The sequence below is a fragment of the Felis catus genome, chromosome E2 (assembly GCF_018350175.1).
Source record: "Felis catus isolate Fca126 chromosome E2, F.catus_Fca126_mat1.0, whole genome shotgun sequence".
NCBI lineage: Eukaryota > Metazoa > Chordata > Mammalia > Carnivora > Felidae > Felis > Felis catus.
This window is the reverse complement of record NC_058382.1, coordinates 31,796,041-31,865,877: the sequence shown is the minus strand read 5'-3', so window position 1 is coordinate 31,865,877 and position 69,837 is coordinate 31,796,041. Positions and strand designations below refer to the sequence as shown.

The following is a 69,837-nucleotide window of genomic DNA, read 5'->3' as shown; positions in this document are numbered from 1 at the left end:
TAAAGAAAGAAAGTAAACAAGCCCTGATGGGCTAAGTGTTGTTATACATTTTTATAATTTTTAATTATAAGTTTTGTAAGTACCCCCATGATACAGGCATGACTGTTGCCTTGTTTACAGATGAGGAAACTGAAGCGTGAAAAATTGGTGTGACATGTCCAAGGTCACGGAGCCCCTCGAGCTCCATTGGCAGCCATGTGAATTGCCACCGTCATAGCTGGCGTTTGTTAGGCACGCTACGTCACCATGTGCGAGGCGTTCTTCTAAGCGCATCTCATGTATTATCTCACGTTATCTGCACTATGATCCTATGTGCCAAGCGTCATTGTTAAGCCCCATTTTACAGACAAGGACATTATGGCACAGTAAGTCACTTCCCCCTGGGGACACAGAACCTGTAAGTGGAGGCACCATAATCTTCTCGTTTCTCTAGGGCCCCAGTCCCAGCTGGGAGTTTCCCAGCTCCAAGGCAGAGTGGAATTCGCCTCACGCTGGATCACACTGGGGATGCCCTCCCTGCAGGGATGCTGAGAGCCGTTTGTTCAGTTTCAGAATCTTCTAGTGGAAGCTTGTGTTTATCTGTTGACTTGTTTTTCACACCCACTCATCTGTTTAGAAAGTCAGAAAACAGACCCATTAAGCATGGAGAGCCCAAACATTCCAAGATAAATTAGCAAGCAGGTCTCCCCAAGGCAGAGGGGATCAGGCCAGGCAAGGGTGGGGGGGGAGACGGAAAAATCCCCATTGTTTCCTTCTGCACTGAGCCAAGCTTCACCACCCCAGACCCCAGGGACCCCAGCACAGATAATAAACCAGCAGCAAAAGGCTTGTGGCTACATGTTTTTTGCAGAATTGGCTCTCACCTCGAGACCACAATTTAATGGGAAAGACAGCTTGAAGGAGGTAAACTTTGAGGGGTTATGAAGAAACGGCCATCTAAATCAACAAGACCCGTTGGCCACCCTGAGCAAAGGGCGCATGGGAAGAAAGGGTCAAGAGGGACGGGAAAGGGGGGAGGACACCCGGGCTACCCCCAGTTTACTGCCCAGCAGCCTCCCAAACAGTGCCGGCAAGTGATCCCATCTCACAGCCAGCTTTCCTTGGCGTCGCTGTTCCCGGCCACAGGGCTTCCGTTTCTGACCACAGCGTCTCGTTGACAGCCGATCAATCATTTCTGCAGGGGGAGGAAGAAACCCCCAGTGATGTCCATCTCCAGCCCTCGGACCCACCTTTCTCCCCATCTCAGTCGGGAAGGTAGCTTCCCACGGGGTCCTTGGACAGAACCCATCAGGCTGGGAGAAGCAGAAAGTAGGGCCCAGGACAGCCTCAGGGACCCCGGACTCACTAGCAATCGCGATAATGGGGCGCCTGGGTGGCTCAGTCGGTTAAGCCTCTCTGATTCCTGATTTCGGCTCAGGTCATGGATCTCTCAGGTCATGAGTTCGAGCCCTACGTTCAGCTTGGTGCTGCTGGTGCGGTTCCTGCGTGGGATTCTCTCTCTCCCTCTCTCTGCCCCTCCCCAGCTCACGCACGCACACGTGCATTCTCGCTCTCTCAAAATAAATAAATAAACTTAAAAATTAAAAACAAAAACAAAAACAAAAACAAAAAGCACGGCCACCACCTCCCGAGAGTCTGCTGTGTAATATGTCACCTATAATCCCTCAGGTGTCTCTTCAGGGGATATCTATATTAGCCCCGTTTTATGAAGGGGAAACTGAGGCTTAAAGGAGAGGAAGCAGTCATTTGCCCAAACTTGTGGCCTGGCTCCCAATGCCCTCACTACCTCTGCAGAGGAAGAAGGAAATACAGAAAGAGCATATAAAGGAAGCAGGTGCATTGGCATAATGCTTTGTATACAGGAAGCGCTCACCGAACACTGGCGATTTTCACCGTGAGAGTGAACACGATGATACACGCCAGTCACAATTCAGACTGCTCCCGATCCCTTCCCACGAGGCGGGGCTGCTTTGAGCCCACGCTTGTCTGGGTCTCTCCTGGCTGCACCGGTGACACGTCCAGGGGACACACGCTCCCTCAGCCTTCCCTGAGAAGGGCCCAGTGAAGGAGAAGTCAGAGCCCCAAGAAGCCATTGCTGAAGTACTTTCCAGCTGGGGAGCTTGGGTTTGGGGCCAGGTTGAAATCAAGAATGCCGGAACATGGCAGGAACGAGGTCGGCGGGCGGGTCAGCTCTGTTTGAGGAGGGGAGAAGTTTCCCATGACTCGGTGTCGAGAATGGGCCCCGAGGACTCAGGGGCTGCTGGTTATTAAAAATCCAGGCTCACTGGTGGCCTCCACTTAAGCCCATCCATTCAAAGCCCCCTCGGCGGTGTGTATGGAGGGGGCGGCTTTTCAGTGGTTGTTCTGGAAGAGTCGGACACCGCTTCAGCCCGGCTGTCCCTTTCCCTACCACGGGTGAGCCTCGATGGTGGCGGCCAGGAATCCTGGAAGAAAACTTTGCTCCGGTCCCCGGAGGCCAGCACCTGGAGAAATAATACCAGATTGTTCCCTAGAGGTGAGAACAGGCTGATCAATTCCTACAGTGTAAAGAAGGAAGGCCCTTGGGGGACATTATCAACCTGGAAAGTACTTTTAGAATGCAAAAGGCAAGCCAGGCTTCCTCTGAACAGAGCTGTTAGGAAACCTGGATTCTGAATGCAGGATTGTTAATATTCGCCATTCCAAGTGAGTACGACCAGCAAAGTCATTTCCAGCCACACGATCACACCTGTCCGGTCACCGGGGTAATTTTCAGTTCTGGGCAGCTGCGGTCCGGACCCTGAGTATACTAGCTGTGCAACCTTGGGCAAGACATCTGGTCTCACTGAGCCTCGACTTCCTCATCTTCTCCTATAACCTACCCTTTCTGCTTCACCCTCTCAGCGACTTGGCTGCCCGAGCCAACATTCCGGGAGTTATGAAAATTCCACTCCCCGTGGTTGATGGATGGCCAAAACTGCACAGATTTCTCACTTTCCCTGTAACTGTGCCCTTGGTCCATCAAGAATCGGAGTAAGCCCCGTCAATGATCTCAGAGTGGCAAAGCAGCCCAGCCAACTCAGAAACCCACGAGCACAAATCAGTGTTTTCTAGTATATGGCACTGGGGTTCTGATGGTCGTTACGCAGCATCGTCGTGGCCATAGCTAGCCGATACACTACTCCATACCCGGTCGCTCACCAAAACGAAAGCACAGTTGCTAAAGAGAAGGACTTTGGAACCAGTCCTCCTGGTTTTGAATCCCAAATCCAACCCCTATCGAGCTGTGTGACCTTGGGCAAGTTATTTCACGTCCTGGTGCCCAGTGTTGTCTTGAAACACCAGAGCCGACTGTAGAAGAACCGGTCTCGTAGAGCTGCAGCGATTAAATGAGTAAATAGTGTAAGATGCTTAGAACAGCACCGGGTGCAAAGGTAATGCTGTGTAAAGATTTGCTTCTAATATCATGCTGTCCATGATGTCCAACTAAGTATATTATTAATCCACTTTTCTCTCCCCTCCACTGATGTCACCCTAATCTCGGACATTTTCTGGATGGTTTTCCACCCCCACCTCACACTATTAATCCACTCTCCATAATGAAGCCAAAGGAATCTTTCCAAAGCGCAGGACTCACAGCATCGCACTTTGATTAAAACCTTTCGGGGGTGCCCCTTTGTCCTTGGGATGGTTTCAACGGCCCAAATGATTACATGAACCCGCCTCTGTTTAATTCTCGGGCCTCCTCTTCCCCGGGCTGCCCACACTTGTCATCAGAAACAGTAAGGGTGATCCGAGCCGCACGGAGTGCTTAGGCCGTGCCGGGCCCAATGCCACCCACGTTGCTGACGTAACCAACCTTGCGTGATAGATACCTATTTGACAGACAAGGAGCCTGAGTTTGACTTGCCCGGCCTTACCAGCAGCGGAGAAAGGATGCTAAGCCCACCCCTGCTTTCCTGCCTCTGTAAGCCAGGCTGCTCTGGGGTGGGGGTGGGGTGGGCACCTCTCCAGAAATGTTAGAAACTCTTGAAGCCAACCTTTTAGCACTGCCTTTGGCGCCAGGCCCAGGCCCTACTTGGGGCTCTCCCTCCAGAAGGCGAATGAGAGGGAAGAAACATCCTTGCGACGGTCGTGGACTCTTCGTTCCGTGAAGTGCAAGGTCACTGGCAGACGGTGAGAAATCCAAAGACCGGAAGCAGCCAGGCCGTAATGGCAATGCCCTGCTGACCCTGACACCCTCCGCCAAGTGCCAAGCTGGCCTGTGACTTACTTCCCTCTGCACCTCACAGCCTGATTCATAATAGGCGTCCGTGCCACAGGGGACACAGCCTGCTGACACAATGCTTACAGAGGACTCACAGTGCGCCAAGCCAACTTTCTTAAGCATATGACGTATACGGAAAATTTAATACTAACAATGAACCTGGGACATGGGTACTGTCGTTGTCCCTATCCTACAGGCGAGAAACTGACAGTCAGACGTGTTGGAACATTGGCTCTGGCCAGCTGCAAACCCAGTTAGCCTGGTTCTAGAATCTGCACTCTTAACCAACCACTGTGCCACACTGCATCTGGATAGAGTTCAAGACAAGTGCTCCAAAGAGGATTCCCCTGAAAACTCACGGGGTGGGGGGGGGGGGGGGGGGGGGGATTCCAAGCAGGATAAAAGTATGCGGGCTTGGAGAAGAGCCCTATGGAAAGGACCAAAAGGCCAAGGGCCTGTGGTGGGGCAGCAAACATTCCTGCCGCCACCAGGATTCGCCTCCCTTCTACTTCTGGACCCTGGGAGGATTGCAACGCCTGGTCTCTGGGCCCGTGAGCAGGCTCAGCTCTTGGCCGTGTCTGCCCCTTTGTGTGGAGATGCCGGGGGCACAAAAGGACCCCCTCCCTCAGCCCGAGGCCCCGAGTGATAAAGCCCGTGGAGTAGGGCTTACGTCCCTCCCCGTGCCCAGCTTCCAGACCACACCACGTTGGACGGGAAGTATGAGTGAGTAATAAGCCTTTGCTTGCGACGACACCGGGGCTATTTGTTTCGGCGCGATAACCTCGCCTCCCCTGACCGGTGTAAGTGGGCCAGTCATGCGAGGCAGGAGGTAATCTCAGGTCTCCCATACTCTGGCAACCTTTGGAAGTTATGTGCGGTAGGGGAGGGTGGAGGAGGGGGAGGCTTCTCAGAAACGGCGGCGTCTCGTTACTTAGATTTCAGCGGGAATAGCATGTCCTTTCCGCAGATGAGCAGACAGATCTTTCCAGTCTGACCGGAACAGAGTCCAAATGTTAAAATTAGAGACAAAACTTAGCTGCAGAGGAAAACAGCAAAACATGATCCTTCACTAGACCAGGTTGAAGTGGAAATGCCCTCATCGCTGCTGTGGTAACTCACGGGGGGCGAGGCGGTTGGAGGCGGGGGTGGGGTGGGGGTGCTCTGTTCCAACTTAGAGCTGATTTGTCACGACCAGGATAAACCCCTGCCTCATGCCCCAGCCTAGGGCAGGCACAACTTCCGTTTCACCCCAGGCTGGTCTCCTTTGCCCACCAAATCTGCTCCACAGATATTGCAAGTTAATGTCTTTCAGCACTTGACAAAGGCCCAGAGGTTCGGAGATAACCGTTTTGACACTTACTTCAACCTTTTAGTAGGGAAGGAGGTCATAAGTCTTCCCTCTAGTCCGTCTCTTGGCTTCGGCTCAGGTCATGATCTCGCGGTTCTTGAGTTTGAGCCCCGCGTGGGGCTCTGGGCTGCCAGGCAGAGCCTCCTTGGGATTCTGTCTCTCCCTCTCTCTGTGCTCCCTCCCTCTCTCAAAACAAACAAATCAACTCAAAAAAAAAAAGAAGAAGAAAGAAAAAGAAAGAAAAAAGAAAGAAGAAAGAAAGAAAGAAAGAAAGAAAGAAAGAAAGAAAGAAAGAGAAAAAGAAAAAAGAAAGGAAGGAGGAAGGAGGAAGGAAGGAAGGAAGGAAGGAAGGAAGGAAGGAAGGAAGGAAGGAACACCTGAGACTTTAAAGTAAGGGAGAGAAGGCCACTGTGGCCAGACAATTTGGTGAGTTGGAGAACAGTGGCTCTAGGTGAGACCAGGGACGTCTGAGGGACCCTGGTAGGCAGAAGTTCTAAGAAGGATAAGTCTGGACTGTAGCCACCATGGCCCAAAGCAGGGCAGGCCCTAGGAACCCTCATTGACCTCAAAGGAAACCTGTTTATCTGCCCACGTGAATATGTTTTTTAGGGCTTAAGTGTCCCCTGGGATTCCTGCTGTGTGCTTCAAAACATCCATTTACTCCTTATCAAACGTATATGGAACACTTACTATATTCAGGCCGTGAGACTCAACAGTGAACAGGGCACAGTTCCTGCCTTCAAAGAGCTCCCTCCCCAGTGGTAGAAATTGCCCCCAAATCCAGTGATTACAGAACAGTGTGGTAAGTGTTACTATCGAGACAACTCAGCCTGGAAGATCACGGAGGCCTTCTAGGAGGTGTCAATGCATCGGCTGAGTCTTAAAACACGTCTTGGAATTTGTTGGGAGGAAGAAAAAGCCATTCCAGACAGGGTACAAAGCATTTATAAGCAACGGCAATTTTGCTCTAATCTGTGGTTCCAAACCTGTCACACATCACGATTGCCTGGGCCGCTTTGAAAAACTCAGAGATCCCTGGGGCTCCTGGGTGGCTCAGTGGGGTGAGCTTCCAACTCTTGATTTGGGCTCAGGTCATGACCTTGTGCTTTATGGGTTTGAGCCCCACATTGGGCTCTGTGCTGGCAGCATGGAGCCTGCTTGGTATCCTCTGTTTCCCTCTCTCTCTGCTCACCCCCTGCTCGCTGTCTCTCTCTCTCTCTCTCTCAAAAATAAACATTTAAAAGGAAAGGAAAAGGAAGGGAAGGGAAGGGAAGGGAAGGGAAGGGAAGGGAAGGGAAGGAAAGGAAACCCCAGATATCCCAGCTTCCCCCTCTAGAGATCCTGATCCTGGGCTGGAGACCAGCCCCGGAAGATTCTAGAGTGCAGTCAGGTTTGAGAACTCCTGCTCTAGTCCATCCTTAGTTACCATCAGAACTTTGGAGAATATGACCCATTTGTCACCCAAGAAGCCTGTCATTCTGCACCCAGGATGCTTGGGATCTAGCCCCTCGCTGTGCCGCAGGCCTGGACCCCCCCCCCCCTTGCTGACCTCCAGGCTTCAGGTGCGACGCCCGAAACTTGGACACAGGCGCTGAGTTCCGGCTTCACCGTCTTGTCCTATCCGTGTTTTTGGTTTACCTACCATTTCTCCTCGCTTCGTTAAATAAAAATATGCATTTCAAAAGAAAGCTTTGTATCCAGAGGCTATTTGGAGCTGGAAAACTGCTACTCCTGGTCCCGGATAAAAGGCAACCTTGAGAGTGACACTGACTTTTTAAAGTCACGTTACTAGTGTCTGTTTAGATGCTCTGTGCCTGAAGCCTCTTCTGCTTCCGATTTAGATTTTGCCTTTCTGCCTTTACCATGGGAAAATGTATAAAACATAACATAAAAACATGTGCCATTCTGACCATTTTTAGGGGCACAGCTCGGTGGCGTTAAGTCCATTGGTGCTGTGCAACTATTAGCCGCCATGCATCTCTGGATCCTCCTTCCGTTTTCCCGAACGGATACTCCATACCCATCAAACACTAGCTTCGCATCCTCCACCCCTTCTCCCCGCCCAGGGCACCTATTCTGTGTCTCTACGATCCGTCTTCGTTTTAAAGGGAGATTAAAAAGAGCTGAAAGGGGTGTCGAGGACGTTTTAGCACCAGCCGAGATTCTCCTTTTGACTTAATTGCGATTGAAAGAGGGTTGAACGGGCAACAGGGTTCACTCTGCGGAACTCCACAGCCCGGTGTTGGCCAGCGCCTCCCCACGCATGGTCTACACCTGTGGTGTTCATCCCACAGCCCCTGCAAACCTTGCGTGAGTGATCCCTGCCTCTCTCTTGTGGATCTGTGGTCTTCCTGCAAGTGTGCCTTAAAATCTGAATCTAACACCCAAAAAGAGAGCGAAGGGAAGGGAACCGCCACCCTGATTCTCCTTAATAATCCAACGAGGCTGAGAAAAGCGATCCCCGGTTTCCCAAAGAGGAAACAATAGCTCATCAAGACAATAACTTTCCCAGGGGCACAATTAACCCACCTCAGGGTCTTTTGATCCAACTACGTGTCTCTGCTCTTCTCAGGCACCGCCCCCCCCCCCCAACACTGATCTCCAGGGGCAAGCTTCCAGAGTAGCCAAGCCAGAGAATGTGGAGAACGACAGAGACCATCAGCAAAGACGCCGCCCTGAGGCCCCGCAAGCATGGTCCACACTCCGCAAGCGGACTCCTAACAAGTTAATCAGAATCAATCAGAATGGCGCACGCCTGGGCGACACTCTTCCTGGTGCATAAGGAGCCCCGTCACTCTGTGACCATGGGGCCACCAAGCTGGCCCTTTAATGAATGCACACAGGAGAGGCTCTGCACATCCCCGGGGGGAGCCCACCCTTCTCCTTCCAGGGCCTTTGCCGGGCAAATGGCTGTGCATACTCACTCTACATTTGGGCATTCCTGCCCCTGCAGGATTCTGATGCAAACGGATTTGACACCTACACAGAACGGCCCCCCCTCCCAGCCGAGCTCCCCTGTTTGCTGATGGTTTCCAGCATCCTCCCTGGGCTCCTTACCTCCATCTTTTTGTGTTTGTTTAAATAACAGCCAGGTAGAGACCTCGGGTGAATATCTTCCCAGATGCCAAGGTCGGAAGCATTTCCCTGCACGCCACCCCACCCTCGACATCAGTCTGTGTGTTTGGCCGGTCTCCATTTATTTGTGAGGCTGGGGATGGGTCCATATGAATAAAGCTTGCACATTAGTAGCAGTCTCATGCATTTCCAGCCTCAGGGATGCAGCCAGGCACCTGCCTGACCCTTTAGCTGCCTGCATTCGCTTTGTTACCAATGCCCTACCCGCCCCCCATCCCCCCCCCCCCGCCCCCGCAGCGTGAGACGGATTGTAGACATCACAAACATAAACGCTGCAAAGAGCTTGATAACTTTCCTTAAAAGAAAAAAAAAAAACCTACCATTATTTTGTATCCATCCTTTATTTGGGGAGGGGGGAGCTTTTCCTACCATAATAAAGCTGAGTTTTTATTTTTTTTTTAATGGTTTTGTATTTATTTTTGAGACAGAGAGAGACAGAGTGCAAGTGGGAGAGGGGCAGAGAGAGAGGGAGACACAGAATCCGAAACAGGCTCCGGGCTCCGAGCTGTCCGCACAGAGCCCGACGCGGGGCTCGAACCCACGGACCGTGAGATCGTGACCTGAGCTGAAGTCAGACGCTTAACCGACTGAGCCACCCAGGCGCCCCAAAGCTGAGTTTTTAAAAATGAGTCCAAGATCTATGATTCGCCCCAAAGGAGCTCACCACCGGCTGGTGAGAGAATGTTCTCTGCCACGTGGTCAGGAGATGATGGAGTGGGTGAAGGTGGCCCTCGGGAGAGAGACCCCAAAGTCAGCCTCGAGTCTGAAGGCTCGGGGTGTCTGGCACAAAGGGGACAGGGGGCTCTCTGCCCCTCAAACCGCCTGGGGATTGGGCGGGCCTCCCTCACCCCCTAAGGGCTGCAGTGGCTATACACCTATGGCCTAGAGTTTGAGAGCGGGGAGCCTGGGGTCAGACGGATCCAAGTCTGAGCCAGAGCCTCTGTTTTGAGGCTGAGAGAACGGTGAGGATTCAAAGCCAATCGTTAGCCGAATTCCTGACACACAATGACCGCCGGGTCCCTTGATGCTATCTTCCCTCCACCATCCACCCTTCCCTTTCCTGCTTGCTGGGAGATCTCCCATGTCGCTCAGGGCGGCTGTGCGCCCAACACGCCACCGACCACAGCAGGCCAGCCGTTGGGCAGCCGCTTTCCAACACATCCTTCGACTAGAGGACCATGGGACTTAGACTTGGCCAATGACACAGAGGAGTGTGCTGCCGGCCTTCCGAAAATCTCTCCCCCTCCACACCTTCCCTTCCTACCTTTCATCTGGCAGCCATTCTGTGACCAGTGTGCAAGAGTCTAAGAGTGAAAGGCCCGCACGCCGAGGAGAATGGAGGGAAAAGGTCCTCTGCGATATGGTTGGACTCCTCACCAAAATTGGAGCTGCCCTCCGCCAGACCTCTTGTCGAAGCGTGTGAGTAACTGGTTGCTTGGGTTGGTTGGCTGGGTCTTCTAGGTTATTCTGCTGTTTGTAAGGGGAAAGCATTCCTACCCGTTGTTCCCAGACCTGTCCATAGTTATCTTCCTGCCTGGGGATCCAGGAAGAACCATCGCAACCTGGAATTCTAAAGGGACGCAGTCCACAATTTTAAGAGAATCATCTTTGTGACTCGGGAGTTCTGGTGGTACCAAGATACCAGCAACAAACCCCAAAGTAATCCCCGTCCTGGACGGTGACAAGAATCACACGGGGGAGGGAGTGAGCAGAGGTGAGCAGGCTCTGGGCATCCGTGTGCAGATGGCCTCCTGCCCCCCGTCAGCTGCCCCAGCTGCCTCCGGCCCGGTGACCTCAGGGGGAGCCACTTACCCGTCCCCGGGTATGCCTCTGTGTCTTTAGCTGTAAAAACGGGAATCGTGATACCTACGTTAGGATGTTGTTGACAAGGCCCAGCCTCAGTGAGGCCCCTTGGAAAACACACTCAGCTCTCGGGTTACCCCGCAGGGTTCCCGAGGCTCTCCTCCATCTAGCACCGCCGACTCCCTGGGTCTCATCCCCTCCCATTTACACGTGCCCCTCCAAAGCCCAGCCACATGGAACTTCCGTCCTTCCACCAGGGGCTGGGACATGGCATGAGCACTGTCCTCCATGCCTTCAACTGTCTCCCTGCCCGGAACCCTTGTTCCCCTGCCCCTTCGCCTGGCTGGCCCCTGCTTCTCTTTCTCCTCAGCTCAGCTTAAAAGTCACGTCCTCGGGGCGCCTGGGTGGCGCAGTCGGTTAAGCGTCCGACTTCAGCCAGGTCACGATCTCGCGGTCCGGGAGTTCGAGCCCCGCGTCGGGCTCTGGGCTGATGGCTCGGAGCCTGGAGCCTGTTTCCGATTCTGTGTCTCCCTCTCTCTCTGCCCCTCCCCCGTTCATGCTCTGTCTCTCTCTGTCCCAAAAATAAAAAAATAAAAAAATAAAAAATAAAAAAAAAAAAAGTCACGTCCTCTTGGAAGCTGTCCTTGATCCCACTCGTACACACACACACACACACACACACACACACACACACACACAGTCTTTTTAAGGTACTCTGCTTGGGGCACCTGAGTGGCTCAGTTGTTGAAGCATTCGACTTCAGCTCTGGTCGTGAGCTCTCTGCTCTTGAGTTCGAGCCCCGCGTCGGGCCTGCTTTGGGTTCTGTGTCTCTCTCTCTCTCTCTGCCCCTTCCCCGCTCACATTATGTCTCTCTCTCTCTCTCTCTCTCTCTCTGCCCCTCCCCCGCTCACATTATGTCTCTCTCTCTCTCTCTCTGCCCCTCCCCCGCTCACATTATGTCTCTCTCTCTCTCTCTCTCCCTCTCAAAAATAAGCAAACACTGAAAAGAAAAAAACTGTAAGGTACTCTGCTCTGCGATCCCATTACCTGCTCAACAGCTGTCTTCCCCACTGGCCTGCGAACTGAGGGCACAGATCACATTCTTCGGGCTCCCCTTTGCACCTCTAGCGTCTAGCCCGGCCCGGACACATAGTAGGCACTTCATAAATATGCGTTTATTAAAGACACCCCCTCCAACCACGTGAAGCAATAAACGTAGACTTCAGCACAGCTGCAGGTATGTGACAGGCACGCAATAAATTCACATCTCCGAGGAGACGGCCCGGGATGGGGGTTAAGCGCCCCTCCCGCGGAATGATCAATCGCGCCCGGGCTCGAATCCCAGATGTGCCGCTACGCACTGTGTGACCCTGGGCAAGCCACTTAACCTCTCTGAGCCTCTGTTTCCTCGTGCATCAGTGAGAATCCTAACAATAACCACCTCACCGCCGTTGTCGTTGGAGTTAAATAAGGTGATAAAAATAAAGTGTCGGCCCACAGTTAAGTGCTGGCTATGATTACCGTCATCAGAGCCGTTGTTAGGCGAGGGCTGTCCCAGTGGGGGCTGGAGCAGGCCAGCCCCCCCCCCCCCAGGGAGTCCCGTCAACCAGGTTTTCTCCATCACCCCCATTCCGCCACCTCCCTTGCTGCCCACCCACCCAAGGCTTGCCCTCCGCCCACCCTCCAGCCCTTCCTGCCTGCCCACCAGCGGTCACAGACGCACACGCCTGATTGATAAAGTCCCTATCTGGTCATTTACGATCTGGCTGCTGAAGAGGCAGCTCCTGCCAGCCCGAAAAGCAATTAATCTGCAAACAAGCTGGGCAACAGCAGGCCTGGGCATTTGCAGTCTCGGCCGTGGCCGCTCCGGAGAGCAGATAAGGCTGCAGTCGGCTATTTATTGTACATTTTAATTAAGTGCTTGTTAACGACAGTTATTTTAACAGTCATAAAATTACTGTTGTAATGCATTTTGTTGGAGGGAGAATGGAGGGGCCGCAGGACTTTATGAAAGCGACCACAGATTGCCTTCACTTTAAATCAAAGAATAAATTCTGAAGAGGAGGGACGGTCCTGTGGTCCAGGCCGAGACGCTAATGGTTATTTAATGCGCTCATCAGTGTTTGTAAGTCCTGAGCATACGGCACGGACACAACAGCCTCCAAACCCTCTTTAACACTTATTTGAGATGACAGGAAAAATGAAACCGTTTGTGCTTTCAATGGAAAAGCAATCATTGGTACATTATATTCGCCTTGCCCTATCATGCTAATGCATGGTAAAAATGTCACCAAATGTATTTAAGGGCCTGATGGACTGTTAGCGTTGGATCCCCGGTACTGGACTGATTAATAAAAATCTTCAATTTGTATGTAAATGCAGCGAGGCCTCATATCATCCGCATACCTGCACCCAGAGAAAATAATAAAGTGAAGTTTAATGCGGGAATTATCAGCATTTATGGAGCTCTTAAAGCATTGGCGGCCCTTGGAAGCAGGCGTGGCGGGGGGCGCCGGTGATGGGCAAAGGGCCTCCTTGGGAGATGTACGGTTTCTCCCAAGGGCCGGCCTCGGCCACCCCACGGCACCTGGCTTCCATCAGAGGGACCAGCCGGGCAAAGTAGCTCCGGAGGGTGAGTTGGGAGGACTGCCGAAGAGATGTCCCCAGAGGTGGCTTCTCTAAGGATGACACCCCCCCCCCCATCTTGGGACGTGCCTGTGTGTCTTTCTCCTCTCTAACTTAGAGGAACCCCCATGGAGGGGTCAGACCGCCTGCTAAGCTAGGCCAGGCCACATGTCGTGATGAAGGGATGCACCACGTGCTTGGCGGGGACTTGACACCTCGGTACAAAGGGCCATAGCGACAACAGGAGCCATTACTGCATCGCTGCGCGCCGGGCACAGGCTCACGGTTCACCAGACCCGCTTCCTTTTCCTCCTGGACGCGCAGCTGAACTACATTTCCCAGACTCCCTTGCAGTTGTGGGCGGTCACGTGCTTTAGTTCAGGTTGGTTGAGAAGTGAAGGCGAAAGATGGGACTAGACAAGTAAGGGTTTTATTGGGGGGGGGGGGGGGAGGCACAGAAAAAAGGTGAGAGCTTTCAGGGCACGGGAGGGTCTGACATCTGCGGGAATAAAGTGGGGAGAAAGGACTGAGTAGAACAAGTCTCAGACTGTGTTATGCTTCCAAGAAAGTTTGGGCCAGGCCGACGGGCTGTCTTTGAGTCCTAGTTGCCCACTGGGGGAGGCCCTGGTCTTGCCAGAGGAAGCCTGGGTAAAGACTTCTGCCGTGCTTAGTCATCAGCTGGGAGCAGCCCAGGAGAAGCATGGCCTCTATTCGCGTGAACGTGATGGTAAATCCAGGACAGCAGCTGGGGCTTTGAGGCACTTTTTCTCCCCGTAGTGGGAGCCCTGAGAGGCGCATTTTCATGGCTGCCCCACCATCTGGCTGATGGAATGTGGGCAGGACTGATGTGCACCTCCTCTAGGCCCGGCCTAGCAACCCTCCCACGGCCATTCTTCACGCACTCATTTCTCCTCACTTACTTGACATGTGCAAGTATGGGGACCTAGGAGCGGTGTGTCAAAGAACCAGAGATGGAAGGAACTTGGCCCACCGCTTGAGGAAGAGCCCCCCAGCCCCCCACCGGTTAGAAACACCCATTTAGGATATAATTGAGTGAGAAAGAAATGTATCTATTGGGTTAAGGCATTGAGATTGAGGGACTTTCTATTACAACATTTAGGTTAAGCATGAACCTAACAAATATCACAAGTGCAGAAAGCAAGTATCCTGACCTCCATTTTTCAGGTGAAAAAAAAAAAAAAAAAAAAAAAGCAAAAGCAAAAAGAAACAAACAGTCCAGGGAGGTAGGTGACTCTGCCGAAGTTGCACACTCTGGGTGCGGGCGACCTGGGATTCGCATCTGACCATCTCTCTCCTGACTGGCCAGAAACACACAGACCAGGAACAGAAAAGTATTTCTAGAACCTCTGTGTCTTCCAGGCATGACAAAACTCCACTGCCCACTCTCCAGGGCCCCCCTGAAAGAGAAAAGAGGGTGACCTTCTAATGGAGCTTTGGGAGGGCTACAGGCTGTGAACTGCATAGTAAGGACAGGGTGGCAAGTACACATTTGGGGTGACCAACCCTGTCCCCCCAATTTGCTCTTCTCTCTGGCTCATAACCACCCTAAGAGCACCCCAACCTTCTTGCCGCTGACAGCAAACCTCATGAGGGTAAGTCAGTGCAATGATCTTGGAGCATAATTGGACAAGATCTATTAGCATTTAAATGTAGGTTCTCTTGGGGCACCTGGGTGGCTCGGTTGGCTCAGGTCATGATCTCATGGTTGTGAGACTGAGCCCCACACTGGGCTCTGCACTGGGTGTGGAGCCTGGTCCAGATTCTCTCTCTCCCGCCCTCTGCCCCGCCCCTGCTCGCTCATGCTTGCTCTCTCTCTCTCCCTCAAAATAAACAAATAAATAAATAAATGTAGGTTCTCTTTAGCCAGCAATTCCGTGTCTAAGAAATTATCCCCTAAGAATGCCAACACCAGGGTGCAAAGCACACGTGCAAACAAACTTACTATACCTTGTATACAATAGCAAAATACTGGTTATCACCCAGTAGTTCACCAGCAAGGTCTTAGATTTACAAAATATCATGTGTTCTCCTACCAATTCATGGAGCAACAACTAAAGGGAATGGGGCAGAGCTGGAGGGACTACGTTGGGAATACGTACCTCAAATGGGAAGAAGTCAGAGAACATTATTATACCGTGATTCCATTTTTTAATATAATAAAAACGGTTGTCTTTGTTAGCAAAAGGAAAAGGATACGGAGAAATGTTCACCAAACATTAGGAGTCGTGAGAGTTCAAGAGGCAGAAGTCTGAGATCTCAAAGAACTATCATTTCCTGTGCTATGCGTTTTTGTGGTGTCAAAATTGTTTACCGTGAGCGAGAAGTACTCCCCTAATCAGAACGAAATTTAAGAGTTAAGTTGTAAGGGGTGCCCGGGTGGCTCAGTCGGTTAAGCGCTCGACTTGTGCTCAGGCCATGATCTCGCGGCTCATGAGTTCGAGCCCCGCGTCGGGCTCTGTGCTGCCAGCTTGGAGCCCGGAGCCTGCTTCGGATTCTCTCTCTCTCTGCCCCTCCTCTGCTCTCACTCTGTCTTTCTCTCTCTGTCTCTCTCAAAAATAAATAAAATGTTTGGGGCGCCTGGGTGGCGCAGTCGATTAAGCGTCCGACTTCAGCCAGGTCACAATCTCGCGGTCCGGGAGTTCGAGCCCCGCGTCAGGCTCTGGGCTGATGGCTCAGAGCCTGGAGCCTGTTTCCGATTCTGTGTCTCCGTCTCTCTTTGCCCCTCCCCCGTTCATGCTCTGTCTCTCTCTGTCCCAAAAATGAATAAACGTTGAAAAAAAATTAAAAAAAAAATAAATAAAATGTTTAAAAAGTGTTTTTAAAAAAAGAAAAGAATTGAGCTTTAACTATCCTGGGTGGGCGTTATGACCCCAGGAAGCATAGGGGAGTGAAAAGTAAGACAAGAAGGAAAGCCCAGGAAAGACACACGATGGCTGCGTTGTTGACGTGAACCACTGCGCCACGTAGGAAGCCGTGGTCCACAGAACGGTCCACGGAGGCGACAGGGGACCTCTCGGGGAGACAGCGGGGACACGGTGGGGGGGGGGGCTGCCAACGGCATGCTTCCCCTCCGGGTCCCCGCTGTGTCCCCCACAGTGCCGAGCACCTACGAGGGACCCAGGAAATGTGCCGTGAATCCAACTGAACATATATATTAAATATATAATCATCATCGTCATAATGTTATTCATATGTAGACATTTCCACCAGCCTAGGAACGCCCCACCTCCTAAATAAGAGAGGGTTTTGGTTTTTTGGTTGTTTTTTTTTTTTTTTTCACTCTTTCCCTCGATTCTCAATAATATCCAAGACTCCAGTATAGGGGCAATAATAACGTACGTGAAAAAGCCAGTGACCGTGCTTGTGCGGCAGTGAGTCTGTGTCCGACCTGCCACCCATGGTCTGATCTAACCCTCAGAGCCCACGCGTGAGGAGCATGCCCTCAGTAGCAGCTGCGGGCTTAGCTGTGGTCTGGCCTGTTGGCCATCCCCGACGAGGAGACTGAGCTCGAGCTAAGGGCAGGGGCAGAGTGGGAGCCCCTCAAACTAGAGAACACAGCTAAGGCAGTCGATAGCCGCTGTTCCAGAAATCACAGAAGCAGGTATTTGAACTGGGGCCCCTGTTGAATTCTTTTACGCTTTAATTAAAAGCTAGCTGCCTGTTGAATTACCTTTCCCGGGAGCTTTTCTGTGCTTCGGGGGTCTAAAGGTCTCTAACGGGGCATTTCTGGGCCCCCCTCTGACTCCAGCCACCTCTGCGGACATCGGTGCCATAGGGGCTTCGGCCAGCTTCTTGAAGGTACAAGCGCAGAACCCCCTGCAAGGTCAAGGCTCCACCAGATTCGTCTGGCTTCTTGTCCTGAGACTCCTCTGATACCCTGGGGCTTCTCAGGACTCAGCACTCACTGGGCATGTGCACCCCAGAGACACCAGGGGCCATCCTTGACCCACAGGGGTGGAACGTGATGGGAAAAAACTTCTGTTGCCCAGGTAGATAGTACCTATAACTGGCTTCATGATGCACCCCTGCAGGGTGTACCCCCCCCTCCTTGTTTCACCCACCGACCCCCGCAGCACCCCTGCTCCCTCCTGGGCTCCTGCTCCCCGGGATCTTCCCAAATAAACCACCTGCGCATCAGCCTTTACCTTAGGATCTGTTCCTGGGGGAGTCTGGGCGAAGACAAGGTTTTAATCAGAAATAATCAGAGTTCCCACAGGGCCAGCGGTTTAAACGGGGTTTTTAAGTAGAAAATAGAAACAGCTTGGCAGAGAGGAATGAGACCAGGAACACCGGAAAGACAGGGAGAAAAATTAAGCCAAAAGAGAAAGAGAGGGAGGGGAGAAAATAAAAGCTCAATTTGCTGCTTAGCCCACAGCTTAGCTCCCTTTCTGTGTTCCAAATTGCCTTCATTTTTTCAGAATTCCAATCAAGGCTATTCCAGAGGAAGCAATTTCTTCCAGTGCGTGGTCCCCTCACCTCCTGACCCAGGAGAAGATCTCAAAACTTTGGTTTCACAGAATCCCAGCAGACATTAGCAAATCAACTGGAAAAAGAAAAAAAAACAAAAATCTCTCCACAAGTCACTGCACAGGGTGCCCCATCTGACTCGAAGGGCTCGCTCACCAGCGGGACCCTAATGAGAACGCAGTTGGGACGTGGCTGGGAGCTTTGTGACAAAGGAGGAGACAGTCGGGCCTCTGTAGCAACACACACAAGATTTCTCCTTTTCTCCCACACACTGAAAATAAAATGAGACTTTTCCCTCAGAGTTTGAAATGCATCCATTTGTTAAAGTGTATTTATTTATTTATTTTGAGAGAGACAGAGATGGCGTGAGCGGGGGAGGAGCAGAGGGAGACGGAGAGAGAGAGAGAGAATCCCAAGCAAGGCTCGAACCCACGAAACCGTGAGATCACGACCTGAGCTGAAACCAAAAGTCAGACCCTCAACCGACTGAGCCACCCAGGCGCGCTGAAATGAGTCCATTTTATTTTTTCCTTTTTTAAATTTTTTTTAAACGTTTTATTTATTTTTGAGACAGAGAGAGACAGAGCATGAACGGGGGAGGGGCAGAGAGAGAGGGAGACACAGAATCGGAAGCAGGCTCCAGGCTCCGAGCCGTCAGCCCAGAGCCCGACACGGGGCTCGAACTCGCGGACCGCGAGATCGTGACCTGAGCTGAAGTCGGACGCTCAACCGACTGAGCCACCCAGGCGCCCCGAAATGAGTCCATTTTAAAGACCTCCTGGTTGACTGGGCCTCTGGCTGGCCCCCTCACACTGCTGGCCCTTCTCGAGGAAGAGCGAGGACAGCTGTTGGCCATGAACCCCTCCCGGTAGGACGTCCACGGCTCAGGGCATCAGCGAGAGATAGAGTCACTAGTGAGGTTAACTACAGCCGCCAGGTAAGCAACAAAGGGACTCAAGGGAAACTGAGTCCCATCACCTCTTTCCTGGAGCAGAAGGGGGGGGGGGTGCAACTTTTTTTTTCTTTTTTTTTTATTGAGGTAAAATACACACGATGTAAAAATTCCCATCATCACTCTTTAACTGTACAGTTCAGCCCCGTTAAGTAGGTTCGCATTGCTGGGCAGCCATCACCACCGTCCGTCCCCAGAACTCTTTTCATCTTGAAAAGAATAAAAGTCTGTCCCCATTAAACACTGACGCCCTCCCCCCTCTCCCCCCCTCCGGCAACTTCCATTCTACTTTCTGTCCCCATGAATTTGACTATTCTAAGTACCTCCGAGAAGTAGAGTCGTGCAACAGTTGTCTCTTGTGACTGGGTCATTTCCTTAGCCTAACGCCCTCACGGTTCATCCGGGTCATAGCAGGTGTCAGAATTTCCTTCCTTCTTAACGCTGAATAATATTCCATTGTACGCATAGGCCACATTTTGTTTATCCACTCATGGGCATGGGAGTTCCTGCCCCCCTTAGCTATTGTGAAGAACGCTGTTTTGAATGTGAGTCTACAAATACCTCTTCAAGACTCGGCTTTCAATACCTTTGGGCATACAGGGAGGGAACGTTCTTGTCACTACCAATGGCCCCAGAGCAAAACCTAAGGAAGGAGGCAGAAGAGTTGTCACAAAGGTAGATTTCGCTGTCAGAACTGGCTCCAAACCCGGATTCTGCCTTTACCCTCCACATACGACAAAATAACACTTGTTGGGTACCTACCGTAGGAAAATATTCTTCTCAGCTCTTTGTATATGGTATTAGCTGTAATTCTGATAGCAATTCTATAAGGTAGGTATCATTATTAGCCCTTTTACAAGAGCGAGAAGTTGTGTAGAAGTTAAGTCATTTCCCTGGATCCCCATAAATGGTAGAGGCAAGATCTGAACTCAGACAACCTGGTTCCAGAGCCCCATAATGGTGACAATAGTGATAATGATGGGAAGGTGGAGAAGAGGAAGGAGAAGAGAAATAAGAAGGAGGAAAGAGGGAATGCCTGGGTGGCTCAGTTGGTTAAGCATCTGACTTTTGCTTTTGGCTCAGGTCGTGATCTCACTGTTCATGAGTTCGAGCCCCACGTCGGGCTCTGCGCTAACAGTGTGGAGCCTGCTTGGGATCCTCTCTCTTTCTCTCTCAAAATAAGTGAATAAAATTGTTTAAAAAGGAGGAAAGAAAGAGGGGAAGGAGGGAGGAGGTGTCAAGGGAAACCGAGCCCTCTCCCCTGGAGCAGAAGAGGGTCAGCATTTTTCGTCCTGTCGATGGGGAAAAAAAATCTCAGGATGGTGATGGTGATGATTTAGCCCACGCTCATCCGTGCTAACTCCAGGTTGGGCACTGTATAGCGTCTAAATGAATTAAGTCGTTGAATTCTAAACATTCTCTGGGGTAAGTGTATCTTACCCTGTTTTGCTCACAAAGACACTGACTTTCTGAACGGTTTCATAACTTGTACAAAGTCACATGGTGACCAAGAAGAAGATCCAGGGGGCGCCTGGGTGGCTCAGTCGGTTGAGCGTCTGACTTCAGCTCAGGTCATGATCTCACACTCCGTGAGTTCGAGCCCCGCATCGGGCTCTGTGCTGCCAGCTCAGAGCCTGGAGCCCGCTTCGGGTTCTGTGTCTTCCTCTCTCTCTGCCCCTCCCCTGCTCAGGCTCTGTCTCTCTCAATAATAAATAAACATTAAAAAATAAAAATAAAAAAAAATAAAGAAGAAGAAGATCCAGGATCCAAACCCAGATCCTTTTGTCAACCAAGTCTTTCTGTTCATTCGATCGCTGATGTCTGCGTGAATCCCCTTGGAGAGAATAAGGAAGAGCTTGACGCAAGGAGCTCATGTGTTCTCCAACCCTTCCAGCACGTTCTTTGGCCAGAGCAGAAATTCCAGGGACATCTGGCAAGAGGCAGTGACGTGTGACATGTGGAAAGGAGGAAGAGGAAATGCCATGTAGGCTGGAGATGAGGAACAGATTTGGGGACAGCATTTGGAGAACGACCATCTCCATGGCAGCTGCGGGGGGGGGGGGGGTGAGGAAGGGAGGAGAGAAAAGGGGATTTTAGGAAGTGGCACTCGGGATCCCGAATTGAATCCACGTGGAAGTATTTTAAGAGCCACAAGTAAAGATTAGGATCCTTTTAAAACCCTGTGTGGTTTCTGGGCGCCTGGGTGGCGCAGTCGGTTAAGCGTCCGGCTTCAGCCAGGTCACGATCTCGCGGTCCGTGAGTTCGAGCCCCGCGTCGGGCTCTGGGCTGATGGCTCAGAGCCTGGAGCCTGTTTCCGATTCTGTGTCTCCCTCTCTCTCTGCCCCTCCCCCGTTCATGCTCTGTCTCTCTCTGTCCCAAAAATAAATAAACGTTGAAAAAAAAATTAAAAAAAAAAAAAACAAACCCTGTGTGGTTTCTGTTGTTGTTTTAATTTCGGACTCTGTTCCTCTAAATACAACAGCAAAGTAAGACTGAGCCACGTAGGGCCCCAGCTTATATTCGGGTTAAACTGGGTGAATGGCAATATTTTTTAGACCTCGGTAGGTGCCAGGCGCTGGGTTTACTGCCAACCTGAGACAGCGATGACCCTCCCCGCAGGGCTCTCTCGTCAAATCAGGAAACGGCGCTGGATTGAGATACTTGGGGGGGGGGGGTGTCTGAGATTAATACATTTCTTTCTTTCCTCGGTGGCTCATTCAGTGAAGGATCCAACTCTTGGTTTCAGCTCAGGTCATGGTCTCACAGTTCCGTGAGTTCGAGCCCCACGTCGCGCTCGGCGATGGCAGCGTGGGGTCTGCTTGGGGTCCTCTCTCTCTGTCCCTCTCTCTCTGCCCCTCCCCCTCTCGTGCTGTCTCTGTCTCTCTCAAAATAAATAAATAATAAAAATAAATTTTAAAAAATACAGTTTCTTTCTATTTCTCCTTTTACAGAGGAGGGACTATGCAGGTGAGCCGGGGTCCTCCTCTGGTGTGGGTGCCTGTCCTGGCCGCTCCTCTGCCTCCCCCCATGGCTTGTGGCCAGACCCTCTCCTGCTTCTCGAGATCCTTCTCCCCTCCTGCTGTGCTGCTCCAGTCCTGACGGCAAATATGGCACCAGCCCCGTCTCCCTCATGCAGGGTGGCCCCGAACGGAACTTCCCGCCCCAGCCCCGGCTTCTGTGGCCTGCCTGAGACCTTTGGGCTCCCAAGTTGCTCCCAAAGAAGACTGGTATTTCTCTCACTGATCCTTGGACCCCGTGTCCCCAAAATGACTGCTGGTTGCCTCTAAATTCCACTCTGTCTGCTCCCCTCTTCCCTTTACCAGTCTTTCAGTCTTTTCATGTTCTTTTTTTTTTTTTTTTATGTTTAGTTTTGCAGGGGAGGGGCAGAGAGAAAGAGCGAGACGCAGAATCCGAAGCAGGCTCCAGGTTCTGAGCTGTCAGCACAGAGCCCGACGCGGGGCTCGAACCCACGAACTGTGAGATCATGACCTGAGCTGAAGTCGGACGCTTAACCGACTGAGCCACCCAGGCCCCCCCAACCCTTTCGTGTTCTAAACCACTCACTGGCTCACCCTTCATTCAAAAGATCTACATAGTTGTGGTACAAAAAAAAAAAAAAAAAAAAAAGAGAGAGAGAGAGAGAAGATGAGAAAAAGTCAACGAAAAGCAACATCATCCAATCCCTCTGCTATGGGATTAATCCCACCATCAGCTACCATGTTGGTGGGAAAACCCTGCAAGAGGTTGCCCATTTTACAGGCGAGGAAACCGAGGCCCAGAGAGGCTGAGTGGCTTCTCCAATGTCACCCAGGTAGTAAGGGACAGAGTGAGGATCCGGGTCTGTCTGACCCCAAAACCCCTGCTCCGAATCTCCCTACCCGCCCCCCCCCATCTTTTTCCAATGCATCCTGGGCTCCAGCCACTGGGGGCCATGTTGCTTCTCCAGCACCGATGGAGCTAATCTGGGAGGGCAGTTTATTAGGACAGCAATTAGACACGTGGCCTGTGCCCATGGGGACAGACACCCACTCTGGGAGGCCAGTTATTAGTGAGGCATGAGATGCCCTCCCTCATGCTCACCCCACAGAGCACATTCCTCTCCCAGGCCTCGTGCCAACGCGAAAGAAAACCCACGCCTGATCGTCCAGCACGTTCACCTCCTATCAGCCTCAGCCCCCTCCACTCCCTACAGAGAGCAACCGTAGGGGGAAACGTGTAGGCAAGGCCACGGTCAGAGTGGGTGGACCCACTCTGGTGGCGTTCTCCCCATTTCCCATCACAAGCAAATGACTCTGAAGGCACCAGGCGCACGTCCTTCCATGGAAGCAATCTGATGGCCGGAACGCCATGGTCTTGTTGCTCTGAACGCTGCCAGGTAGCCCCCAACCAGCTTTCCAGACTTCTCCCTGGGTGACCCTAACCTTCCCGCGACAATTTACCTCGACGAACTCATTCACAAGAGCCTCGAGGGGAGAGGAGGGCACACACACGCGCACACGCCCCACGTCCGTATCTATCGTGTTACTACCGTGATGCCTTTTGCTTCATACCCGTTTCCTCCACTCAACTACGAGCTCCACGAAGTATCCGAACTACCCGTAACCTAGCCTCAAGCCTCTAGCGCAGATTCCGCAGAGTAATGTGGGACTGAACACGCAATCAACCTGCCCTGTCTCCATGCGCTCCCTTCCCTTCCTCCAGTTCTCCAGGCCTTTGGTCCCTGGCTCCCCGTATTCGACATTCTGCTCGCCCGCCAGGCAACACAGATCTCTCAGCCTACTGACCGCAGAACATCTAGCCTGCTTCCTGCCTTTGGGGGCCGTACAGTCTGGCTGGAAAAGCAGGACCGAAAGAGACCTCAAATATTGTTCACCATCTCACGTTTAGTACATATATCTTGGGGGCTTCTCGGTCACAGGAAGCAAAAACCCAATTCGAACCGACTTAAGCAAAGAAGGCCACGGTGTGGATTTCAGGCGTGGCTGGATCCAGGACTTCCAGCCGTGTGTAAGAAACGTCATCAGGCTCATTTTCCCTCTCTCCTTCCCCGGTCCCTCCTGTGTGTCTCCGTTCTGCCTTTCTCTGTGTTCCTTCCATTACCTAATTGAATCTTCCCTTTGTGGTGGCAAGATGACCATCCACATCCCCACGTCTATAAGCCATACGTTCGGCTTTCCCTGACAGAAACAGAATCTCTTCTTCTCAATAGTTGCAGGGTGAAAAAGCAACAACAGCCACAGAATTTAGCATCACGGACGTAACTTGAGTCTTGTATCATTCTTTTTTTTTTTTTTTTTAATTTTTTTTTTTCAACGTTTATTTATTTTTGGGACAGAGAGAGACAGAGCATGAACGGGGGAGGGGCAGAGAGAGAGGGAGACACAGAATCGGAAACAGGCTCCAGGCTCTGCGCCATCAGCCCAGAGCCCGACGCGGGGCTCGAACTCCCGGACCGCGAGATCGTGACCTGGCTGAAGTCGGACGCTTAACCGACTGTGCCACCCAGGCGCCCCAGAGTCTTGTATCATTCTTGAACCCATCACTGTGTCTCTTGGCAATAAATACACTTACTAGCAAGGCCAGGGTCACACTCTTACCCCTGAAGCCAGGGCGGGATCTGAGCCACCCCAGAACAAGGCCTGGGGTTGAGAGAGATGTTATTCCTCAAGAGGGTAGGGAGGCTGCCCGCAGAAGTGGGAGGGGATCGTGGACAGGACCGACCGCACGTCTCCACCAGAGCAGGGGTCAGCCACCCAGCTTGGTATCCATCCCTCGTCTTTATTCTTTTCCTAGGCATTACGGCCTCTGGCGTTCACAGCCATATTGGAAAGGTGGAGACCTGACCATGATTTCACCTGATGGGTGAAAACCCAGACTCCTGACAGGTGGTGATTGGCCTGAGGTCACAGGGCAAGTTGTCAGTATTTCAATAACTGTTTAGAACGGCAAGTTGAGAATCTAAAGTCAAGTTGTGTGGATCTGGGCCTGGCATGGTAGAGCCATGTCTTAATTTGAGTTCCCAAAAGCAGACGGCGAGCAAAGGATTCGGGTACAGGAACTCTACGAGGGAGGTGACGCCAGGAAGCTCACTGGGGCGATGGGGAAAATGAGGCAGGAATGGGAGGAAAGCCATTAAAGAGAGTGTCGATGAACAGGCTCCCACCGGGCCTCAATCCCTTGGGGCCTTCAGAGGAACCACGTAGAGCCTGCCTCAGAATCATCCCACGAAGGGACGAGAAGGCTGGTGTATTTATCCACATGTTCCTGGCGCTCGCCGATGAGCTAATTGTAACTATAAACATACACACGAATGGGAATACAAAAATCTTGGCTAACAGAATCCTGTCTCATGATATTCGGCGTGTCTATCACATGCATTCGTTTCTTGGTGCCAGGTGCAGAAACGAAGCACCACCTTTTGCCACCTTGTTTTGATGTCTCTTTCCTCTTTGTGACCGAGGATTTCACTGAAGAGAAATTGGGGTTCTTCTCGGACGCTCAGGGGCCCTGCCTGCCCCGGGCTCAGCCGGCGTGACTGGGACATCGGATTTTCTGGCGTGCTGGAACATTCTAGTGCCCTAGCCCCGTTGTGGATTTTGCCTGAGTCTCAACGCCCCAGCATGGACTCCATTCGGTGGCTGGATCAGCAGAGCACGACCCGGATGACCCGGGGTCACAGCCCGACAACCTGACCCAGGTCACCAGCAGCCCACTCAGCTCCCCGGAGCTACTCCAGCAAGCCCTACGCTGAAGGGTTAAACTTCCCTCCTGGGGACCTTGAAGTCCAAGGGCCCAGCACTTGGACACCCTCTCTTTTTAAAGTGCTCTTCTCGGGGCGCCTGGGTGGCTTGGTCGGTTAAGCGTCCGACTTCGGCTCAGGTCATGATCTCACGGTCCGTGAGTTCAAGCGCCGCGTCGGGCTCTGTGCTGACAGCTCAGAGCCTGGAGCCTGTTTCAGATTCTGTGTCTCCCTCTCTCTCTGCCCCTCCCCTGTTCATGCTCTGTCTCTCTCTGTCTTAAAAATAAATAAACGTTAAAAAAAAAAAATTTAAAGTGCTCTTCTCGTGGGTTCCAGCCCTGCATCGGCTCTGGGCTGACCGTGCGGAGCCTGCTAGAAATTCTCTCTCCCTCTCTCTCTCTGCCCCTCCCGTTTGCACACGTGCTCTCGCTCTGTCTCTCAGAGAAATAAATAAACTTAAAAAAATTATTCAGACTTTAAAACAGCCAGAACAGAGCATCAAAACAGGTGCATAGGTCTGCGCTCCCGTGAGGCCCGTCCCACTTGACAGGTATTTCTTTCTAAGCCAGTGACTGATGTCCTCAAACCGGCTCTCCCTGGGCTCTCTCCAAGGCCACCTCCCTCCCCGATGACTTCCTTTCCCACCCTCCTGTTTTGTCCTTCTCGTTCTCTTATCAAGCTCGGAAAATACTTATTTAAATTTGTTCCTGGGGCGCCTGGGTGGCTCAGTCGGTTAAGCCTCTGACTTCGGCTCGGGTCAGGAGCTGGTGGTTTGTGAGTTCAAGTCCCGTGTCGGGCTCTGTGCTGACAGCTCGGAGCCTGGAGCCTGCTTCGGGTTCTGTGTTTCCCTTTCTCTCTCCGCCCCTCCCCTGCTCATGCTCTGTCTCTCTCTCTCTCTTTCTCTCTCTCTCTCTCTCTCAAGAATAAACATTAAAATTTTCTTTAAATTTGTTTGTGTGTGTCCGTGTTTATATCCTCCCAGGAGAATGTAAGCTCCAGAGGGCAGGGGTTGGCCAGCTCGTATGCCACTGTGTCCCCCCTCTACCCAGTGTCCAGCACGAGGCAGGCCATACATGGAGCACATGCTCAACATTTGCGCCCCGCCCCCCCAGCCCCAGATCACGAATGGTGGGCTCGGAGGGCGAGAAGGGCTCAGGGTCCAGCTCACACCTTCCCTGGGAGCGGCTTCAGCGTCAGCCCACTGCCGCCTTCTTCGCTTTCCCATGCAAAAGCGGCATCGTGAAACCTGCACGGTTTGCCCTTTTCGGCCCACTTTATAGGAAGAGGGCATCCTGCAGAAATTAAGGAAAGCTGGGATGTGCTTCTCGCTAGCTGTGTTACCTCAGGCAAGTTATTTAACCTCTCTGTGCCTCACTTTGCTTCATCCGTACAAGGGGAGAAACCACGGTCCTGACCTCATAATATCCTTTTGAGGTTTCAGCGGGGGAAGATTTGTAAAGGGCTTAAAACCTCACCTGCCCGTAGTGTCACGTGTGTGTCACATTTTATGGAGGGGAATGTGACGGCGGAGGCTAATAGTATATCCCTGCATGATAAATGGGAAGAATGCCTTTAAGATCTGTTAAATTCATCATTATACACCTAAGCGCTCCATTTTGTGTTCTGAGCACTTTACACGGATTAAGTAATTTATTTTTCCCCACGGCCTTTCACAGATGGGGAAACTGAGGCACCGAGAGGCCAAGAAACTTCCCCAAGATTCCCCGGAGAGCAAAAGGCAGAGCTAGGCATTTGAGCCCCTATTTTTTGTTTGTTTGTTTGTTTACCAATAATCCATGTGACCTGGTTTGTAATCCACATCCGTGTCTCAAGTGCACGTGGGAGACTCACGTAAGGGACAATGGGCTGTCACTGGTGGCCAGTGAGCCAATGAAACAGTCCTCCCAACTAGGGGGCAGATTTAATGAGGAAAGACACCAAAGCTCACAGAATCGTGTGCTGGCGAGAAGGAGGTGAGTCCACGGATCTGGGGAGAGGAAAGGAATAGTTACCCAATTAAGATTTTACTTCCAGGAGTAAACTCCCAAATGCAGATGGCACAGGATGGTGTGAACGCTGCAAGAGCCTGGGTTGATTTTTTTTTTCCCTTCCTTCTTCCTCAAAGCCGTGAGGAGCCAGAGATCGGGAGGGAGGCGAGAGCCCACACATATCCCAGCATGCCAGCCTGTGCCCTGCCGAGCAACCTGACTTGTCTGCTGCTTCTAAACAGCTGGAAAAATGTCAAACTGTCATCAGTGATTAAAGTGGGATTTTCCAAAGGTTTCAAAAATATTTCAGAATTCAAGAGCTTATTCCTCTCGCGGAAGATAAACCCAAGCCCCATTCCCTGAGCGGATGCCTCATGGGAGCTGGTTTCCCGGCCGGTTTTCCTCCCTGGGTTTCCATGGTGGTGGAGGGCAGCCTTCGCCTTTGCTGTGTGGTGCCTTTGCGGCTTCAGGCGGGTCTTCTTGGCTGTTTCCAACCAACCAAGATGCACGGGAGCGCACGCGTTGGCCCAACACTCCCCCAGGATGCGCGTAACTCTGAAATATAATTACGGTGGGTCCATGTGCCCACCTCGCACGCCTGCAGGGCTCCTGAGGGACGGACCGATACCTCGTCCACTTCTGTGTGCAGGACCAGTTATGCAATTTTCAGGGCTCAGTGCAAAATGAGAAGGTGGGTCCCTTGTTGGAAAGTTATCTAAGAATTCCAAGATTGCAATAGCAGAGCATGAAACTAAGTGCAGGACCCTTCTTTTTTTTGTTTTTAATATTTTTTAAATGTTTATTTATTTTTGAGAGAGAGAGAGAGAGAGAGACAGAGAGAGACAGAGAGAAATAACAGGGGAGGGGCAGAGAGAGAGGGAGACACAGAATCCGAAGCAAGCTCCAGGCTCCGAGCCATCAGCACAGAGCCCGATGCAAGGACTCGAACTCGTGAACTGTGAGATCATGACCTGAGCTGAAGTCAGACACTTAACCGACTGGGCCACCCAGGCACCCCAAGTGCGGGGCACTTCTAAGCACGGGGCATGGTGCACAGGTCACATGCCCATGCAACCAGCCCTGTCCACATAGGTACCTCGTCTGTGCTCAGTCAACGCTAACTGAATATATATCTTGCCATTGTCATGACCGCTCTGAGCCTATTCTTTTGACTCTTGGAGTTTAAACATTTTTTTTTTTCCCATTTGCTGAGTGCTCACTGGGTCCAAGGCATCATTCTTAGCACTTTCCGTGTGTCAGTTTGTCTTCGTGAAAATGCCAGGTAGTAGAAACTATTACTGTTCCCAGATGGAGGCAGGGAGAGCTAGGTCAACAGGCCGCAGGAGTGTTTCCATATTCGAACAAACAACAAACCATGCATGTACGGAACAGCTGGATACCTGCCTGCTCTGCTCACCTCCTCAGGATTACAGAGTCCTTCCAGCGTGCTCCAAAGAGCGCGCTGCTAATTCCAGCGCCGAAAAGCCGGTTGAAATCTACAGTCAAACATCTGGCGTACCCACAGTGTGCCATGGGCTGGGCAAGTGCCTGAGAGGACAGTAGACAAAGGACTGAATGTGGCGTTCTGGAATATGATCGAGACCAGGCCTGGTGCACAGATGCTCCGTTAATACCTGTTAAATTGAGCTGAACTGAAATCAGGAGCCCAAACTCAAGACATTCAAGCCCAGTTAGACCCATTGCTCTAGATGTGTCAGTCCTTATATTACTTACCTATCGCCACGTAAGAATTATTCTAAAACATAGCAGCTTAAAACTGGGATCAGCAAACTTTTCTTTAAAGGGCCAGACAGTAAATATTTTAAAGTTTATTTATTTATTTTGAGAGAGAGAGAGAGAGAGAGAGCACGGGAGGGGCAGAGAGAGAGAGAGAGAGAGAGAGAGAAAGAGACAGAATCCCAAGCAGGCTCCGCACCACCAGCACAGAGCCTGACGCTGGGCTTGAATCCATGAACCATGAGATCATGACCTGAGCCGAATCAAGAGTCAGCCGCTTAACGGACTGAGCCACCCAGGCGCCCCCAGATAGTAAATATTTTAGATTTGTGGGCCATGTGGTCTCCACTGCAACTACTCAATGACCCCTGTGGTTGGAGCATGAAAGCAGCCATAGGCAATTCTTACGCTAATGGTCATTTCTCTGTATTAATAAAACTTTATTTGCAAAAACAGATGGCCGGCCCACCTCCCAACGTCAAACAATAAACACTGATGATTTCACAGTTTTTGTGAGTCAGGAATCTAGATGATGGTGGCCCAGGGTTTCTCACGAGGTTGCGATCGAGTGGTTGGCTAGGACTACAGTCCCCTGAAGACAGAGCCGGGACTCGATACTCTGCTCCCCTGCTCACCCACGTGGTTGCTGGCAGGCCTCCCTTCCTTGCCACGTGGGCCTCCCCATAAGCTCTCTGGGTGACCTCACAACATGGGAGCTAGTCATGGGTGAGAGAGAGACAGAAAGTGCCCAAGACAGAAGCCATAGTCTTTTGGTGACCGAGTCTAACCTCCGAAGTGGCATCTCATCACTTGTGCCGTATTTTATTCAGTAAAAGTAAATCGCTAAGTCCAGCCCACGCTCAAGGGGAGGGCTCTCCACAAGGACAGGAGCTGGGGACCACTGGGGGTCACCCTGGAGGCTGGGTGACACGGTCATTCATCCGGTCATTCACACAGCAAACATTCTAGATGCACCCGCACCTGCCATACACCATGCACAGGGGAAGCACCGGGAATGCAGTGGCGACAAGGCACGAGCTGCCCCACGCTGCCCCGACCCTCCTGGCCCTGTCAGCACCCGTGTTTCTTAGAACTGGTTGTGTTACAATAAAAGACAAAGAGGGGCACCTGGGTGGCTCAGTCGGTTAAGTGGCCGGCCCCGGATCTCAGCTCAAGTCTTGATCTCAGGGTCGCGAGTTCAAGCCCTGCATTGGGTGCCACGCTGGGCATGAAGCCTACTTTAAAAAAACACAGGGGCACCTGGGTGGCTCAGTCGGTTGGGCGTCCGACTTCGGCTCAGGTCATGATCTCGCGGTCCGTGAGTTCGAGCCCCGCGTCGGGCTCTGGGCTGATGGCTCGGAGCCCGCAGCCTGCTTCCGATTCTGTGCCTCCCTCTCTCTGACCCTCCCCCGTTCATGCTCTGTCTCTCTGTGTCTCAAAAATAAATAAACGTTAAAAAATAATAAATAAATAAATAAATAAATAAATAAAATATAACAGGGAAAGAGAAAACTAAGAAAAGACAAAAAAAAATTGAGGAAGTTACTTCTATAATACAAAAGATTTCCAAGAACTCATAGATGTCTACCTAGCTCAACTAACAGTCCCTATGGGACTAACTAACTAACTCCCCTAACTAACTTCCTGTGGGACCCAGACAGGCAGCCTGAAAAAGTGACGGCCGTCCCCCTCAGAGTGCAAATGTGCTCAACAGAGAACTTGGGTCCCCATTGCAAGGGAGGTGCCACCCCCATTCAAGTCCAGCCTGTGGGACGCCGCCAGAATCTGGGTCTGAACTGATTTTCTGAGAAAATCCTAGCGTTGGGATTTTATATGAAGTCTCCTAGTAAGTCGCCCTAGTAAATATGGGCAATGGCGAGAGACTGTGTTTCCCTCCTCCTGTTCTCTGTGTGTCTCAGTCTAGTTTCTCCTGGTATCAGGCCCTGAGGCCAAAGCTTGCATGCAGGTGGCCTATATGGGAAATGGTCCCAGTGGGTAGGACCAGGAAGTGAAACGGGGAGAAGGAAAACCACCAAGAGCAAAGGCGCGCTCTTGGTTGACCGTCCCTACGGGAGCTGCATGCTGCTAGGACCTTCCGAGGCACTGAAGGCTTGTGTCTCAGAACCGCCTGCTCCAGAACAGAAGGGGAAGCCTTTATCCATCCGCTCCCCCGACAGGTCAAGGGCAGCCCCACAGGTGCTAATCCCCTGGCACTTCTAGGCAGCATACAGGTGGGTGCCCACAGGTGCCTCCTGCCGTCCCAGGTCAATACATCAAAGAAGCAAGAGGTCTGGAGTGGGGGCTGAACCTGCTTGTCGAAGCCACAATAGGGCAGGGTGGAAAGAATTTGACGTGGGCCCAAGAGGTGGCCCACGGAGCCGCCCTCCCTGCCGGAGGCACATGCAGCCTCTTGCTTTTGAACTCAAGCTCGGCCACGAGACGGCTCGGGCCAACGGAAGGTGAGCCGAAGTAACCCGCCTTCGCTTTCAGGCAGAAGCCTCAAGAGCCAGGCTGTGTGATTCACTGTGCTCTCCAGATGGAGGCCCCTCTGTCACCCCGGGTCCTGGCACGCAGATGTCATGATCACTTGTAGCCTGGGTGCTTACCAGCCCCCCGGGACGCGAGGATTGTTTGGACTTTTAAAACTTTGCGACACGATCAAAGCCTACGGGCATTACCCTCAGGACACCATGTTGTGACCTCCGCCTTAGAAGAACCAAATTCTAGCGCCATAAGTGGACTAACGTGGGACTTGAGGTTCACTTTGCAAGCTGTGGATTTGGGGAAGGGAGGTCTCTCTCTGCTATATACCATAATATCCTGGCTTGGATACCGTAATACCAAGGGCAGACAAGAAAGCTGATGGAGCTGACCCTGCTCTGCGTCCTTTATGCCGGCACCGTATGCTTTCAGCATATCTCAGTTTGGACCAGCTGCGTTTCAAGTGTTCCATAACCACATGTGGCTAGTGGCTACCATATTGGATAGAGCCGCTTGAAAATACAGTTGCCCCGGACCTTTCTGTCATAGCCTCATCTCCGCCACAACATCACCTCCCCACAGATTTGTGATTATGCTTTCCAAAGGACCAGCCCAGGGGCGCCTGGGTGGCTCAATCGGTTAAGCGTCCGACTTCAGCTCAGGTCACGATCTCGCGGTCCGCGAGTTTGAGCCCCGCATCGGGCTCTGGGCTGACGGCTCAGAGCCTGGAGCCTGCTTCCGATTCTGTGTCTCCCTCTCTCTCTGCCCCTCCCCCGTTCATGCTGTGTCTCTCTCTGTCTCAAAAATAAATAAACGTTAAAAAATAAATAAATAAATAAATAAAGGACCAGCTCTCCGACCCCCATCATAGCACTTCGACTATCCTAGGAATATCACTTTCGCTTCCTGGGAAAGACTATACTTTCGGGGACCGTTGCTAGAGTTCATTGCATAGGGCTGCTGCACAAAGTTATATGGCTTAGAAACAACAGAAAGGTATTCTCCCATGGTTCTAAAACCTAGATGTCTGAAATGTGGCAGGGCTATTCGCCCTCTCTCTGAAGGCTCTAGGGGAGAATTCCTTCTGGCGTCTTTCTAGCATTTGGTGACAATCAGCACTGTTTGGCATTCCTTGGCTTGCAGATACATCGTTCCAATCTCTGCCTTGGCTGCACGTGGCTTCTCCCTCGGTGTCTATCTCTGTGTCTTTTTCTCTTCTTCTCGCAAGGACACTAGTTTTCCTGGAGTAAGAACCCATGCCACTCCAGTGGGAGACAAAACTCCAGGAGGCGTTTCATTTCAACGAATGCTGTTTGCAGTGGCCTTATTTCCAAATAAGGTCCCATTCTGGGGTTCCGGGAAAGAGGCGAATTTGGGGAAGACACTATTCAACCGGGCACACCCGGTATCCCTGTGTTGTTTATGGTACTTGCTTCTATCTTAACTTGTCCTACTTGCTTTCCTGTTTGCTCTCTGATTGCCCCCCACTAAAACGGAAGCTCCGTGGGAACAGCTGTCTCATCATTCTGCACCTAACACCATTTCTAGCGCACAGAAGGCACTCAAGGCATATTGGCTTCAAAGAGAAATGGAGGGAGGGAGCAAAGAAGAAAGAAAGTTTCTGGTTTGACATTTTTGAGATGGTGCCTGGGAATCAAGAAAGGGCTGATGCTAAGGGGGCTTCCTACAAATGGTTGCTTGGGACCAGTCTTTCTATTCTCTTCCCAGAAGCTCTAGAAGAAGCCCAGCTCGGGCTCCTGGATGGCCTCTCAGAGCTCTCCATTCCCATACCTCCTAGAAACCTGCCCTCAGTCTTATCCCACCACAGAAAAGAGGGTGCCTAGCTAGCCAGGAGGGTGGCACAGATAAAAAGGAAAAAGGAGACACTCACAACTCCTGCCCAGGGCACGCCTTGTGCCACGCTCTTCCCTTTGGAGGAGTGATGTGCACCCACAAGGGTGTCTTCGCCTTGCAACTGAGAATGCAAAGCCGTAAGGACGCTCAGCTGCCTACTGGCAATTCACAGAAGTGGGCTAGCTGGAGACCGGAGCAAACCGGAATGCTTGGTATAAACGGGTAGCAGCCATGAACCCTGGGTGACGGGGCTCACAAAGGAGAGTCTTGTGTTTCCTAGCCTTCGAGTTTTTCAAACGAACTGAGACCTGGATTTTTTAATAAAATTATCTCACTAGCAAGTGTGGGCAATCAATTCAATTTTTCAAAAGCTCAGCAGAGGCCCACCTCCCCGCCCCTGCCACCACCACCAAAAGGTTGCCTGTGACCGGAGGTAACCCTTGATTCCCACCCTCTGGGGAACGCAGCTCCTCGGAGTGTCTTTAGGAATCGGAAATTTCCAGTGTGGGTGGGAGCAAAATGGAACTCTGGTCCGTAGACTCATACGGGGAAGACTGAACCAAAAAGAGGCAAGGAACAGGTTCAAACACCTACAGTTAGGCCTACGCAAAGCAGACACCTTCTCTCCATTCCCAAGCAGGGATAAAGCATCCTTGACCTCAGTCGTAGCTTTGCCCAGGTCCTCTCCAAATATTTACATGAACTGTAAGGATCAAGGTGAAGGGAAAACCCTACAGCCTGGCTGCCCTTTCCCTTCCTTCAAACCGGGGGCTAGTCTTCAAATACCTCCCTCCCAAGCTCCCAGCACCACCTTCCCAAATCATAGTTAAGAATATCAGATGGGGTTCCAGTCGGGACTTGGGCAAGTTCTCTAAGCCTCAGTTTCCCCATCACTAAGATAAGGGCTAGGTCATACCTCAGCTTTGTACACATTAGAGAAAGGCACTTCTTTTCCAGTGCAGCCCCAAGCCAAGGCACCAGCTTGATGAGCACAGAAAGACTGGAATTCAGGACCCTCTTCGCCCCTCAGCCGGGTGCCTTTGTTCAGTGAGCAACCTGCACAACCATTCAGGGCCACCCCGGATAGTCTCTCCCTTGTAGACTTTACGTGTGATACTGTTTAACACTCATTATTGACACAATTATTGGGTAAATTATAACAAGGCAACACGTTTTTATTCAATCCTAATTTTTTTTTACATACTCTTCAACAGAGAATAGTATTAACTAAACCCTACGGCCCTGCGGCCTCTGGGGTCCTCAGTATGATTTCTCTTAGAGGCAGAGAATTAATACTGTTGAGTAATAAGAAGCATCCCCTTCTCAATTCTCCCATCTCTTCTGAAAAAGATCCAGTATTTAATAATTCCAATACTTGCTAATCAATACACACACACACACACGCACACACGCACGCACCCTCTCGAAGCGATTCCCGAGCAAGCACCGTGGCTCAAATGTTTTAGATCACTTGGTTTTAGTTGTTTTTTTATCTCTTCCCATTTCCCTTTATGGTGAGTAACACCCACTTTTCAATTTGCAGTAGCTGTATCAGGTTTTCTTTCCCAAAGCATGTATTTAAGTATTTAAAATGAGTCAACTTAAGGAAAACCGTTAAACAATAGCAGAGGTGGTGGCGGAGGGCTTGAAGTTTGGGAAACTCAACACCGCTGACTCCAGACAAGCCCAGATCCTGATGTTTTCTCAGCCTTCCCAGTTTCGAGTTGGGGGGAGGCCGGCGGATGAGGGCAAACTGTCCAACACCCAGAGGTTCCCCGCTCCGCTGCGTCTGGAGCTGGGCATCCAGGCCTTTCTGACTGTTCCAGCAGTCGGTTCCCTCTGAGCTCGACTGGGAATTTGCTCCCTGCAAGACCTGACTTTCATACACCTTCACCTCTTTGAGAGGCAGGCCCGGTCCTGTCTCCTGAGCTCTGGGGACCTTCTCGGAGAGAGACATGCCCCCTCTAGAATGACTGGGTCCTCCAGGTCGGCTCTGTCAGGCTGAGCCCAGGCCGGAGCCCGGCAGGGACAAGCCAGGGGCCTGTGGCAACCTTCCCTGGCCCAGCGAAGCCGCTGCGCCCTTCCAGATTAAGGAGTGAGTGGAGCCGGGGACACAATGAGGCTGTGTTTGATCCCGCGACGTGTCACTCATTTCAAACAATTCATTGCCACTAGACGACGACGTTGTCAGGCGCTAATTTCCTGGTGGCGCTCCATCACAGGCCTCGAAGCACCAGGGGAGGGGGGGGGGCAGAGGCCCACGGGTCGGGGGCGCGAGGGAACCTTCGCGAGCGAGGCGGGGGTTCCCGTAACGAGGCTTTAATGAGGGGAGCGCGGCCGGCCTTTGTGGAGAAGCCCAAGGAGGCGGCGGCGGCCGGGCCGAGCTCTCCGAGAGGTCACTTCCTCCCCGGGGCCGAGCACCCGCGATCCCGTTGAGGGCCAGCTGCGGCCACCAGGCCGGGCGCCCGCTGCGGGCTCTCTTGGGCCCGCGCCACCCTCGCCGGCCCCGAATTGCGGCCGGAAACGGAGTATTTCCATGCAACAATGCAAACGCGCTCATTACCATCTCCTCAATATGCATGAAGAAAATGCACTAGGCTGGCCGAGCCCCATCACCCGGCTCCGGCCTCGGCATCCAATAAGGCGACATATTCATCTCCCAAGATGGATGAGGAGGGGGCGCCGCAGGGAAGGCAGATCCACGGGGGGGGGGGGGGGGGGGAGGAGGGGACACGTCCCGGGGAGGAAGAGGAGAAGAGAGAAAATACAAGCGCAGCAGAGCCTGAGACGCAGACCAAGGAATCGGAGAAGGAAATAGATTAGGATGAACGAGAGAAAGACAGAAAGGTGGATGGAGAAATGAGGGTGAGGGCGAGGGGCAGTCACAGAGGCAGACAGCGATAAAAACAGACAGAATAAGGGAAGAGGCAAGGAGCAAAACTGGGAAAAAGTAACCGCGAAGTGGTCCAGAGGAGCGGATAAAACAACGAAATGGGGAGCGCGCGGAGGAAAGAATGGAAATGAATGAGTTAGAAATCGAATACCCAGAAAGTGGGACAGACAGACACAGACGGGGAGAGGAAAACAAAGGAGAGGGAGGCAGTGAAACTGCTCAAGTCAGGTGGAAAAAGGATGATCGTGGAGAGGTAAAGAAAAATCAGATCACTTGCGCTGAAGGCCAGGTTTTCGATCCCGGCCATCCTGGGCGCTGCGAGTCGCGGGCAGCTCGGAGACTGGGGGTCGAGGGCCAGGTGGGGGACGCGCGGGGGCGCAGCGGGGAGCCAGGGGCCGCCAGCCGGCCTCGCACCCCTCCTTGGGCTGCCCTGCAGGCTCCGGGGTGCCCAGGCCTGACTCGGGGCCCACTCTGCGCGTCGCGGCCCGCAGCCGCCGCGGCCGGCCGGGCGGCCTCTCCGTCGCCGAGAGCAAAGTTGGCAAAGTTTCTCCCAAAGTTTCCCCGACGCTTCTCGGGGACGCAGGGACCGGCTCCGAGGCCCTGGCGGCTGGTGGGGAGCGGCAGCCCGTTCCGGGGCGGCTCTGGAGGCCGCCGGCCCGCGCCTCCTGGGATGCCCGGGGTCCGGATTCTGGCCTGATGCAAATCCCTCCCGGTGAGGACGCCAGGCCACGCACTCCGGGTGTCTGCAGGGCTGCTAATAGCGGAGAGAGAGAATGCGGGGGAGAGAGAGAGAGAAACAGAGAGAGAGAGAGAGAGAGAGAGAGAAGAAAAAAATATTCTCAGCTCAATTTAAGTCTCATGGAAAGGGCTTACAACTGTAATTAAATCATTAAATTCTTGTCTACGCTTCACAGAGCGGAGAGAAATTAACTTCCCACCAACCTCATTTTCTATTTGAACATGAAATAATGATTTTCTGCCCGTCTAATTACAAAGCCAACATCTGATCAAGCCAGCATCCAGAGGGGATTATCACATGCACGAGTATTAGACCTCATTACCAGCTTGAGTGCAAAATTATTACATCTTGTAATTGGATGGTGAGATTTATATACAGATCGGCCCGGTTTCTGTAAGATTGTAATTACAAGCTTCGTTGGTTAGCTACTTATCAGAACTTTGCAGGAAAACAAAACAAATGACTGAGGAAAACGAGCATTTCATTAACCTGTAACCCGAGCGCGGGGGGAGGGAGCGGTGGGAGCGTGCGCCGCGGCGTCTGCAGGAAGCGGAGGGATCGCCGGCCGCACTGCAGCCCGGGGATTTCGGTTCTGGGAGAGAAGGACTGAAGATGGGCCTCGGCGGGGAGACCTAGGGCGACAGCGGCGCCCCTCGACGGGGACGCGCGCGCACCGTGGGGCTGGGCGAGGAGGGGGCGGGAAGTGGGCCTGGTGGCTAGGTGCTCGCTTTCAGTGCGCGGCGCTGCCCTTGAGCCTGGCGGGCCGCGCGGCCCCCGGGCATACGTCGGGCCGCGCGGCCCCGGGTGCGAGTCCAGCGAACGCTGCTGCGTGCACCAAACGTGTGCTAGGGACACCCTCTCCGTGCACTGCCACACTCTGGGCCGCGTAGAGAGAGCGCCTACAGCAAGACTCCGAAGCGCTTTGTGCGCCGGGAACGTTGGAAGAAGGCGAAAAGACGGAGAAGCTTTTGTGTGCCGCGCGTTTGTGCGCGCGTGCCTTTCCCAAATCAGCCTCCCGTGCACCTGCTTTTCTTCCCTGTGCGAGTGTATCACTTTGACCTCATCCCTTGGATTAAAAAGCTCTGGAAATGGTTCGGCTGTCCTCGAACCCCAGAGTTCAGTCCGGAGCCGGGTTCCGTTGGCCCGGTCGAGTTGGGGAGCCAGTGCCACGTCGGGGCTCGGCCGCCTACGACGCTGAGTCCCGACGCGAAGCGCGGATCGCCGGGGCCAGGGCGGGGCTGATCTCTGCTGGACACTAGGGTAGCGAAGAGGCCGCTTCCGCCCGGGACCTGGGCGCCTTCTTGAGTACGCGTATGGGGTTGGAGGGGGGTGCCTTCGGGGCTATGAGCGCCCTTAGACCTTCGTGGTTGGGTCACTGAGAACAGCCTCGTCCCTTTCCTGGCCTCTTTCCCGCCTGGCTCCACGCTGCCAGGTCAAGAGTTGGTTAATGCGGAAGAAGCGTCTCCGGGGCTCATGGTTTTTCTCTTATCCTTCTGGAAGAGCTGAGTTCAATAGCGAGCGTTTCATCCGGGCATTTACAGCGCAGCCCCAGAGTCCCCCCACCTCGGAACCTAGCTCTTGGCTCGCTCCGGTCTGGCGCCACCACTTTGCACAAACTCTAGGGTTCAGGGCCGTCGAGGCTCGAGGTCTGACACCTAGGAAACAGTCCGGGAAATAATGTTACCCTCAATTTTGTCACCCCTGAAATCTTCCGCGAGAAGGTGAGCCCCAGGACTCCCTATGCCATTTGGCTTCGAGGTTTAACTGCAAACGAAATCAGGCTCCGGGGAAACATTTCAAAGCCAGAGCTTCCCCTGATATCTCCTCGTCTGGGGAGACTCCAGCTAAGGCCAACGCCCGGTATCGGGAAGAGAAGGATGTGGGAAAGAGCTCGACCGGATTTGAGGAATTTGAAAAGGCCACACGAGTCAGTTTCCCCAGTTGAACCCCAAACCTGGCCGCCCCCAAACTTTCCCTTGTCTTCCACCCCATTTTTCTCTGGAGCCGCCGCCGGGTGCCAAGCCCCGTGGAAAGAAGGCGGGGGGGAGGGGCGTGGGGGGGGGGAGTGATGGGCGAGGTCAAAACTGGGAGTTAGTTCATTCCTCAAAAGCTGCTTGGACCAAAGATAGCCCCGGCCCCTCACTCTGACGGAATTCGGATTCAATTGCCCTCTCCATCAGCGCGCGGCGGCCAGTTTCCGCCTCGAAGCCCGAACTGGCCACTCCAGGACAGAGTCGCCGCCTCCGTGTTGTCCCCGGAGCGCTACCGCTGCAGGTCTGGCCTGCGCGTCAGTCGCAGCCGCGGCCTAAAGCTTTTAGCCCAGAGCCTCTACGATTCCGGGAATTTCAATCCCGCTGTCGGCTGCACGCCCTAATCCGTGAAGGTGGGCGTTCGGATACTGGGATTTCAGGTTTGATTTAGGAAATATTCCCCTGTGGGACCAAAAGTCTTGCCTCCCATCCCCACCCGAGACGGTGATAGGATCCTTACAGAAAGAAAACGTGTTGGCACGGTGACCGGGGAGCAGGGGAAGGGGTAGTGAAAGGAAGGATGCCTACAGACCGAAAATTCCAATATACAAACTTCTCGGAGCGCTCTGGGAAAGTTCCTGGAGCCTCAGCCACCGGCTCTCTGCTCCTCCACCATCGCACACCCGCTTAGGGCACCGGCAGGCTCCACTTCCCAGTCGTGGCTCCCCAGGATCCCCGGGGCGGGAGGGGGGGGCGCCGGGTGTCCACACTTCAGTCCCTGCAAAGGCAGAGCCCGCCATTTCTAAGAAGAGATTCGCACCCGGACACAGGAGGCGTTAAAGTGGCCGGGTAGGGGTCTGTTTCGCTCCCCTGGGCAATGAGATGGCCTTTGAAGATTCGACCGGGGCGCACCCCTTCACCCCTCGCGAATTCTTCTGGCTTTTTTCCTACGCCGCGGACAGTGCCTGGGGTCTAGAGGTGCGAGCCGAAAAAGGGTCCGGGCCGAGGAAAGCCCCAGCGCCTGCCCTGGACCAGGATCTGGTCCCGACCCAGGCCCCGCGCTGGGGCGGGGGGAGAGGTACCGTGGGCGGGCAGCGGGGAGGGGCGAGCTGACCCCGTCCTAACCCGCGTCCCCAGCGCCTCCCGCTCCCCCTCCCCGCGCAGGCCGGAGGGGGCGGGCAAGGACTCCCAGCGCCCGGGCTCGCGTCCCCGCCCCGCCCCGCCCCGCCCAGCGCGCCGTATCCTCCGGGGTGGGCGGCCCCGCCTGGAAGGCGCCCAGGCGATTGGCGACTCGGGAAGGAGACGCGAGGAAAAGTCGAATAAGAGGGCGCGACGTCAGACCCGAGATTTGGGGAAGGGCAAGGGAGGAGGTGAGGGCGGGGACGGACACACAGACTTAGACACAGATCCACGGACTCACACCCCCCGCACAGCACCCTAAGTGTCCCCAACTTTAGGCCGCCTGAGCCCAGGGCGCCGAAGCCGGGGCTGGGGGTGGGGGTGGGGGGGGAGTGTCGTGCGAGTAGAGAGAGTGAGATAAAAACAGGGGTGAAGAAAGAGTGAAGGGAGCAGAAAAGGGAGAAGAGCAAAAGGAATAGAGAGAACGGGAAAGGAGAGAGAAAAGAGTTTCCGATCGTCCAGGAGAGTGAAGGAGCCCGAAGGAGCGGAAGCGATCCTAGGGGGAAGAGGAGCGCTGAGAGGGAGGGGAGAGGAAGGGCGAGGAGGGGGAGTACCAACTAGAGGAGGGTGAAGGAAGCGAGGCGCGACACTGCTCGGGGAGAGGAGGGCAGTGAGGAGCGAGGAGCGGGCAGAGGCGGCTCGGACTGCCGAGAGGAGGGAGCGCGGCGCAGAGAGGAGGGGCTTGCGGGCCCCGTAGAAATGTCAATCAGAGCCCGGAGCCCCGGGAATCTCCGCCAATCTGTTCGGACCTGACCTGGCTCCTCGCCGCCGCCGCCGCCGCCGCCGCCGCCGCCGCCGCCGCGGAGCAGATCAATAGGCGAACGCGGAGCGCTGCGCAGCGCGGGAGGCAGCGCGGCCCCAGCCCGGCCCAGCCCCCGATGCGCGCAGGAGCCCGCGGGCGGCGCTGAGCTGGGCGGCCCAGGGGGCCGGGCCCCCTCTCCGTCCGTGCCCCGCGGGCCACCATGTCCTTCCCCCAGCTCGGATACCAGTACATCCGCCCGCTCTACCCACCCGAGCGCCCGGGGGCCGCCGGCGGCGGCGGCAGCGCTGGAGCCCGGGGCGGCCCAGGAGCCGGAGCCTCGGAGCTGGCCGCCTCGGGGTCCCTGTCCAACGTGCTCTCCTCCGTGTACGGGGCGCCCTATGCCGCGGCGGCAGCGGCTGCCGCCGCCGCCCAAGGCTACGGTGCCTTTCTGCCCTACGCCGCCGAGCTGCCCATCTTCCCGCAGCTGGTAAGCGCCCAGGGAGCCGGAGTGGGGCGGGGGGAGGGTTGGAGCTGGGGCGCGGGACGAGGTGGAGCGCGCGGGAGTAGACTAGCGGGGCCCAGGCCGGGAGGGTGGAGGCGGCGACGGCCAGGGCGGCTAGGGCTCACCCGCGCTCCCTCCGCGCGTGTCCCTTCCTTCTCCATGTGCGTACAGGGCGCGCAGTACGAGCTGAAAGACAGCCCGGGGGTGCAGCATCCGGCCGCGGCCGCCGCGTTTCCGCACCCGCACCCCGCCTTCTACCCGTATGGCCAGTACCAGTTCGGGGACCCGTCCCGTCCCAAGAACGCCACCCGGGAGAGCACCAGCACGCTCAAGGCCTGGCTGAACGAACACCGCAAGAACCCCTACCCCACCAAGGGCGAGAAGATCATGCTGGCCATCATCACCAAGATGACCCTCACCCAGGTGTCCACCTGGTTCGCCAACGCGCGCCGGCGCCTCAAGAAAGAGAACAAGATGACGTGGGCGCCCCGCAGCCGCACCGACGAGGAGGGCAACGCTTACGGGAGCGAGCGCGAGGAGGAAGACGAGGAGGAGGACGAAGAAGACAGCAAGCGCGAGCTGGAGCTGGAGGAGGAGGAGCTCGTGGGGGAGGAGGAGGACACGGGGGGCGAGGGCCTGGCGGACGACGACGAGGACGAGGAGATCGATTTGGAGAACTTAGACGGTGCGACCGCGGGGCCTGAGCTGGCCTTGTCTGGGGCGGCACACAGGGACGGCGACCTCGGCCTGAGACCCATTTCAGACTCCAAGAATAGCGACTCGGACGACAGCTCGGAGGGCTTGGAGGAGCGTCCACTGCCCGTGTTGAGTCTGGCCCCGGCGCCACCGCCGGTGGCCGCGGTTCTGCCGTCTCCGCCCTCGCCTCCTGCAGGCCTGGACCCCTGCGCTCCCGCACCACCGCCCGCCTCAGCCCTGCAGAAGCCCAAGATCTGGTCCCTGGCCGAGACGGCCACAAGCCCGGACAACCCGCGCCGCTCGCCTCCGGGCGCGGGAGGTTCTCCCCCGGGGGCAGCCGTCGCGCCCCCAGCCCTGCAGCTCTCTCCGGCCGCGGCAGCCGCCGCGGCTCACAGACTCGTCTCGGCGCCGCTGGGCAAGTTCCCCGCTTGGACCAACCGGCCGTTCCCAGGCCCCACGCCGGGCCCACGCCCGCACCCGCTCTCCCTGCTGGGCTCGGCCCCTCCACACCTGCTGGGACTTCCCGGAGCCGCGGGCCACCCGGCCGCCGCCGCCGCCGCCTTCGCTCGGCCGGCGGAGCCGGAGGGCGGAACAGGTGACTACTGAGCGCCGCAGCGGAGGAAGGGGGTGGGTTCTGGGGGTCGCGCCGGGGCGGACGGAGATGGCAGGACCCCGGGGGGCGCGGGGCGCTTTCCACCCCGCGCCCGCCTCCCGCGGCCCTGAGTGCCGGCGTGGAGCTCTCTAAAGGCCCTCCTTTTTCTTCCCCGCTTGCCTTAGATCGCTGTAGTGCCTTGGAAGTGGAGAAAAAGTTACTCAAGACGGCTTTCCAGCCCGTGCCCAGGCGGTAAGAGACCCCGCGGTAGGGGCGGACGGTGGGACAAGCAAGTGGGGGAGGAACGAACGCGGAGCACTGGAGGCTTTTGCCCCCGGGGAATGCAGCCGGGACGTGCTTTAAAAAGGGGACCAGACACACACTCCTCCGTAGCACCCGCGGGCCCAGAGAGGCCTCGGGCAATCCCAGCCCGGCACCCGGGCGCGGCCCAGGGTACGGCGCGGCGCGCGCGGTAGGAACCCGGGCCCCCGCTGGGCCAGCGGCGACTCTGGGAAGCCCACCTGGCGGTCTTCGAGCCGGGACCTCGGGTCCCTACTCCTTCCCAACCTTCTATAGTTAAACCGGAAGCCCAACATCTACAGCTGGACCTCATCTGACACTGAGACACCTCCCAGTCCCCCGGCCTCAGTCCCAGGTTGGGTGTCCCAAATCCTAGGCAGCGTCGGTGCCCCGAACTCTCACTTCCTTTGCTACCACTGCTTCTCTCTTCCAGGCCCCAGAACCACCTGGATGCCGCGTTGGTCTTATCGGCTCTCTCCTCCTCCTAGTACTTATTTTTAAAAATTTTCAATCGTTGTAATAATTGTAAAAAAAAAACAAAAAAACAAACACAAAACTCTCTGTATAGTTATGACTTGTAAGCATGTCCGTGTATGAATACCTAAGAAACAAAACTAAGCAAAAAGAGAAAAAGAAAAAAAAAAAAAGAAATAAACCAAGTTCCCTCAGTCCTCCCCAAGTGGCTTCTGTACCCTACATTAGCTGAGTTTGTGAGGGTTTTTCTGGTTGATGTTGTTCGGTTGATTTTGGGAGGTGGAGTTGCAGTGAGAATAAGAGTGTCTGACTTTTTTTTTTTTTTTGTATATACAGAAAAATGTACATATGTGTGAACCAAATTGTACAAGAAAGTATCTATTTTTGGCTAAATAAATGAGCTGTTGCCACTTTGACTATAACCTGCCTGTCTGCCCGCCCCCCCCCCCCCACGGACGGATCTATTTGGTTTTTGTTTTGTTTTGTTTTGTTTTGTTTTGTTTTGTTTTATCCGCTGCCCCCCCCCCCCCCCCGCTCCCCATGTTTGAAGAGTCGCCGGAATCAGCGGGAAAAGGACAGTCAGGACCCAGGACCGTGTGATCACAAGAGTGCAGAAGCCAAGGAGACACAGAGGTGGCGGGGCTGGGGGCACCGCTGGAGGTGAGGCAGTTGGAGAAGTAGGTGGGGTGCCCCAGGGAAAGGGCAGAGGAGACAGCTGGGGGGAAACCGGAGAAGATGCCCTCCGAGGAGCCTAGGGAGTTGGGCCCACCCGGTCGGTCCACTGGATCAACCCTGGGGTTTGGGGCCTGCTCGGATGGCATGGCAGAAAGACCCAGAGAAGGGTCTGGATGCAGAAAGGTTAGGTTGGGGGGGTTCTCATCAGTCCCGCGCCCCCATTCTTAGATAGGCACAATTGAGGTTCTCTGAGTCTTATGTCAGGGCATGTGCAAGTTCAGTTCAAGCCCTTTCCAACCTCACTGCACCCCCAGACTCCTCCTTACAGATGCGAGGGTGTGGGGTGGCGGTGAATAGGGGTTGCGTCTGGAGGAACAGCGACCCGGGGATGCACAGCATTTCCTCTTAGTGACCGTGCCCAGCCCGAATTGAGAGTGGGGGGACCTGAGTCCCGGTGGCCTCTGTGCATCTTGGCACCCCAGCGGATTTTCCCCCCAAGTGCCCTGGAAGGATAGCTGTCTAGGGTGCTGGTGGGGGGTGCGGGGGTGTTGGGGCCTCTGTACCTATCCAGCCAGGATTCCGGCTTGGGGCCTGTCAGGGGGTGGGCGGGCCGGGGGGAGGGAGCCGGGAAATTTGGGGCTGGAGCTCCCTCTACAGGACAAAAGGGCCACTCAGCGCCTGCCTCGGCGGCCTCTCCAGCCAGGCCTGGCCTGGCCGCCCGCTGGCCGCCCCGTCCTCGCTCTCTCGTTTTCTCTTTCAGTCCGACAGCCTTGCCCAGCTTTGATTTGAACAAGTTGTAGGGAGCACTGGAAGAGTGCCGCCTGGGGCACGAAGTGAAGGGTACCTTTTTTTTTTTTTTTTTTTAATTTTCCTCCTCTTTGGTGAGTCAATTTAGTTAGTAAATTTTGTGGTTAGTAAGTTTCGTCCCGTGTGGAGCCTGTGACAGTCTCGTGGCTCCCCTGGGAGGTTTGGGCAGGGCTCGAACGCCTGAAGCCACAGAACAAAGCACGGAATTGTATGTATTGTACAGCTCCAGGTTCCGCAGGAGCCTGGCCCACATGGGGACCCATCCAGGCTGGGGGGGAGTGGGGACAGCTGCCAGCGGGCACCCCCCGGGAAACCCCACTGAGGCTGGATAGGCGGGGTATGGTGGGCCCTCCAGGGGCCAGTGGGTCTGTTGGTGGCCCGTGTGTTAGTCCGTGGCCTTTCACAGAGGCCTGGTGAAGCAGAGGCTGACATCTGGGCAAAGACATTCGGAGGCTGGGACTCCCCCTCCGGCCCCTTCCCCAGAGGTGGGAGATGTTTCTCCGGCTCCCTCCTCTCCCAGCGCTTTATTAATGGTGTTTACAGGTGCAGACTCCTTCCCAAGACTTAGATACAGGCTGTGGTTCAGCTCAGGCCCTGGCCCCATGGAACAGGCTTCAACTGCCTGGGTGGGCCTTGAACCTCAGAGGCCAGGACCCTGGAGGTAGGCAGAGGCCTCCGCTAATCAGCATGAGTGTCTTTAGGGGGACAGCACACCTGATAGCCTGTCAGCTATGGCCTCACAAGCTTCTCTGTCGCATAGACCTAGTTCCCCAGTCTACGTCCCTTGAATCTCTGAGCAGATAATTAACTTTGCTGTGCTGTATTTCCTCATCTGTGCAATGGGAATAATCATGCCTACCCCACCAGGTGGATGTGCCCACGAGAGACAGAGGCTGTCCAGGCCTGGCATGTGGTAGTGAGGGTGACATAGCTTTAGTATCACTAACGTTCTATTCTAGAATCTCCGTCCCCTCTCTTCGACTCTGGACGGTATTCAGCTCACCCGCTCCCATCAGCCATAACAGTGAGGCGTCTGCCTCCAGGCATCTCAGGACCCAACTCGACCCAGGGAGAAAGGAAACTCCCCAGGCAGGGGTGATCGGGGAGAGGGGTGACGGCAGAAGTCCGGCAGCCTTTCCACACGGAACGTCAGCCCAGGGAGGAGAAAATGCATCTGGTCACAAGGAGAGGGGTGTGGAGAGGCCAAGCCGAGCTTGCGGAGGTCGGACCCCCCGTCCTCGGTGGCTCTGCCGTGAAAACCCCACGGCCTGCTCACCTCTTCAGCCCGGCTCATTCCGGGGATAATGGTCCTTGGATGAGACCAGTCCCGCCCCCGTGAAGGGGCAGTGTGTGGACGTGCTGAGGAGAGCCAGGAAAACCTGGGAGTGGGGAGTGGCCACTCCCGTGTATTTGTAGCCTCTCAGTCGCACGGAACACACAGGCCCTTCAAATGGCCCCAAAGTGACCCCCAAAAGGTAACGCCGTCCAAACAAAGAAACCTAAAAAAGGGGAGAGGAGGCCGCTCCCCTCCACATTCACCAGGGAGCTGGTTCCGGGTCCTCCTCCCTGAACCGTCCCCTCGTCCCCTCCCTCTCCCCCTTTTCAGGGACCCCAGACACTGCCTCCATCCATCCCTTATTGTGTGGCCCTCAAATTTTAAAAGGGGAAAGGAAGCCGGAAGGGCAGGGCTCCCAGAGAGAGAGAGACACACACACACAGAGAGAAGGAAGCCAGAGAGAGAAGAGAGAGAGAATACATGGGAATCTTACCCTGGGTCCTGATTAAGCTTCAATTAGAAATAAAATATGTCAATCACTCCGCCTGGAAGGGGTGCCGGCTGTCGTGGCTGGTTATGCAAAGCACGCCAAGGTGTGTGGGGATAATCAATTAGGTCAGAGGAAGGAGTGTATGTCACCACGTCCCTCATTATCTGCATGCAGCCAGAGGTGGGGGTGCATCACCAGGCCAGCGAGCCAGAGGAGAATAAAATTATCTCCCTAAGTGATGGCCCATTCGCGGTTTCCGATTGAATTTATTTTCACCGGAATACAGGGAGGAGGAAGCCGGGTCCAGGCAGAGGGCAATATGGAAAAGTGAGTGCAGCAGAGGCTTCCCGGAGGGGAAAGGGTGCTTCGGCCACTCACCTGTCTGAGGAGAGGGCTGGTGGTCTCCAGGCCACCTGGAGGGTCCCCTGTCTCAGGCCTGAGTTGTGGAAGGTTCAGCAGCAGGGATCAAAGGCTTGGATAGAAATTGGATGCCAGACGCCTTCCCTGATTTGTTGGGACTTTCCATCAGGAACTCCAGCATGGGGCCTCATTATTTGTATCCTTCGAGAAATGTTCTCTGCGTCCTGTAACTCCCGGTTGCACGTACCCTCTGCCTCTACCAAATGACAAAGGACAATGGCAGGTGTGTACCAATTGTGTCTGTGGCCAGAGATAACTCCGACTCGAGTGGAAGAAAGTGCCATCCCGACTCGGGCCTCCAACTTCACCGTCTGCAACATAGAGGGGATCGGATTAGACGAATTTGTTCCAAGCCAAAGGTCTCTAGTACGAGGCGTAAATGGAGGGGGCCCATAACCTCTCCAGCTACTGTCTCCAGATCCTGATTTGCCACTGTCTTCGGATCCAGCCAGCCAACGTGACCACATTGAAAGTCTCCGTGTCTTGCGTGGCCAGCCTAGCTTTAATGCACCTGCTTCCCTCAGAATGGAGGCTCCAGCCCCTCCAAAGACCATCTTGATTGTTTGCATGGGAACCCCCCCCCCCGCCCCGCGGCATCTCTCCCTGATGGCAGAAGGGGTGAGTACCCAGGGCAAGACGGGGAAGAGGTCCTAAGATAGAGCAGTGGTTCTCCACTGGGCGGTCCCCACGCTCCCAGGACATAAGGCAACGTGTGGAGACATTTTCCAATTGTCATGCCTGGATACGGGTACTACTGGCATCTCTTGGGTGGAGACCAGGGATGCCGCTCACACCAAGGATACTGTCCCACAAGGCACAGGCCAGCCCCACCACCAGAGAGGGATGGGGCCCAAGATGTCAACAACGCCGCCGTTGAGAAACCTAGAACCCGAGGGAGGGGAGAGGTGTCTGAGGGCAACTACAGCAGGTGTTTTCTCCCAGAAACCACAGCTCTGTGGAGAGACACGTTCAAGAAGGAGGCTAAGTGGGGCCGTTTGTCTGCTCTTGAAAAACTTTTGGCCCCGGAAGGGGGCAATGGGGATGAGAAAGCATCAACAGGACACTTTGTCAGCCTGAGAAAAAGAAAAGTGGGTTTCAACTCCCTGAGCCTCTGGAGGTGGGGCCGTCTCAGGACAGAGAGATTGAGAGAGAGAGAGAGAGGGAGAGGGAGAGGGAGACAGAGTCATCTCCAAAGAGGATGTGTGTCTGGAAAGTTGGGGCCTTTCTCCCTGGATATTTATATCAGGAGCAGGTTACGGGAATGTTCTCACAGATGAAAGCCCAGCTCCTGTGGTTTCGCCTCCTAATTATTGCCACCTCTTAACTGCTCAGCCTTTCCTGCACTTAAACGCGTCTATTTATTTACTCGCTTATTTTACCCCGGGGTGCCTGTGTGCGTGTGTGTGCCTGTGTGTGCGCCTGTGCGTGCGCCTGTGTGCGTGGGTGTGTGTCCCGTGTCAGGGAGCAGGAAGGAGACAAAGGCAGGGTAAGGTCTTACTCGGGGGGCCGGGGCCCGTCTAGGCCGGGAAGGCTGTGATTTCATGGCTTTTGTGCCCCTGGCGAGCCCCGCAATCTCTCGCTGCTCCGGGCCGCTAACAAGTGGGCCCACAGCCCTCCGGGGCCTTTGGAGTTCACTCATCTGAGAGATTGGGCTTTTCTCAGCCGCTCAGATTTATTTTGCTAAAGTTACAGGGCAATTATGGAAATGCGCCCTTTGAAGCTGGGCTGATTTCTCTTTATTTTCTTCTCCCTGACAAAGCAGCACTTCCCTGCCTCTTGTGGGCTTTTTTTTTTTTTTTCCTTTTCCTGCTCTCTCTCTCTCTCTCTCTCTCTCTCTCTTTCCTCTCTCTTTTTTTTTCTGATCATTCTTAGATAGCGGGAGTTTCCAGGGGTAATTTGAAAAACATCTTTTGAACAGTGATAAAAATGTGTGTAGATTAAAATGATGTTTACTATTGATTTTAACGTTATGGGTTGTGTGTGTGCGTGTGTGTGTGTGTGCGTGTGTGTGTGCGTGTGTGTGTGTGCGCGTGTGTGCATGTGTGTGTGAGTGTGTGTGCATTGTGTGTGTGCGCGCGTGTGTGTGCATGTGTGTGTGTGCGTGTGTGTGCATATGTGTGCGCGCGCGTGTGTGTGCGTGTGTGTGTGCATGTGTGTGTGTGTGTGTGTGCGTGTGTGTGTGTGTGTGTTTGTTTTAATGGGATTCTGATGGCCAGGCGGGGAAACATGAATTAATGATAGCAAGAGACAGGTCTCCCATGCCCCGGTTGTGGGCCGGGGACAGTCTCGCCAGCCTGAGGCCCGGAGTGGGGAGGCCCAGGGCAGCCTGGCAGGCCACCTGGTTGGCCAGCAGACTGGCCCAGCCACCTGGGGCTCGCCCCCTCCCCGGGCCCCCGGAATGCATCCCTCCACAAATTTAACAGGATGGACACCCTGATCCCCCTTCCTCACACCTCAGGAGTAACAGGCCCAGACCCAACAGGACTGTGTTTTCTGGGCTTTGTACATTATTTATCACTGGAGCGCGGAATCTGGAGGCTCCGTGTGAACCAACCCAACTTATTCCTCTTCTGTCGCCCCACTTTGCTTGACTTGACGCAAGGGTGTTGAGGAAAAGTGTCTGAGGCCAGATGGCGTCGGCCTCCGCGTTCGTGAGGCCTTCGAGGGAGAATGTGGCCTGCTCAGTGTGTGGGAGCCTCGGTTTCTATTTTTTCGAGTGGCTTTGAAGTTTTCTTTGTCCATATTTTTCTTTGCTCCTCCCTCCCTCCTCCCTTCTTGTCTTTGGGGGCGAGTGGCTCATTATCTGTATACAAACACCAACGGGAAGTCTCATCACCTTCAAGAGCTGGGCGTCGGCCTCAGCAGCCAGAGTGGGGGCCTTGCCACCTCCTATTTCCTTTACCCTATTTCAAAAAATAAAATAAATAGGGCCCCTGGGTGGCTTAGTCAGTTACGTATCTGACGCGGGCTCCGGTCATGATCTCATAGGTCGTGAGTTCCAGCCCAGGAACTTAAACACGTCAAAAGCACGGAGCCTGCTTGGGATTCTCTCTCTCTCTCTCTCTCTCTCTCTCTCGCTCAGAATAAGTAAATAAACTTTAAAAATTAAAAAGTAAGTAAAATACAATTAAACAAATGAAATGGAGTCCAGTGCTTACTAATTGATAGGCCTGACCCCTCACTGCCCTAACCCCTTTCCATGAATTTTAGTTAATGTTCACAACCCCCCACCTCGGGGGGACCCAGTGAAGAAATTAAGGCCTAAAGAGAAGTTCAGCTTAAGAGACTCTTCTGGTACCGGGCAGAACTTTCCATAGGGTATGCTCCTGTCTGAATGTACAAGGGGCGGGTGTGGTTGCCTCAAGGAAAAGACCCAGGCAGCTGGGGGTCAAGGTCAGCAGGAATATTTTTCAGTCTCTGTCCCTTTGTTCCCTTTGAACCGTGTGAACGTGACAGTTCTTCAGAAAGCTTTTTTGGTTTTTAAATAACTGAAATGTGCGAGAGCGAGGGGGTGTGTGAGACACAGACAGACAGACAGACAGACAGAAAGCAGCTTCCCTGGATCTTACATCATTCATTCATTCACTGACACCCCCCCCAGATAGTCCTCAAGTACCTGTATACTTGACCGGTGCCCCTTCGGGTGGTCCCTGCCATCAAATTGCCTGGGACCTGAGCCTGGCTCCAGTGCTCCCCGACGGTGACCCCAAGCTTCGGACTGCCCCTCTCTGAGCTTTGCTCCCTCCTAAAACAGAAAGAGTAATTATAATTGTACTGCCCTTGCTGGCTGTTGAGAGGATTAAATGAGTTAATCTGCACTTGGGACAATGCGCCATGCATAAGGATTTGCCTCGTGCAAGTGAGTTACCTAATAAATTTACAAATATTATTTGTATTCATTATCCCACCAACCTCAGTCAACAGGTATGAGGGTCCCCGTTTTCTAGCTAGGTAACCCCCAACTCAGCCGTTCAACAAGGGAGAGCCAGCACTCTGATCAAGATGCTCCTTAGCTCTGGAGTCTGTCCCTCAGCTGTGACACCACTTTGCTCCTGTGCCACGTGCCCCCCTGATTCACTTGGGCCTGAACCTGACCTGGGAGGGCCGAGACCCTATGTAGCCCCCGTATGCCCCCCTTCTCACTGCGGCCCACCGTTCCCGCCACGGAGCCAGTGAAATGAGAGGGCGTGTGAGTGGCTGTGTCACAGGGAGGACCTTGCAACCTGCTGTCTTTAAGTTAAAAACCCGGGGGGGGGGCGCCTGGGTGGCTCAGTCAGTTAAGCGTCCGACTTCAGCTCAGGTCATGACCTCGCGGTTTGCGGGTTCGAGCCCTGCGTCGGGCTCTGTGCCGGCTTCTGGGAGCCCGGAGCCCGCTTCGGATTCTATGTCTCCCTCTCTCTCTGCCCCTCCCCCGCTCACACTCTGTCTCAGTCTCTGTCAAAAATAAACAAACATGAAAAAAAATTAAAAAGAAATAAATAAAAAGAAACACGCAAGAATTTTAAGTAAGTACAGGACAGGATGAGGATCTCTGTCCACTCGTTCAATTCCTTCTCACCTTCTGTCCTGGTGGAAAGGGGCTTTCTGTAGAGTTCTGAGCCAGCGTTTTCCTGGAAGAGGCCATCCATATTAGCAAAAGAAAGGATAGTCCTCCTTCCAGCACTTTCTACTGAGCACTTTCTACAGTAGCATCGACAGGGGAGCTTGTTAGACGTGCAGACCTCCAGGCCCCTCCCAGAGCCACTGAATCAGAATGTTCATCTTCCAAGGATTCGGTGTGTGATGGGTGTGCATAGTGACGTGTGAGAAGCGCCAGTCCATAAGCTCTTTGGTAAAACATGTGGCCCTTCCAGAATGGAATGTTCTCGAACATTCTCTGGGACTTGGACCTCCGTGGGAGGGGCAGGATGGAGGATGCGGGAAGGAGAGTGGCAGGGGAGGAGGGGGGCAAGGAGGAGGATGGGAAGAAATGAGAGAGGTCAAGGCCAGGGGTTGACCTGCAGCTGAAGTTATCAGGAGTGAAGACATATTTTGCCCCTTCTTCTATCTTTAAGCATGGTCCAGGTTGGCTGTGAGTGACACTGGGCTCCTCGCGGCCACAGCCTCTGCCCACAAGCCCTTCCAGATACTTCACAGCACGGGGGTATACGCACCTAGAAAACGTGGGTTTTGTTAATAGCTGGTTTCCTGCAGCGTGCCTCCCCGCTGATCCCCACTAAACTCTGGTGCGGCTCCTGAAGAGAGGGGAGAGTCCACATGAAGGTCTCTGTTCGTCGTCTACTGCCACATAACAAGTCACCCCCAAAACGCAGTGGCATGAAACAAGCACGTTCTGCTTGTTCCGTTGTAAAAACCCGAGGAAGAGCCCTGATTGGCTCAACTCGGTCATGTGTTTGTTGCTGGGCCAATCACAATGGCCAGGGGTGTGGCAGGAACAGGAAGTTGAAAATGAAGGTGTTCCCTTAATAGAAAGGGCAGACAATCAAGTCACATCTAACACGTCTGCCGCTGAACTCCCACGTGAGTTTGGTCCCCATGTCGGGTTCTGCACTGCCAGTGGGAAGCTGCTTGGGATTCTCTCTCTCTCTCTCTCTCTCTCTCTCTCAAAAAAAATAAAATAAATAAACGAGAGAGAAAAGAAAGAAACCTGGGGAGTTCCACCATCTTGGGAAGGACAGAAGAACGGGGTTGGCCTGGGGGACCTCCTGGAGACCCATGTTTTGCTTAAAGTTGATAGAACTTTAGGGCTTGGCATCCCCCTTCCTCCCCTGGGAGACGCACCTTCGGGCTGGGGGTTCTCTTGGCGCTGGGTGCATCCCAGGGCCTCGGATCAGTGAGCCCTCAGGAAATAGTCACTGACAGCCTTGCTGCTTTGCACTGTTGTGATACCGTTAGGCCTTTCCTCACTTCCCTTCTGATCGTTAAGGGACATCTTGTGCAAATATTTTATAAGATGAGAATCATTACGCCGTCTAAATGCAAATGTGATTTTATAAAAATATTTTAACAATTACAAAATATAACAAGTTTAAACACAGTTAATTATAAAGCACAATCACCACATTTTCGTACCTGTGGTGCCAAAGCAAACACTAAAGTATAATCATTATCAAATATGGTAGGAGCGGGGCACCTGGGTGGCTGAGTCGGTTAAGCGTCCGACTTCAGCTCAGGTCACGATCTCACAGTTCGTGAGTTCGAGCCCCGCGTCGCGCTTTGTGCTGGCAGCTCGGAGCCTGGAGCCTGCTTCGGATTCTGTGTCTCCCTCTCTCTCTGCCCCTTCCCTGCTCACTCTCTGTCACTCTGTCTCTCAAAAATAAATGTTAAAAAAAAAAAAAAGACGGTAAGAGCTGCCCTTTGTTCAGTTCTGCCACGTGATAGGGACTTGTCCTCAGCTTTTCTATGCAAAGTCAGCAAGAGAATATGGTTTGAAGGCGACAGTCATTCCATTTGTAGTTGTCCTGTGTCCTCTCCCTGCCATACCTGAGCACCCTAGATCTACACCTCCTGAGGGTGCAGTCAGGACTGTTCGTGAGGGCAGACAAGGCTGGGGAGCACTGTCCCATGCTCTCGCTGATTTTCCTAATTTCCTTTACTATCCACATACCATCCAGGCCAGGAGGTCTCCACACCGGGGTCTGTCCTCCCGGCAAGGCTCCTGACCTTTTGTGTCCTGGAACACAGCGGAAGAACAAGATGGCATGGCCCGGCTGGAAATAGTACTTGGGAAAAGGCCATAGGCTCGACTGCTTGCTCCGCAGCACGCAGAAGGGCCATTGCCAAAAAATCTAATTATCCAGAAATGTGGAACAAAGACACTGCAGGAGAAAGGGGCTGAGCAGAAGGGCGGTGGAAGGCGGGCAGAGACAGAGCCGGTCTGATGGGTGGGCGGCGTCCCTCTCTGTCAGTGGCAACCTGTGACCAAGGAGTAGGAGACACCACAGCTGGGGTAGACTGGTCTGTCAACTAGGAGCTTCTAAGGAAGCCGTCTGACTATACCACCCGTCCAAGAAAGAGGACCCTTCCATCCTGCAAAGTTGTGGATGGTCAATCTCACTCTGCCAAGGGAGAATCACAGAGTCCCTCCTAGAGGAACCCACCCAGATAATCTCCCGGGTCCTCAGATGAGACATTTGTGATGGGAGCAAAAGACGGGCTACACGTTTGCCTGTGGAGAAACCACAATGGAATGTTCTTACCTTGCTGCCTCCGAGACCGTTGGCTCACAGGCTTTCAAGCAACTGCTAAGCCGATTCTGGGTCAGGACCTGCTCTTGTTCTGGTCCTCACTGGCGGGATTGTTACAGGACACTGGCATTTCTCTTCACTCCAGCAATGTTCCCTGGAGCTACACTACAGGATTATTAACAGCAAGTTATAGGGCCTCCCTGTGTCGATATTAGTATCGCCAGCCCTGAGGACGTGTCATAACACCAACACGTAGGTGTGACATTGAAACTATTTAACACCTGGGACCTCACTGGCATCAGAACTGGCAGGGTCCTGAGGCCTTCTGTTGTGCCAGGCATTGGCAGGTCAGTTTATCAGTCATGGGAATGTCTGGGAGGTCCCAGAAAAGAGCCGGAGCAAAAGAGGGGACACTCGGGGATCTCAGCGTGGCACTGTTTACCAACTGGCATGGAACTATTTCCATATTTTCAAGACAGCAACAGTTGGATACCGACCTACAAAAGAATAAAGTTGAATCCCTTTCTTATTTCATACACAAAAATTAACTCAAAATGTGTCATAGGGGGTGGCTGGCTGGCTCAGTTGGTGGAGCATGCCACTTTTGACCTTGGGGTTGCAGGTTTGAGCCCCACGTTGGGTGTAGAGATTACTTAAAGATTAAAAGGGCTTTAGAAAATGTATCATAGACTTAACTGTAAAAGCTAAAACTATGAAATTCTTAGAAGAAAATACAGACATAAATCGTCACGACTTCGGGTATGGTAAAGCCTTCCTAGACGTGACTCCAAAACACAAGTAACAAAAGAAAAAAAAACAGATAAATTTGACTCCATCAAAATGTAAAACTGTGCTACAAGGGACCCCATGAAGAAAGTAGAGAACCAACAGAATGGATGGAATTTAATATTTGCAAATTATATATTTGATAAGGGAATTGTATCTAGAAAATATTTAAAAAACCGATTGGAATTCAGTAATAAAAGAAAGATAACCCAACTTAAAAATGGGCAAAGTCTCTGAATAGACATTTCTCCAAAGATGATATATAAATGGCTGATAAGCACATGAAAAGATGCTCAACATGATTGATAATCAGAGAAATGCACATCAAATCCACAATGAGATGTCACTTCGTGCCCATGCGGACAGCTGTGATCAAAGAGTCGAAGAATAACAAGTGTTGGTGAGGACATAGAGAAACTGTAACCTTTATACACTGTTGGTGGGAATGTAACAAGGCACAACCCCTTTCAAAAGCAGATTGACAGTTACTCAAAAAGTTAGACATAGTCTTTAAATGACCCCAAATCCCACTCCTAGTTACAGATTCGAGAGAAATGAAAACACACATCCACACAAAAACTTGTACATGAATCTTCACAAGCAGCATTATTCATAACAGCCAAAAAGTGGAAACAACCCAAATGTCCGTCACTTGATGAATGGGTAAACAGCATGTGGTTTATCCATACAACGGAATCATATTTAGCCATTAAAAGGAATGAAGCACTTATCTGGGCTGCAGTATGGATGAACCTGGAAAATTGTGCTAAGTGATAGAAGGCAGTCATAAAAGATCACATATGGCATGATCCCACTTATGTGAAATATTCAGAATAGGCAAATCTATAGAAATGAACTGATTTCCTAGGATTGTTCCAGCTGGGAAGAAATACAGAGGGACCGCTAATGGGGACAGGGTTCCTTTTTGGAGCGATGAATCGCTTCTGAAATTGATGGTATGATAATTGCCCAACTCTGTGAGTACAACTGAAGACTAGACAGTTTAAATAGGTGAATTACAAGTCATGTGAGTTACACCTCAAGAAAGTCATTAGACATGCCCCACTGGCCAACACATAAACATACTACTTAGAGACAGCCCCCGAAATGTTCAGATATGCGTGTGTGCACGTACACGCACACACACGTGCACACACGCGCACACACACGCGCACACACACACACACACACACACACACAAGCAAATACAAGAAGAAGGAGGAAACTGATGTGACATAAAGAGCTGTGAATATATTTTCCTCTAAGGCTGGTAATGGAGAGTGAATTTTTGTTCAAAGTTTTGGCATAAGAAGTCCTGCTGAAAACACATATAATTTTACCTCCCCAAAATAATAAAAAGCTTTTGTAACTTCAAATATATAATTACGTTCTGGAACCTTTTTTATATGGCAAGCTGCCTGAGTTGTCCCCATATCCTGGGTACAGGGACAGGATTCCATGGGACAGTATTTGAAGGGAGACCCACATGGGGCTTATAAAAGTCTGGTGCTGTCTCCCCCTCAAAAAGCAGATGACTCTCCCCCCACACCAGCAAACTGCTCCTGCCTAACCCCAACCGAGAGAGGCGATGGGAGAAGGTGAGTTCCAGGAATTAGAGTGCAGGGATGTGGTTCTGTGTGCAGGGAAGATGGGGGCTTCTGTGACACACACCAGGACCAGGGCAGGGGAGCCCAGGTTGTACACTGGGGGGAAGCTGGGAAAAGCGGCTTGCCAAGCGGATGAAACCCGTGTCTCTATCAGGAGGGGCCCCTCAAGCCATCAAATACACTCACGTGTTAAACGCAACTCCAGACAACATGTGTCCCGGTTGGGGAAAGCCATGTGGCCTTCTCAGTGGCTCGTCCTTTATACCGCTGCACGACATCACGACCACGCACTCTGCTATGGTGACGAGTACTATTTAGCATTTGTTGAGCGCCATGATAAGTATCTACATGCTTATCTCCTTCGATCCTCAAAGCCACTCACTAGGGTCAAAGCTCTCATCATGCCCTCTCTGCAGGCGGAGGACTGAGGTGTTAAGGGGCAGAGTGAAGTTCTGAACCCAGTTCTCTGCCTAACGCCCCTGCCAAACTGCTTATCAGTTATGCGTCAAGGGCAGGCGCTCTGACATTCGCAAACTCATAATTAGGGGAAGGGTGGCAAAGGAGAGAAGAAGCTCATTCTTGTCTTTCCTTGGCCGTTGTGAATTACTGTTGCATTCAGAATCCATTGTTGACTTACTGTGGAAACTCCCGAGAAGCAACCTTTCGGCGTACAAGAAGGGTACAAGAGAACTAGCCCGATCCAAGATACAAGGAGAGGGTAGATGGGGGGGGGGGTGTTATATTACACTGAAAAAGTCTCCCTGCACGTGTTTAGGGAAGACAGGAGGAGCAGTGGGTAAATGAGGAAGACAGCAGAACAGAGGCACCCTCCAAGGCTGGGCCAGCCCCCTGCCCTTGACCCCACCAGGGCCCAGGTAGACACCTCCTATCTACTGCTTCAGCCTTCTCTCACAGAGGGCATGTCCTCCTTCTCTTTTCCTTCTCCCTGTACCCACATCCGAGACCTGTCCCACAGATGAATGAAAAGGGGTTTCGGAAACCCATTTGCCCAGCGTCGACCTGAACCACACTAAGAGGTAAGAAGGCTACAGGGCAAGAGAGAACACCAACCGCGGCCAGGCAGACAGGGTTCCCGCCTCACAAGCAACTCTAACAAACCGTCCACTTTGGTTTCTTACTTTTAACCTTTTTGTTTCGACATACTTCTAAATTTACAGAAAAATTGCAAGATTTGTGTAATGGATTCCCATAAACCCTTCACCCAGATGCCCCAGATGTAAACATTTTACCATATTTCTCTCTCTTTCTCATCTTAATATAGACATGCAAGGATAAGATAAATATTTGTATAAATATAAGAGTATATATTTATATAGAGATATTTATAATATATATTTATAACTATATAGATATATATATTTATGCAAGTAACATATATGTAAATATAAATATCTACATATAAAAATACTTACGTATTCTACAGTACATATATACAAGCATATATATACCCTATATGTGTATTTATTCAAGTACATATGTATTTACTCTCTCTCTATATATATATACACTATATACATATACACTATATATATATACACTATATAAATATACACTATATATATATACACTATATACATATACACTATAAATATATATATATATATATATATATATATATATAAATTGATATCTCCAATTCCAATCCAGCACTGAAGAGTTCATTAGCTACTTCTGCTCTCCATACATGTAACCCTCTGTTAGCAAGAGACCTGGCTTCCACTGTGCACAATTTATTTCCTTATTTGTTCAATTCCAGAATACCCAATAAGTATTTTCAGAATGGCTAACCGATACAACTGCAAAAGAGAAGCCAACTTTCAAGAGTTAAAGACTCGCATTGAGCCTCTTGTCTCTCACCCAAATGCCGTGTCCCCAAATCACAGGGGTCGGCCCCTTCCTCTCAGGGTGCTTGCATGTTTCATTTGAAATATAGCTCAGGTCATTTGTTTCCACTTGTATCTCATTTTAAGATTTTCCCCCAACCGTGATGATTTTACTCCTCTTTTTTTTTTTTTTTGAGTGCATGAGATACTATCATGATTCCCCAAGTCAGAACGATACCAAAAAATATATTAGGCTTTGCTTTCTCCCATTCTTTCTGTTTTCAACCCCATTCCCACGCACTTCTTTCTACCCAATCTCATGTTCTCTTTTATCCTTCTAGCAGTTGGTTTTTCCTCTGCGCAAATATTTTCTTTCCTCCCTCTCCTTCCCTACACAAAAGGTAGCATCCTGCTTGAGCAATACCCCCAGATAGAACTCCATTGGGTGGACAGCACCAATCTCCTGTATGTGTATATTTAGATTGTTTCCGATATTTTTTTTATTTTTGGAGAGAGAGAGAGAAAAAAAAGAACATGAATAGGGGAGGGGCAGAGAGAGAGAGGGAGACAGAGAATCCCAAGCAGGTGCCATGCTCAGTGTGGAGCTGGACGTGGGGTCCAACCTCACAAACTGTGAGATCAGAACCTGAGCCGAAATCGAGAGTCGGATGCTCAACCGACTGAGCCACCCAGGCCCCCCTAGATTGTTTCCAGTATTTTGCGGTTACAAACAATGCAGCGACAAATAACCCTGTGCACACCTATTTTCACATTATTAGAATGCCATCCACTTTTAAGTGTTATGTACCAGTAAGGATTAGATCCAGCTGCATATGCCAGAAAACCCCAAATAACAGAAATATATAATGGGTTATTCCTATATACGTGAAAGAAATCCAGAGGGAAACAGTCCAGGGCTGGTATAGTGGCTTCGTGGTCGTTGGGGACCCAGGCTCCTTCTGTCATTGTTTTCTTCCACTCCTAGCATGCTGTTTCCATCCCCACAGTGACCTCGTGATCTAAAGTGGGTCTCATCTCCTGCCATCACATCTTTGCCCCAGGAAGAAGGAAGGAAAGGGGAAAAAAGGGGCGTTCCTCAGGGATCACCCTTTTATGAAGACATTCTGGAAGAATCTCTTAACAACTTCTATCTGCATCTCATCGGCCAGCATTTAGTCGCATACCCACAAGGGACACTGAGGAAAAGAGTCTTACAGCTGGCCACACTACTGTCCTCAGTGATTCGGGTTCTTTTGCTGAGGAGACAGGGGAGAATGGTGATTGGCTGGGCGACTAGCCGTCTCTCCCCTGTGTTACTACAATTAACTTTCCAGCCCTTCCGCTCTACTATACAACCTGTAAATCTTTTGTTAACAAGAATGAACAGAAAAAGTCACCTCTCTCCCTAGAGTACTTCGGGACAATTTCAGGAGCGTTTTCATAGCACTGAGCCAGTGCAAGGCCCTCCCCTCTTGGGGACCACAAGTACCCTAGAGAAAGGAGCCACTGGGGACCACCTGTTATCTGAGCCACTAGGAGGGTCAGATGTTTGCAGGGGAAGAGGAAATACAGTGATCCTTCATCAAGCATAGGAGATAAGCCCAGAAGCCAGATGTCACTGTCTTTCACCAGAGGGGAACGGAACAATGTACTCAATGTTACCCGGAGAACCAAATGCATCAAGAGACATTTGAAAAGTCCCCCCAGTTTATCCCAGGGGGAGGGGGACTGTCATAGGCTAGCTTGGAACGTGTGGGAAGAACAAAGTGATAGATGAGAGACCCAGCAAGGCGCTGACTATCGCTAATAGCTTCTATCCTATTGTGTCGTAGGTGGGCTCTCGGTCAGTCCCCCACCAGATGCTAATGTCTGGTCACCAAACCCTCTTCCCCTGGGATGGAACATTAGAGCATCAGAAAACACCTTCCTGGGGGAGGCCAGAGTCCCTCGTCTCCCTGAGGACACGGTTCAGGGACTCTCCACCTTCCTCATGGTCGAGCCTCGTTACCCCCTGCGAGGTAAGGCCCGAGCAAGATGGCCTCAGGGGCCAACAGAGGCCAATCCACCCCAAGATGCGGGACATTTTTAGGCTTCCTGTTTCCCGCTTCAACACGCCGGTTCTAAAGGAATTGCATCCCCAAGGCGCTGTTCATTAGGAAATCACTTCGCTCATATTCAGGACTCCAGGGATGTCAACCTGGAATTTAGTATTGGCTCCGTGTCCCCTGGACACAGAGCCCTGGACACATCTCGGCCCTTGGAAACATCCCTCCCTTCCCCCTCAGGGTGTTTTGAGAAAGCCAACAAAAGCTCCCAATGGTTAAGTATCAGAAAGGGCTCATGCCCAGAAAACAAACATGCTTTTGTGAAAAAAAAAAAAAAAAAAAAAAAAGCACATAAATTCTTACTCGTTAGACTCTTGGATAAGCCACACACACACACACACACACACACACACACACACACACAAGCTACCATGGACGGAGCGCCTACGTTCCTATACTTTATGTGCATGATCTTGTCTCATTCTTGCAAGCACCGCGTGGGTGTGGGAAGCAGCTCACATCACCTTCATTTTCCCAAAGACCAAACAGATTCAGAGAGGTGACGGTGTTTGTCCGAGGTCACAGAGCCGGTAAATGGCAGAGCTGGGATCCAGAGCTAGTGCTCCATCACGCCATGCCTAGACTCTCAAAAAAGGTCCTTCGGCGAAGGGCCTTTCAGAGGTTCAGAAGTGGGGCTCAGAAGGGAGGGGGCGGGGCGGGCATCGTCTGGTGTGGGTGTCCCCAGCAGCCTTCACTGTCCCGTGCAATGGCAGCCACGGCTTGAAACCCAGACTCCTCCCTTCGCTTCTCGGCCGCAGTAAAAACCGAAGTTTATTTTCGTTCCCTTCCCAATGTTAAAGGAAAGCAGGGCTTGGGCTCCACATTCCATTCTAAATAAGGGATTGGAGGACCGTTCAAGCTAATTAAGATGATTGGGCAGTTTTGAAAGCAGTACTTCGCACACACATGCACACACACGCACACCCACATGGACACACACACTTGCACACCCCCTCTAGGCAGACCCGGCGGATCGTCCCCAGCCTTGCGCTCTGACGCCAACCTGGGGCCACAGAAGCATCTGGCCGCATGCCGCTCCTCCACAGGGTTTGGGGACGGTCAGCGCGTGTTATTTCAGGGGCTGCTCGTGCAGAGGTGGCCCCCGGGGCCCTTCTCCTTCTCCTTCCTATTATGGATTGCCTTTTTGGATTTCCACTGTCCCCTCGTCCTTTCCATGCTCCAGACTGGAAGGCAATTAAAACTCATAAGAAACTAGGGTTCTGGCTGCCGTGATGGAATTAGGTGGGGTAGGGGGGACACGTGGGTGGGGGAGACCGCTAATAATGGCACTGATAAAGCTGTAATGGCCCACTCTGGTCTGAATCCCTTTGGGGACTGGCTAACTGAGGCAGGCGGTCCTCTAAGACCTTCCCTCTCAACGTGTGGTCTGTGGACCCCCGTTATCGGCATCACCTGGGAGCTCGTTGGACATGCACACTCCGCATTAACACGGTAAAGGTAGTGAAACTCTGCTCTAAGATACTGAGAACCTGGAGGCTCCTTCACCACCACCTCAGCTCCAGACACCTCAGGCTTCAGGGCTGAGTACCTGGCCAAACAAATAAATATCTCTGCAGGAAGATGACTTTGAGAAATACTACTTTCCAAGTTCCTCACCAGAGTACAACCAACATTTCAGCACATTAGAGGCACTGATAAGTCCTGCACAAGGACACATTTACTTTTCTTGTTTAACTGAGTGCCTCCTAAATGTATTTGACCACAAAATATTTTTTTTCATAGAACACTCAGTGGTGGAATATATTTTGGGAAATAATACCCTTAGAATAAAAATTTTTTTTTCATAGAACACCCAGTGGTGGAATGTATTTTGGGAAATAAGACCCAAAGAGTCAGGCACAATCCCTTATATTATCTTTAGGAAAAGGCAGCTGTGGTGTCCTTGTGACATTACATCTTAACAACCAGTTCTGAGGCCTCAGGATGTCCAAATCAGGAACAAGGGTGACAGGAAAGCTTACATCAATTACTTTTAACTAGGGCCACACCCAAATCTCTCCAGGATTCCAACCTGGATTCCCATGGTCCCTCAAACCCAACATGCCCAACCCAACTGCATTCCAGAACACTTATCTGTAACACCACCAATCTCCTTCCAGGCTCCAGAACTGTCTTCGCTCCGCCCACCCCTTCCTACCCTTTACTTCTCCCCCACCCCCACCCCCACTGCCTTGGCCCCTCCACCTAATCAATTGCCAAGTTCACTATACTTATCTCAGTTACTTCTTTAATCTCTTCACACCCTGCCCCTTCCCATTATGACTAAGCAGGGCCTCTTGTCCCTCAGGCACCTCCCTGCCTTGATTCCTCCCTAATGCATCCTGCCCACTGTGACTAGAGGGACGTCTCCACGCACAGATGTGCTTCCGTCCTTCGCCTGCTCAAACAATACATCCCCAGCGCCATCACCGTGGCCGACGTTGACCAAGCGCTTGCTTTGTTTTGACGCTGGCCGCCATCTTGAAGATCGGGAAATGGAAGCAGGGAGAAGAGAAGTAACCTGCCTAAAGCCTCTCACGGAGTCGATAGTGGCAAGAGGATTTGAGGTTTAGACAATATGGCACCAGAAGTTTAGTGCTCCCCCCTTGCATGGCGCCACCTCCCTTCACAGACTGCCCAGAGGGCTACCTTGGCCTTCCAGTAGCCCTGTTGGTACCTCCTGCCTCATCCATGCCGAGCCAGCCACTGTGGTGGAGTGTGGGGACATTCCTCACCATCGGTGTCATCATGAAATCTTTGCCCAACACCTTTCTCCCACTCCCAGCCACACCCCCATCTTCCTTGATTAGCGCAGTCCTCCCTCACCCCTAAGAGATGGCCAATTTTTCGAGGCTGAAGGCCAGGCTTGGCACATCTGTGTCTACCTTCACTGGGCCTGACGCAGGGCTGGTGCTCCTCTGTCCCCTATAGTCCATTCTCCACCCTGCTCTAAAAAATATGGAGAGAGAGGAGTGCCCGGGGGGCTCAGCCGGTTAAGCATCCGACCTCGGCTCAGGTCATGATCTCACAGTTCATGGGTTTGGGCCTCTTGTCGGGCTCTCTGCTGTCAGCGTGGAGCCCACTCTGGATCCTCTGGCTCCCTCCCTCTCTGCCCCTCCCCTGCTCTTTCTCTCTCTCTCTCCCTCAAAAATAAATAAACATTTTAAAAAGTGAGGGTTGATGGGGGGTGGGAGGGAGGGGAGGGTGGGTGATGGGTATTGAAGAGGGCATCTTTTGGGATGAGCACTGGGTGTTGTATGGAAACCAATTTGGCAATAAATTTCATATATTAAAAAAATCAATGTAACAACAACAACTAAAAAACAAAAACACTTGAGATTAAAAGACTTTAAATTGTAAAAAAAAAAAAAACCATTTAAAAAAGAGTAAATAAATAAATAAATACGTAAATAAATAAAAGATCTGGAGAGAGCCGTAAAACTTTTCATTATGGAAATTTTCTAACACACACGACAAGGAAAATAAGATTTTAATTCAGCAAGTATTCACTGAGCACCTACAAGATCCGGACCCTGAAGAGAGACACGTACAGAGTAGAAAGACAAGGTGTTCTTTTATTTAATCCTCATACTATCCTGTGAGGTAACGACTATGATTATTCCCTTCTTTCCAGTGAGGTAGACTCAGAGAGGCAGAGACACTTTGTCAAGGTCACATAGCGAGTTAACGACAGAATAAACACTCTACGGTGAGTCCGTTGCTTCACTGGATTTTTTGTAACGTGTCATTTTTAATGACGAGAGTAATACAAATGTGTTTTTACAAAATCCAAACAGTACTAAAGAGCCTGAGGGCAAAATACCTCCGTCCCAATTCTGAAATCACTGACACTGTATGTTTCTAGGTACTTTCATGCACTTATAAAGGTACATATATATAAACACGTATATGTGGGTAAATACTATATACACTTGTACATCCACCACCTACTCCCACACACAAAAGCAGGTGTACCTACACAGGACTGTTCTGTGCACCTGCTTCTGAATATTTGCTCTATGCACTCAGCAGACTCTCACGGGTATTATTCTAGGCTGGCCCGTGAACTTTGCACCGGGGCCAGGACCAGTGAAAGAAGAGAGGCGCTGTGCACCTTCGTGACGTCATGAGCACCTCCTGAAATTTGGTCCCCGAGGCAGCTCCGTGGTCCCACCCCAGTCCCGGCCCTGCTTGCATACATCTTATTTAATCCTCAGAGGGAGTCTGTGTTGCAGGAGAAGATAGTTGACCTTTAAACAATGCCAGGCTTAGGGGCGCCGACCCCCCACTCTATGATCGACAATTCAAGTATGACTTTAACTACGCACAGCCTCCTGTTGACCGAAGCCTTACCGATAACTGTGGACCACGCATGTTCTGTATGTTTTATGTAGTCTCTACTGTCTTCTTACAATAAAGGCAGCTAGAGAAAAGGAAATGTTGTTAAGAAAATCATAGGGGGGGCGCCTGGGTGGCGCAGTCGGTTAAGCGTCCGACTTCAGCCAGGTCACGATCTCGCGCTCCGTGAGTTCGAGCCCTGCGTCAGGCTCTGGGCTGATGGCTCAGAGTCTGGAGCCTGTTTCCGATTCTGTGTCTCCCTCTCTCTCTGCCCCTCCCCCGTTCATGCTCTGTCTCTCTCTGTCCCAAAAATAAATAAACATTGAAAAAAAAAAAAAAGAAAATCATAGGGAAGAGAAAGTACACTGAGAGCCCTGTACTGTATGTATCAGAAGAAACCCTCGTGTGAGTGCACCTGCACAGCTCAATCAAACCCAAGTCGGTGGAGGGTCAACTGTGTTATGATGACGGTGATGATGGTCTCCTTTCACGAATGGGAAAACGGAGGGGCAGGGAAGTAAAGTGATTGGCCCCAGTTGAGTTGAGACGGAACCCCGGGGGTGGTGCCCAGGGGAGGGAACAGGAAGTCCCAGGGCCCGGAGGTGGGCAAGGGCGGGGGCTGTTCCAGGGCAGCGTGGTCACGTTTGACTAGACGGTCAAGCGCCCAGAAGGGAATTGGGGGGGAGGCCCCGGAGGAAAAGCATGCCAACCCAGGGGTCCCCCGCGGCGGGGTGGGAGGGCCTCCCCTTGTGGTGTTTGCCCACACTTGTGGGCCTCGCACCCCAGCAGGCCCCGCACCCCAGCAGGCCCTGTGCCTTTTCTCCCTGGAGAAACAGCAAGAGAAGCAGACAAGCCCCCTCGGGCCGCTCCCATCTTTCTCTGTTTTATTTTGGCACAGAAGCACTCAGCTCTAAAGCGTGACCCCGAAAGTTCTAGTGAGTCGTGAGGCACAGGCAGGGACCCAGGGGTGCACACGGGAGGTGGGATTGCAGGGGTTGGCCTCTGGGTGCCGAGGGAGGTCAAGGCAAGGAGACGGGGCGCGGCCCCCGTCCTCGGTGGTAGAAGCTGGTCCCTCACCTCACCTCCCTCACCCTCCACCTGAGAACATCTTCACTTCCGCCGTCCTGCAAAGTGTGGGAACTTGAGACCGGGATGGCCAGGTTTTAGGAAAACAGGCTCTTTCTCAATTATTTGCGTCCAGACTGCCCTCTCTGCGGATCGCCTGTGGAAAATCGTTAATCCCTTAATGGGCTCCAGAGCCGTCCAGCTTGTTTCGTGGCTCCCATGGTGCACTTGGGGTGGCCTCCCAGAGCGTCTGTCCGGCCTCTCCTTCGAGATCTCAACCCAGAACAGTGTGTCAGGGCCAGAGCAGAAGCCACCGGATCCCACACAAACAGCCTTCCCCCCACCCGCCCCCCGACCCTCACCTCTGCTCACAGATGTGCCTCACGGCCTTCCTCACTGCCTGGCCTCTAGGAGGTGCTCGGTAAGCTACTAGAAGAGACGACTTTTTCTAATGGGGCCTCTGCCGAGTCCCCCAGCACCTGACCTCTCCCTCGATCACCTGACAAAGACCTCTCGGGTCAGGCCTCTCATGGGCGTACGCGGCCACTGAGTTTTTCCAGAAACTCCCCCAACGGCTGCTGCTTCTTTATTGTAGAAAAACACGTATAACATAAAAGTTACCATTTCACCCAGTTGAAAGCGCACACTTCAGTGCCTCTAGAATATCCGTGGTGTTAGAGTTGTCATCGCCACCTGGGTTCGGGAATATCTTTGTCCCCGCCCTCCCCCCCCAAAAAACCCTATAGCCTTTAAGCTCTCTCCCTAACCCCCAGGCCTAGGCAACCACAAATCCACCTTCTGTCTGTATGGATTTGCCTAATCTGGACATTTTATGTAAACGGAATCCAACAACATACGGCTTTTTTGCGTCGTCTTTCCCTGAGCATACTGCTTCCAAGATTCATCCTTGTCGCCCCGTGTTTCAGCACGTTGTTCCTTTTTTGTGGCCAAATAATATTCCACCCTATGGACGCGCCACACGTAGCGAATCCATCCATCCCTTGGGGGACATTCGAGTTGTTTCTACCTCGTAGCTACCGGGAACACTCACTGCTGTGAGTCCGCGTGCGCAAGTTTCTGCTTGAACACTTCCGGTTCCTTCGGGCGTCTTTACCCAAGAGCGGGACTGCGGGGTCCTACGGTGTTCTCCGTTTGATTTATTGGGGAGCTGTCAGACTCCATCACCGCTTTCCCCCGCCCCCAACACACGCACCGTTATCATGAGACATTCAGAAAATGCCTGCGCAGGAACGAAAAGGTGAAAACCACCCACCCGGGGTCCTGGCACTCAAAGCTAAGCACGCTTTTCTGAACGTTTCCCACCAGGATCCTCTAGCCTGGCTTCGTAGATACATGTTAGTATACTTTCCATTGAACAGTTCTTTGCAAAGATAGGCATGCCGCTTCATGCTACCTTCTTGGTGACAGGCCTATCTAAAAGTGCAAGGCCGGCACTCCCTTCTTCCCTTCCTTTATTTGGCTCCCTGGCGCTGAGTATCCCATATCGTAAACCCTGTGAACACTGGTGTCGCCATTTTGTTCGCCGCCCTGCACACAGTAGGGATGCGGTAAGTGTGTGTCGAATAAACTCAGATTTGTGAATCAACGAAAATGCGCCAGCCCGTGTTAAGACTGGAGCTGCGTTTTAAATGGGCTTCCCAATTTAAAAAAAAGCCGAAAGGGTTGTGCACGAGTCCCGTTGGTGACAGGCCATCCTGGAAATCTCTACAGCTGTCCCGCTTCTTACGAAAAAAACAAGGACATCATGCCTTAACCCGGCCGTGGAAGTTGCCCCCGGGAAGTCCATCAGCTGGGACCAAGTCCTTGCCCACCCTTGACCATGCTGAGTTCGAGTTTGCAAAGAGGCCTCTCTCATTTCCATCCCAGACTCCTGGAGGGGCCTGCAAACGACCGTCCTGAAAAGTCTCCTAACAGCCCAGAGCCCATTTGGTCCTAATTTCAGGACGGGCTTCTTCCGAACTCCAACCGAAGTCAAGGGTCCCCAAGGGAGACCATGTCTCTGCCTCCACCTTCCTGTCCAGGTCAGAGCAATTCCGCGGGCCACCTTGTCACGGGCCCGCTGTGCTGCCGATATTAGTTACAGATGATGGCAATTAGAGGCCGAATCTCCCTGGCTCCTGGTAGAATATTGAGACAGGGCTACAGCTATTTTAAGATTTTAAGCAGATTTATACTTAGTGCTTCAAAGAAGGCCAGCCAGCAAGGAAAATATGGTAACTGTTGCTTTAAATTATAGCTATCATTACTTCAAAAGGAGATTCAATCAGAAACCACTGAAGACTAAAACTATTTACATCTCCTGACACTTAAAAGCAAGCGAGCAGTTTTAGCCTGTCAGCCTTGGACATGTTGGCTACAAAGAGAAAGGTACCTCACTGGCCTGCGAAGGAAAACATTTTCAAGGGGGCAGGAACTAAGAAGGGATCCTGGGGGTCCTCAGGCTTGGAGCCTGCCTCCCATGTCTCTCCCACGGTCTAGGAGAGCGACAGGGTCTGGGGCACGCAGCTCTCCGTCCAAGTCTGCAGGCAGACGTCTCCAAACTCCTGCAAAACCCGGCTCTCCCCAAGGCAGGAGGGCTGCCCTTTTCTGTCTGGCCTCTGGCCTTCGGTCCCTGCCCAGGGGAAATCCTGTCTCATCCCATTAATGCAAGTCCCAGGACAGGACCGTCCCCTGCTTCTTCCGGGCTAAGCTGCCTGGACTGGACAGGAGGGCTGGGTTATGTATCAGTCAGAATCAGAGCCATGGACAGTGCTCAGAAGCATGGGCACTGGAAACAGACTTCTCTGGGGTAGACTTTGTGCGGTTTAATTGACTAGCTGTGTGACCTCGGGCAAGCTACTTAACCTCTCTGAGACTCAGCTTCTTCGCCTGTAAAATTGGGGTATTTATAGGATTGCTCAAATGCTTAAGGGAGATGGGGTGCATGAGGCATTTTATTAGGATAGCGCTAGATGTATTTATCAACACCCCCTACAATTTCAGCATCGTGACACAGTAAGATTTATTTTTCACTCATGTGACGATCCAAGGAAGGTGTTTATAGTCTGTACCTGGTTTTTCTCCCCGTGATGATCTGGGGGCTCAGGATCCCTCCATCCCGTGGCTATACCATCTGCTAGGGTTGCAGAGTCCTCCGCCCCCCGTCTCCGGAAGGGGAAGGGCCCGTGTGCCAGGTGCTGAGGACGCATCTTGGAAGATCAGTGAAGGCAGCAGTCGCCTTGCTCCGTGCGAGTGTCACCCCCTCTGAGAAGCCCTCCTTTACCTCCTAGTCTGACTTAGAGGTCCTCCTACATGCTTCCCCAGCACCTGTGCTCATCCGTATCAGTCACATCCGCTGGAATGTAATTTTGTAGGGAGAACGGGAGCGTCTCGTTCGCAGCCAAATTCCAGAGGACCTTAGCACCTGGCACCCGAGAGCGGTTCAATAGATGCTGGCTGGAAGAATTTAAGAGTAAAATCCCGAACCTTGCCACATTCCTGCACACGGCAGGTGCAGATTAGTGAATGGTACTTAACAGGTGATTAGTAAAGGTTGCTAGCTGGTGAATTTAGGATACACTGCCTATACCGTCTATACCAGAGGCTAACTACGGCCCATGGGCCAAATGCACCCCACCGCCTGTTTTTGCAAATAAAGTTTTATTGGAACACTGCCCTCCGGCCCCTTCACGGGGAAGGCTGGGTTGCTGCCTCCCAGGGAGAGCGCCACACAGGAAGAGCTCAAACGTCTGGT

At 52.6% G+C, this 69,837-nt stretch overlaps 2 protein-coding genes and 1 long non-coding RNA gene across 3 annotated transcripts; 1 reads left to right on the top strand and 2 right to left on the bottom strand.

The window, feature by feature from the left end:
* Positions 1–34,546: 34,546 nt before the first annotated feature.
* On the bottom strand, positions 34,547–41,141 carry LOC111558002 (translation initiation factor IF-2-like). The gene is made up of 3 exons (XM_045045854.1): positions 40,932–41,141; positions 37,518–37,755; positions 34,547–37,043 (listed from the first exon to the last, which is right to left on the bottom strand). Exons 1-3 carry the CDS (start codon positions 41,139–41,141, stop codon positions 36,559–36,561), a joined length of 933 nt encoding a protein of 310 aa, XP_044901789.1. The 3' UTR covers positions 34,547–36,558.
* Positions 40,417–43,899, top strand: IRX3 (iroquois homeobox 3). Its single transcript, XM_023245118.2, has 4 exons — positions 40,417–41,406; positions 41,593–42,712; positions 42,895–42,961; positions 43,443–43,899. Exons 1-4 carry the CDS (start codon positions 41,140–41,142, stop codon positions 43,495–43,497), a joined length of 1,509 nt encoding a protein of 502 aa, XP_023100886.2. The 5' UTR covers positions 40,417–41,139; the 3' UTR covers positions 43,498–43,899.
* Positions 43,900–46,977: 3,078 nt separating this feature from the next.
* On the bottom strand, positions 46,978–52,052 carry LOC105261266. The gene is made up of 3 exons (XR_891178.3): positions 51,710–52,052; positions 50,768–50,896; positions 46,978–47,462 (listed from the first exon to the last, which is right to left on the bottom strand). It is a non-coding gene; the product is annotated as an uncharacterized LOC105261266 (long non-coding RNA).
* Between the last annotated feature and the right edge of the window lie 17,785 nt (positions 52,053–69,837).

Excerpts from the sequence above, each read along its gene's own strand:
- IRX3 (XM_023245118.2), top strand. The coding sequence starts at position 41,140 with ATGTCCTTCCCCCAGCTCGGATACCAGTACATCCGCCCGCTCTACCCA. Across the intron at positions 41,407-41,592 it reads TGCCCATCTTCCCGCAGCTG|GGCGCGCAGTACGAGCTGAA; the intron begins GTAAGCGCCCAG and ends ATGTGCGTACAG. Across the intron at positions 42,713-42,894 it reads GGAGCCGGAGGGCGGAACAG|ATCGCTGTAGTGCCTTGGAA; the intron begins GTGACTACTGAG and ends CGCTTGCCTTAG.
- LOC111558002 (XM_045045854.1), bottom strand. The coding sequence starts at position 41,141 with ATGGTGGCCCGCGGGGCACGGACGGAGAGGGGGCCCGGCCCCCTGGGC. Across the intron at positions 37,756-40,931 it reads CGGCGGCGGCGAGGAGCCAG|CGAGCACCTAGCCACCAGGC; the intron begins GTCAGGTCCGAA and ends GCGCACTGAAAG. Across the intron at positions 37,044-37,517 it reads CCCCCGCGCTCGGGTTACAG|CAGCCCTGCAGACACCCGGA; the intron begins GTTAATGAAATG and ends CTCCGCTATTAG.